This window comes from Syngnathoides biaculeatus, chromosome 2 (genome assembly GCF_019802595.1).
Source record: "Syngnathoides biaculeatus isolate LvHL_M chromosome 2, ASM1980259v1, whole genome shotgun sequence".
Lineage (NCBI taxonomy): Eukaryota > Metazoa > Chordata > Actinopteri > Syngnathiformes > Syngnathidae > Syngnathoides > Syngnathoides biaculeatus.
In genome coordinates, this window is record NC_084641.1 from 26,000,514 (window position 1) to 26,056,833 (window position 56,320).

Genomic DNA, 56,320 nt, shown 5'->3' on the forward strand with positions numbered 1-56,320 from the left:
AGACCGGCGGTGCATAATAAGCATCTTTCTGCTACCTTTAAACAGGTGTGTTTAACCCTGTCATCCAAAGGACGCACCGAGAGGTGGGCGAGAAAAGTCGATCGTGCGCAGTTCCATTTTCAGCTCCGCTCCACTTGTCAGAGCTGCCGAGAAGCAAATGACCTGCGGTGACTAAACAGAGACGGACGGCAAAGCCAATTTGACCTACCGCTGCTGAGCGCGGCGGTGACTGATGTCCTCTACTCCGGGTGGCAGTCGGAACATCACTCATTATGTGGCAATGCCCATTTCGTCTCATAAAAACAGGATGAAGGATGACTTTCATTTCCCGCCATCATCAGCAAAGAAACTAATTGAATCGGGTTGACTGTACAGTATTTGCTTCGGGAGCGAAGAAATGACGACATTCGTCATTTGAGTTTGATGCGCACGTAACATAGATATTCAAGCAAACCGCGAAGATGGAGGCAGTTAATCTTCACCAGATCATCAGATCTAAAGAAAGTTATCTAAAATGATTATATTACAAAGATATGCGGCCCTTGTGTGCAAGCAGTTTTTTTTCCCCCGGTTTGAAATCTGTTGAAATTCAGCCGCAGTTAACAGCGTTGGCAATTCAGCCGACTGCCCGACTGGTGAGCACATCGGCCTCACAGTTCTTAGGACCGGGGTTCAAATCTGGACCTGCCCGAGCGGGATTCGTATGTTCTCCTGTGCGTGTGTGGGTCCAGTGGACTGCAGTCAGTTTTGATGACAAAAAAAAAACTGAAAGACTTGTGATTCAAACATTGAGACATTTGATTTGATGTCGTTGATTTTTTTTTTCCAAAGGGTAAAAATTGATAATACAAAATAAAATGAATTAGGCGATGATATAATATGCTGGTACGAGAGTGCATGCTGGGAATGTCACATGATCGAAGGATTATCTTCTCAATATGTCAAACCCTTCGCCGCGGAGAGGCGCACCTTCTCGTGTCTGACACCATCGGTGCCGAGAATTCTTACTTTTTGGATATAAAACGCACAATTGTTATGCAAGACAGGAAATTCTAAGACAAGGTTATACATTTTCCAAAAGAGAATTATTTCCCATATGGAAATCACAAGTACAATAAAACCTCGGTTCTCGACCGCAATCCGTTCCAGAAGGCGGTACAGGATGTGATTTGTTTGAAAACTTAATCAAAATTTCCCATTACAATTAATGGAAAAATAAGTAATGTGTTCCAAGTCTAAAATATTTGGGTTTTTTTTAAAGCACTTTTAGGCATTTTAAAGTATTTCCTGATAATAAACTGCATAGTACAAATACATCTATAGTTTAAATACTTTATATGGTAAAATAATTTAAGAAATATATATATTTTTTGCTTTTTTACACAATCCTAATATGTTGTGAATAAAACTGAGCAGCATCCTCCACACATGCCAGTGGAAGTAGTCTTCACCAGTTTGTGCACGTACCGTATGCAGTTGTATCGTGTTTGGTGCGTCTACAGCGACAGTAAATTGTACTTGACGTAAACCCCCAACTTTGGAAACTGTTTAGAATCCCACGAAATCATGAATCCACATGAGAGTGAAGCCATCCCGGGCAAAACCATTTTCAGTTGCAGACCAGAAGTGACGTAGAAGTGCGCGTAACGCCGTGACCGCAGGCTATTTTATTCTGTCGCCAAATCGTTGAGAGCGATTGGACTTAATCATCCGATCGTGTCCACACTATGACAAAGATGGAACATATGTAGCGACAATAAGAGGAAGTGGCACGAAGAGCAGAAGCGCGTCAACTTTTTGATGTGAAAGAGAACCCCCCCCCTCTCCCGCATCCCATAAATGAATAAATAAATAAATAAATATACACGTAAATTGTGAAAACACCTAAAAATGGCGATCCCCATTATTGAGTATATGCAATGTTTTAAACATATTATATTTTATAGTGATTACAATAAATTTAAGTAATAGATTTAAAGGGTAATTGCACTAGTTTGCATGAACAATGTATCCAATAGGTCATGAAATATGTATTCTATTTTGACAATGTGGTGTTAAATCCTCTCTCATTTAACAGTGTTTTGAGAAGATTTTCATTGACAATTACAAATTTTCAGGGCCGCTGCCATTTTCACGAGTCACATGACCTCCGTGCGCGGATGTGACGAGTCACGCGGGGTTCCAAACGCTCGATTACATGGGAGAATATTTTTGCCCAGCGCTGATTTATTGATCAGGAAGACGGAGGAAGGACGGAGAAATACTTCACGACTGTGCCGCTCACGGCTGAGTATGGAAGTATTCCTCCGTCTTCCCGATTAGCCGATACTGCTATTTCTTCATCAGATGAGGATGAAACCGATAAATCAGCGCTGGGCATAAATAGTCTCGCATGTAGTCGAGGTTTTGGAACCCCGCGTAACCCGTCACATCCGCGCACGGAGGTCACGTGACTCGCGAAAATGGCAGCGCCCCTGAAAATTCGTAATTGTCGGTAAAAATCTTCTCGACACTATTAAATGAGAGAAGATTTAACATCACATTGTCAAAATAGAGTACATATTTCATGACCTATTGGATATATTGTTAATGCAAACCGGTGGAATTCCCCTTTCAGTAAACAACGGCTCATTAAGAAGATTTGCATATTTAAATATAAAGTTATAAAGCTTGGAGTGAATTTGCTTTTAAAATATAGTGTAAATATCCTTCGCAGTGAACTAATGAGAACAGTTACTTGGATTTTGTCACCTTTCTAGTGTTTTCTCTTTCCCATCCCTTTTTAAATTGCGTTTAAATGCGTTCCAAATGTCCGGGCCTGAATTATCATTCCATGCAGTAAACATCAAATTTCACAATGATCATCGTTTGAGTAAGTAGCCATACATCACACCGGCTGAGGTCGACAGAAAAGTGAAAGGGCGCGTCGAGGAAATACTAATCGGCGCGTCAGCTCCCCTCCCGTGAGGCTCTCGTTGTTGTGCTGCTCGCTTCCCGCGGCGTTTTATCAGTGTGAGTCTGGTTCCATGCGCCCGCTTGGCAAGTTATTAACCTTGCCAACTTTTGCCACGGCTTTCCCGTTGACGTTCATCACATCATTCAATGTAAGCCAGCGTTTTGCAGTGACGCTTCCCGCCGGGGTTCGAATCCCGCCCAGCCTGTGTGGAATTTGCATGTTCTCTCCGGGCATTCTGGTTTCCGCCCACATCCCTAAACGTGCACGGCAGGTTAACTGAAGGCTCTCAATTTGCCCGTATGTGTGAATGTGAGTATTAATGGTTGTTTGTTCGTTTATACATTATCTGGCCCGTGTTTGGCTGGAGACCAGTTCAGGGTGTACCCCACCTCTCATGTCCTCCAGCACGTCCGCGCTCCTCTTGAGGATAAGCGGCTCTGAAAATGGATGTATGGATGTCACTTAAGCAGTAGCACAGTGGAGCAGCTGTAGAGCGTTGGCCTCAGAGTTCTGAGGACCAGGGTTGAAATCCCAGCCTTGCCTGTGTGGAGTTTGCACGTCCTGTGTGGGTTTTCTACACGTCCCCCAAAAAATGGCTTTAATCAGAGACTTTTGTGATTGTGAGTGCGACTGTTGTCTGTCTCCATGTGCCTTGCGATTGGCTGGCAACCAGTTCAGGGTGTACCCCACCTCTCACCCGAATATAGCTGGGATAGGCCCCAGCACGTATGCAACCCTAGTGAGGATAAGCGGTACAGAAAATGGATGGATGGACTTGTTATAGTAGTGTTAGATGAACGTGCAGAGACCTTTCCAAATCTTCCGGTGTTTTCTACTCCTAACCAACCATTTTCCTAGCTGCTTATCCTCACGAGGGTTGCGGGGACCGCTGGAGCCCATCCCAGCTGTCAACGGGCAGGAGGCAGGGCACACCCTGAACTGGTTGCCAGCCATTTGTAGGGCACATCGAGACAAACAGCCGTACTGACGATCCCACCTAGGGGCAATTTAGAGTGTCAAAATAATATCGCATCTTTTTGGGATGTGGGAGGAAACCGGAGTGGCCACCCGGAGAAAACCCACACGGGCGGGTGGGGGATTGAACCCGGGACCCTCAGAACTGTGAGGCCAACGCTTTCCAGCTGCGCCATTGTGCCGCCCCTTCCACTCTCATTCAAATCTTAATTATAATGTTGAATTTTTGCTTCAGACGCCTCCAGCTAAGTTCCGGTCTCTTTCTTTCTTTCCCAGATTTAGTCTTCGGCATGCCCTCACCACCCACATTACCCCCCGCAAGATGCTCACCTGCAACTGTCTTTTCTCAGTGAGTGTACGCCACCTCCCCCCACACTGGGAAGGTTTTTGTGCCGTTATCGCCGGTTTGTTTGGACTCAGAACACTGCAAGCGATGATTCCCTCTCCCCAAGTCCAAACAGAAGTAATACAGCCCTGCGTGCCTGCTCGGCTAACTGGATAACCCACTTTAACCGCACCGATGTTCTTCCTCTCGCTCTTAAATTCCCGTTACAAAGCTTCATTCCTTCCACTCTGTTAGGCAGCGGCTTGTTACTGCATGTCATTAAAGTGATCTCACATTCACACGGAGTGAAATATTCAAACGCGGCCTCTCCCGATTACTCCTTATTGGGTAAAAACAGAGAACGCTCGCCATGACGTCCACTGGAACCAAACCCAATTCATAATCTGACAATTTATTTCTTGTGAAACTCCTGTCCTGGATTTTTTGGGGGTGAGGCGACTCGCTGGGATCTCAGCATCAATTCCCTGTCCAACCGTGTCACTGGAGCCTCTTGCTATCAAAACCCGAGTCTGGACCTTCAGAGTCACCTGCACTAAACCTCAAGATAAATAAACCATGTGCACAGCTATGCAGACCAGTTGAGCTATTTTCAGCCCCACTCGGTCCATAATGCCTTTATAAAAAGAACTCCACCCCCCTAGCCCCCCACCGGCTGGGGCAAAGAAACACGCTTGAGCAGCATTACTGATCCGTCTAGAAAAGAGCTGGAGTCATGGAGATGCTACGTGGCTGTCTGCCTTTTAACAACGTGCAATGATGTCCAAATACTTCAATTTGAACACATTTGCACATTTTAACAGTAGCCATGACTACTTCTTCTTTTGCTTTCGGCTTGTCCCATTAGGGGTCGCCACATTGTGTCATTTTTTTTCATCTCAGCCAGTGGTTCCCAAAGTCAACCTGGGCTCGGACCCCCAATGAGCCGTTCAAAAAGCTCCCGGACCCCCAACCTCAACTTTCGCCGATAATGTAGTGCTGGACACAGCTATGCCATTCTCGTACAAAGAAATACTCAATGTTAGTGGCTCACGTGCTCTTGCTTTTTATTTTTGCATAATAACTCAACACGTGGTTCAACACCGGAAAGGGCAATTCTCATATCATGATTAGCTTCCAGACAATTTCGTTTTTTCGTCTTCACATCTAGTAGAGTTGAAAACCCCGCCTCACACTTGTACATAGTAACGAAGGGAACATAGTATTCCACGGCTGATTTGGCGAGTTTTGGGAACACTTCCAACCCCTCGGAGGAAAAAGGAGTTTTTCACCCCCTGGCGGTCTGTGGACCCCACTTTGGGAACCTCTTATCTAAGCCCATCTCGTGCATCCTCCTCTCTAACACCCACTGTCCTCATGTCCTCCCTCACAACATCCATCAACCTTCTCTTTGGTCCTCCTCTCGCTCTTTGGCCAGGCAGCTCCATCCTCAGCACCCTTCTACCAATGTACTAACTCTGTCGCCTCTGGACATGTCCAAACCATCGAAGTCTGCTCTCTCGAACCTTGTCTCCAAAAAATCCAACTTTGGCTGTCCCTCCAATGAGCTCATTTCTAATCCTATCCAACCTGTTCACTCCGAGCGAGAACCTCAGCGTCTTCATTTCTGCCAGCTCCAGTTCCGCTTCCTGTTGTTTCTTCAGTGCCACAGTCTCTAATCCGTACAGAATGGCCGGCCTCACCGCTGTTTTATAAACTTTGCCCTTCATCCTAGCGGAGACTCTTCTGTCACATAACACACCAGACACCTTCTGCCAACTGCTACGTCTGGTTTCTTCACTTCCTTACCACACTCCCCATTCCTCTGTAAGAATAGCCATGACTGATAGCTCCTTTTCCTGTCATTGGCAGTCATACAAATCTACGACTAACTTTATCGCTCCAAACACGCGAGATCCCCGTAATCCACAAACAGAGAGTTCTGCGACGTAACTAGATTGGGCAATTTTAGGTTCATTGCTCTGGCATCCCTGAAATGTTTAGTCTGTTGTTGCTCTGACTAGGGACAGCCACGATAACAATTTGGCGAGTTCAATGACTGATGAGATTCCTGAGGATTGTGTGGAATCAATCATTCATAAAATCTCTTCTTTCGGAAAGCGAGGCAAAATGGAAAATAGCGCTAAGATGGAAACAACACATGGGCTGTTGATTCTGTTTCAAATATCTTCTGAACTCAGGAACAAAATAAAGTCAGTACATGGCCGCAGTATATCCTCCAAACAGCACCGTTCGGCTCAATAAAACTGGCTGATAGTGAGAGTGAAGCTCACAACATTCAGAGATTTTTGCTTCACTCCTTGCAACCCCGCCCACTGATGGAAAGTGAACAGGAAGAGGTTACTCAGAGTAGCAAAGCGAGCCCTCAGAATATTGAAGCCACTGAAAGAAGCCCATTTGTTACATTTGCTGGACTGCATGTCACGAGAATTCACATTGACATGTTCATATTATGCAATGCGAACCAGGAAGCTCTAGGTACTTTGTTTTATTTGGGAAGTGCACTTACAGTTTTTCCTCAATTGCCAAAACATATTTCATGAGTACACCCACCACCCATTTTATCAATACCTTAAATGCAAATGCAAAGATTCAAGATGTATTTGCACAAAACAACAAAATGATAATATTGGCCCGGCTCTAAGATGTAGGCCAAAAAAAAAGGAAAAAAAAGCAAAGAAACTACCTATCTATTTTCAGAGCCATTTATCCTCACAAGTGTTGCAGGAGTGCTGGAGGCAGGAGGCGGGGTACAACCTGATGTGGTTGCCAGCCAATCGCAGGGCACATGGAGACAGACGACCAATCACACTCACAATCGCACCTAGGGGCAATTTAGAGTCTCCAACTGATGCATGTTTTTGGGATGCGGGAGGAAACTGAAGTGCCGGAGAAAAACCCACATGGGCATGGAGAGAACATGAAAACTCCCCACAGGCGGGGCCGGGATTTGAACCCCGGTCCGCAGACGTGCGAGGCCAACGCTCTCGCCAAAAAATTTCATTTTCATCTGAAATTTGTACATCAATGTGCCCAGGAAGCTCAACAGAAGACGTTGTGTGAGGTGCGTCCAATGTCAGTCTGTCATAGTCACACTCACAAAATAGTTGATAAATGAGCAATAGTTGATAAATACAAGTAGCGAGCGACGTTTGTATCATTGTAATGGAGTAATCGTACCCTTACTTCTTAACAGTAGAAGCTGCGGAGGTGTTTTTTCTGGTCTCCTCAACTCCGGTGCCTTATCTAAAAGCAGGTCCCGAGCGCACAGGCGGAACCTCAGACCAATCCTCTCACATATTACTCCGCCATGGAGTTCTAAATGTTCACGGTTACATCTGTGGGTGGATGTGTGGAATGGATCGAGCTGCCGGAGTTCAAGGAGTACGGAAAAAAAACAGCCTGTGACGACAACGACGGCGACCCCTCTGATCCCATAAAGAACTCATCGGATCAATACGATACACGTAAATGGACTGTTTTGAGTTCAAAATTGGAATTTTGTTAAAATGTGACTCATTAGAGAGTATGTGGTAGCGAACTCCCGGATACGGGCTGTTCGGTCCCTACAGGACCGATGTCAGGGTTTGGCCTGCATCGCCGGCAATAAGTCAGACTCATTTCCGGTGAGAGTTGGACTCCGTCGAGGCTGCCCTTTGTCACCGATTCTGTTAATAACCTTTGTGGAAGAAGGTGTGGAGTGGATCCGGTTTGGTTGCCTCAATATTTTATCCCTGTTTTTTGCAGATGATGTGGTTCTATTGGCTTCATCGAGTTATGATCTCCAACTCGTACTGGAGCCGTCCGCAGCCAGTGTGAAGCGGCTGGAATGAGAATCAGCACCTCCGAATCTGAGACCGTGGTCCTCAGTCGGAAAAGAGCAGCGTTCAAGTATTTTTGGGGTCTCGTTCACAAGTGACCGAGGAATGGAAGATCTACAGGCCTACTGGTGTAGCGTCTGCAGTTTAAGTAGACTTTGTATCAGTCCGTTGTGATGAAGGGCGCTAAGTCCAAAGGTGAAGCTCTCAATTTACCAGTCGATTTATGTTCCTACCCTCAGCTATGGGCACGAGCCGTGGGTCCTGACCGAAAGAACAAGATCCCGGATACAAGTGACTGAAATGAGTTTCCACCGCAGGGTGTCTGGGCTCTCACTCAGAGATGGGGTGAGAAGCTCGGTCATCCGGGAGGATCTCAGAGTATACCTGCTGCTCCTCCGCATTGAGAGGAGCCAGATAAGGTTAGTGGGGCATCTGATTTGGATGGCTCCCTGGTGCCTCCCTGGTGAAGTGTTCAGAGCAGGATTCACCTGAAGGAGACCCCAGGGACGACCCAGGACTCGCTGGAGAGACTATGTTTCTCAGCTGAATGAATTGACTGGGGAAAGGGAAGTCTGGCCATGCCTGTTAAAACTACTCCCCTCACCACCCGACCTCGGATAACTGGTAGAAGTTGCATGAATGAATAGTTGAGAACCATCATCTGTCACAAGTTACCCCGAAGGTGTCTTTGGAGCAGACCCACATTTTGTGCAATTCTGATAGGGAAAATCACCCCAACACTCGAAACTGCATGAAGTCTAATCCCCTAATATTCAGTCCAGGTATTTTAGGTATTTTTGCTGGAAACGTATACCAGGAATGGTTGCTAAAAAAAAAACCTTAAAGGTGACTGGTGGAAGCAAAAAGAAACAAGTGGAAGAAATGAGACTTTACTGATTATCCTGGTCTAAAATTAAGTCAACCTCGTGCTGCGTTTAATAGTCCCGCTGCTGACGGACGTCTTTTGCGTACGAGATTAGTCTCCTTTATGAGCTCTGAGTATTCACCTGCTGATTTGGGAAATGTGGTCGCTTCAGATGGTGATAACTCTTTGATGGTGGTCAGCATTAAATAGTCCAAGTTCAGCATGCGGCCGAATGTGGTTTTAACCCGCTGCGCGTTTCATTTGTTGATTACCGCGTGGCATGCTGGGAAATTAATATTTACGAGGTTGTTTGGAAAATGTGCTGCCTAATAGATATTTAGGCCTTTGTATTATTTTAATTTTTATTTTTTTATTTATTTTTTTGCTAGTATAGTTACTGACGGTGCAGTCGCCTGGTTTTGGTGCAGGCAGAGTGGGTTCAGTTCCCGCTCTGTAGCAGAACGTGTATGAATGCTTCTCTTTCTCTGTGATACAAAGTTGACCAGTCCGAGGTGTCATCCCCCTTTTTCAGAAGGTCTGCCAGTATATGCGCCAGCTCCTCAAGACCCTGAAGAGGCCAAACTCTATAGAAAGTTGATGGTTTTATGCATTTATTAAGAATACTTTCCTGCATGCAAAGTCTTTCGCTCCTAATTGTAAAAGGGGACGTCACGAGAGCAACAAGAACAAAGAGAAGGGCATGAGATTGAGTGAGTGAGGGAGGGAGGGAAGGGAAAGAGGGGAGGAGAGCGAGTAAAGAGCATGACATGAAAACATAATGAGGATTGTCATGCCCGCGGGGGCTGATGTGAGGGATTCGCTGCACAGGGCTTTAGATGAAGGAGCAATCCAGAACACAGCTGAAGATGGGCGGGCGTGAGGGGACAGAATGAGGATAAACACCCCGACTGAGAGGTGACATAACTTCACCGTGGTAGGGTCTTCGGGAGGCAGGAAACGCAGCTGCGCTGACCCACAAGCTGCCGGGCGGCGGGGCTGGTGGGCTGCATCACATCTGATCCCTTGGAAACATCGAATCTTAAGGAAATAAAAGTATTATGGAACCCCCGACATTTCCAGCTCCAAGCGATGGTAAAAATGGCAGTTGGGGGCGAGGGGTAGCCTGGGGGTTGTTTTAAGATGGTTCCAACTGGGGGCAAACATTTGAGCTTTAGCGCACTCAAACCAAAAACCAGACAAAAACGTCACAGTGCCCACATGAAAAAAAAAAAAAAAATACTTTTATTCGATCCCTCAAGAATATCTTTTTCATCACAGCTGTCTGTTTTCCAGAGAATGGCATTTTATATTTCAATTTCCCAAGAGTTCTGTTGGATTCACTCAATTATTGATATGATTTCAAGCAACATTTAAAAAAAAAGAAGAAAAATTAAAAAACAAGAATTTCAGATTCCTGTTGCTCATAGATTGGGGAGTAAAAAGACTGAAATGTGTTTCTGATATTGCCAAGTTGTCTGATTTTTAAACAATGAGACAATTGGCAATTTCTTACTCATTGAAAGCAACTGTACAAACGAATGAAATGTAAGCTATCCATCCATTTTCTTTGCCGCTTATCCTCACGAGGGTTGCGGGAGTGCTGGAGCCTATCCCGGCTGTCAACGGGCAGGAGGCGGAGTACACCCTGAACTGGTCGCCAGCCGATCGCAGGGCACGTTGAGACAAACAGTCGCATTCACAATCACACCTAGGGGCAATTTAGAGTGTCCAATTAATGTTGCATGTTTTTTGGAATGTGGGAGGAAACCGGAGAGCCCGGAGAAAACCCACCCATGATGATACGTGATCATATGTACAAAGCAACACTGAGCTATAATATAGACACACACACACGGGCCACAATGCTTGGACTCGTAATGCATTCAGAAACCTGCGCAACGCCATTTAAGGGATTTTGCTGTTCAGACTTTGTCAAATCAAGATGGATATATATATATATATATATAAATAGGCAGAGGCAGGCTTTGGGGGTGGCAGTTTAAACAAAGCCCAAAGCTCAAAGACTGCCGACTTGTCTTGGGTTCAAACGTCAAATACGAGACTTGACTTTGACTTGAAATTTGACATCTTATCAGGCTGAAAAAAACCCAGCCCATACATTTAATCCATCCATCCATCCATCCATCCATTCTCTACGCCGCTGATGCTGTTCTGGCTTTCAGAGAGCTGACTTTGGACAGAAGGCAGACGACACTTTGTCAGTCACAGGTCAGTAGACAACCTTTTGCACTCACATTCGGACCATCACGGAGTGGGAACTGAACAGCACAGACGTCAGCCGAGTGAACCGTTGCACCGTCAATCAGTAACCTCCTCTCAGTCAAAAATCAAAGTCTTGACTTCAGTCAAACGAGTCGTTCCCCGCGCATTTTGAAACATAACTTGGACTTCATTCTTGACTTGGATTCTGCATTCTTGATGCAAAAGTTGTATTTTCTCTTTGCCCTTTTAATCCATCCATCCATTTTCTTGGCCGCTTATCCCAGCTGTCAACGGGCAGGAGGTTGCCGGACAATCTCAGGGCACATCGAGACAAACAACCGCACTCACAACCACACCTAGGGGCAATTTAGAGTCTCCAATGTATGCACGTTTTTGGGATGTGGGAGGAAACCGGAGTGCCTGGAGTAAACCCACGCAGACATGCGGAGAACATGGAAACTCCACACAGGTGGGGGCCGATATTTGAACCCCAGCCCTCAGGACTGTGAGGCCAACGCTGTAACCAGTTCCTCCACTGTGCTGCCCATAAATTATCCGTTTGTCTCAAGTGAGAAGAAAAAGGTTAATGAGAGGTTCGACGTTTCAAGACTGTTGACCAGTCAACCACATGACAAACGCAAGGGGGGGACTCAGCGCAGCAACAACCCGACCCTTCCACCTTCTGTTTGGGTCAATTTCGAGCGTTCATTACCGTTTTCGTGTGTACTGGTCGCGTAGTGGTACATACTGCTCCTTTTCATGCAGCAGGTTTGATTCCTGGCCAGCGCCCTTGTTAGATTTATTATTTTTATCATGCATTTGTTTATATCATCCTTGCCCGAATCACTCTTTGCGAGTGGCTGTGCGACCCAGATTGTGACCCAGAGTGTGACCCAGCGACACCTTGAGGAGTGATGCGCCCACTCGCTGAATTCAAAGCAGATCTTCCTCAGCACCATAAACGTGCTGTAAATCAGATGCCCTGCTGATCTCTTGCAGGTTTATTAGGACAATGCGGCAGCTTTGAAGTCATGCTTACGTTAGTATTCGTGTTTGTAGCTGTTCCTACATTCGAATTTGTAAACTTTTGACCTGAGAAACTAAGAAAAAGAGGGACACCGGTAAGGCTGATACCGACCGTGGTCTGGAGTTGCAGCCGGTCAGCCAAACCCGTTTCTCCTCGTGAGCCAAATTGGAGACCTCTTCTGTCCCTTCGTTTGCATATTTAGTCCAGCGGTTGGGTTTCAACCTGACAGCCCCAAAACCCAGTGGACGCCGGTCCCAAAACCCAGACTTAAAATAAAAGAAAATGGTCGGGTCGTATCAATAAGGGGACAAACCGAAAGTCACTGCAACGACAACTACACACCCCAAGTATGAGAGCCTCTGTGAAAAGAAACATCATAATACTATACTTCATCTATTATTCTAAAAATATTACACATAGATTCTCAGAGTTGACATATTTTTTTTCTTTCGAAGATGCCCTGATACTCCTTCACAGAGTTAGTTGGGGGGAAAAGGATTTTGAGCTATTCTAGTAACAAACAAAGTAATAAATACATAAAGTAGAGACGCATTATAGTGTAAATGCATTTTTTCCCCCAACCTGTTGTCGTATCAATGGGTCAGCGAGAAGACGTCTTGCATAAAACAAACGAACAACACAGTCTGAGGTTTGAGCCGACCTACTGGAACACCAATTCAAAGAATATCAAGACGTCAGTACTCAGTCCAAATGGAGCTGTCACATTTCGATTTGGCCACCCCGGTTTGATCTCATTAAGTTCCAAAGGAGCTCCAGAACCTTTTCCACTCTCACACATGAAGTCATTCAAGAGTTATACACAAATTGTTAAAAAAAAAAAAAAGCGTAGTTTGGTGATGTGATCAGTGGCTACCCTAATTGATATGTCAACAGCAGGATTTCATATTCGAGATTATTGCCATTGCCATTCTCTTTGCTTGCATTTCTCTCTTTGGTCGTGTGCACACTGTATTCATTCTTCTCTTTACGACTGCTTAATTACACAGAACTCCGCTATCAGGCAGAAAAAGCTCGACGCTTCAAAGATGGAAAAAGACAGATGTAAACATTTGCTCAGGGCCGCAGGGGGTGACTCAACTATACTGCAAAAATAAATACAAAAAAAGAAAAAAACAACACGAGATCAACAAGATTTACAAGTACTCCACAGGTTGTAATCCCAGGAATAGAAATGTGATATTTGCAGGTGTAACAACGCACGGTACAATACTTGCTAACGTCAACACTTTTGACATGAAGGAGGCGAGGTCTTCAATAAAAACACAGTTTTGCTATTTCTCCATTGCCATCAATCCAATCAACAAAAACCACGAGTCGAAATAATAATGAAGTAATGAGCACTTATTGTTCCAATGTCGGTTTGAACTTAAATTTATGTCACTGGCCAATCCTCGAATGCCCCCGATAGCTCATTAACGCTTTCTCTTTGGTCCAAAATGGTAGAAAATATTATTTTCAAGATACTCCGCATTAAGTACACATACAGTGAATGAACAAGTCCGTGAAATAGACGCATTGCTCCCTCTTGTGATCGGATCGGTGATTGGTTACCGTCTTTTTGAAACCCGCCGATTGGCCCATAACTGCGAAAAGCTCATCCATCCATCCATTTTCTTTGGCGCTTATCCTCACGAGGGTCGCGGGGAGTGCTGGAGCCTATCCCAGCCGTCAGCGGGCAGGAAGCGGGGTACACCCTGAACCGGTCACCAGCCGATCGCAGGCCACATGGAGACAGCACTCACAATCACACCTAGGGGCAATTTAGAGTGTCCATTTAATGTTGCCTGTTTTTGGGATGTGGGAGGAAACCGGAGTGCCCGGAGAAAACCCACGCAGGCACGGGGAGAACATGCAAACTCCACACAGGCGGGATTGAACCCGGATCCTCAGAACTGTGAGGCCAATGCTTTACCAGCTGATCCACCGTGCCGCCCCGTGTAAAGCTCAAATAAATACAAAGATAATCAGTCTGATTTCATGGAGGATTACAGAAATCTGAGAATATGTACAGACTAAAATTAGAGGATTTGGACGATGAAACAAGGTCACTAAATCAAGATCCCGTTATCAACATAGTTGTCATTTAATTTGATGATTAATTCCTATGAATAATACAATGAATCGTAGAACCTGCTAATGCAGCTAATGCTACCAGTACTTACAAGAAGAAGAAAAAGCAAAAACAAAACACAGATATACGAACGTACCACTTTGAAGTCCTCGGCTCTGCACTCGGTGCCGTGGAAGTGACAAGAGAGCAGCATGTCGTTGAGGTCGTGGCCGGTGCGGTCGTAGAATTCCAACATGTTGAAAGGTCGCGGCTTGAAGTTGTGGAAATCCGCTTTGACCTTCAGGCTCTCCAAAACGCTCTCCTCCACGAGATGCGCGTCTCGGATCTCGTACCTTCACAGAGGGATGCGTGGTAGAAAGTCAAACGGGGGGCTTGATCGCATCGCGGGTCACTACCACCTCATCTAGTTCATCGCTTTGAGATGGAAATATCAATTACTGGAAGTCATTTTCTGGCATTGGGCCTCCTCAGAGGTCAGTCGGAGTAATAAAATATAGGCTCCGGCATGGCCGCGACACTCGTGAGAATAAGCAATACAAAAAAATGGATGGGTTTTATTCAGGTACTGTACTGCAATTTCCTCCGGGTAGAACAGGTGTTCCTCACAAGTCTCACATACCCCAATGCAAATATCATTTTCTCCATACAGGCGGAATGGCACGTTCCTGGTTAGCTCTTCTCCCCCACGGTTCGAAAGAACCGGATTCAATCCCAGCCCCGCCTGCGTGGAGTTTGCATATTGTCCCCGTGCCTGCGTGGGTTTTCTCCAGGCACTCCAATTTCCTCCCACATCCCCAAAACATGTAACATTAATTGGACACTCTAAATTGCCCCTAGGTGTGATTTTGAGTGGGGCTGTTTGTCTCTATGTGCCCTGCGATTGGCTGGCGACCAGTTCAGGGTGTACCCCGCCTCCTGGCCGCTGACAGCTGGGATAGGCTTCAGCACTCCTGCAACCTTTGTGAGGATAAGCAGCTAAGAAAATGGATGGATGGCTTGTGAAAACATGCCTGGTAGGTAAAATCAAGAGTCTAAATTGTCCGTAGGTGTGAATGTGAGTTTGAATTGTTATTTGTTTATATGTCGCCTGCAATTGGCTCTCGACTAGTTCAGGGTGTACCCTGCCTTTTGCCCAACGATAGTTGGGCTCTAGCCCACAAGTGACCCACATGAGGATAAGCAGTCTGGAAACTGAATGGGTGTATGGCCCTCCATTGAGTTGTCCAGAAACCTGATGCACTCTAAATTTGCTCATCTGACATATTTTATTTAAAAATGATCATTTTTTTAATGGTCAAGAGAGTGCTTACGGGCACCTGCACATTTGCCCTCAATGCCCCAAAGTCCCCCTTTGTCATCCATCCATCCATTTTCTGTTCCCCTTATCCTCACAAGGGCCTATCCCAGCAATCTCGGGACGAGAGGCGCGGTACGCCCTGAACTGGTCGGCAGCCAATCGCAGGGCACAAACAGACAACCAACCTTTGCGCTCACATTTGCATCTTCCATCAACCGACCAGTGCACGTTTTTGGGGATGTGAAGAAAACCCACAAATGTATTGAATTGTATTTTTCCCTATAAACATTTTAAAATAGGTATTGAAATGAAAAATACAAATAACACTATTCACTTCAATGTCAGCACAAAAAAATAAATATGAGCGGAGAGCGCGTCATCCATGCGCAAAGTTGCGGAAGTCTCATTGGACACTCAAGTGGTAGCCATATTGGCTGCATCTTCTGTCTGTGACATCACACCGGGACATTCGCCATTGAAAAGACGCTGTGCCACCTACTATGGGTGACGAACACGCCCCTTCTGACACAGAACCTCTTTTCGAAGAAGAGAACATCTCACGACCGAGTGAAGTGACCGGGGAAATATTACCCTATCGTTTCAAGCCATATTTAGATGATATGCGGATCACGGCCAAATCACCTCCCCACCCGATCCACCTCCGTGTGGCGGTGATAAAAACAACGCCGCGGCCAAACCGCCACCCTGTCCGATCCACTTCCACGGCGGAGATGAGCCAGCCCAGCCGCCAAGGCCGGCGACCGGCTCGGCCTTGTCGACAAGGCTGGCGGCGGTTCATAACCGACAACTGATGTGACCGGGGCAATATTACCCTATCGTTTTGAGCCATATTTAGATGATTTGCGGATAACTGCCAAACCGCCTCCCTGTCCGATCCACCTCCGCGGCGGAGATGAGGCACCCGACCGAAGCCATGTTGATAAGGCCGACACAGCCTTTTCAACAAAGCTGGTGGTGGTGATCTACAAGGTCTGCGGAGGCCGTCCTTCAGCAGCTGTTGCACGAAAGCCTTCTGATGCCCACATCGACACATTTAGCACCCCTGATTTACGGATTACGTCCCCCCCCAACTATTGTTTTTTTTTTTTTTTTTTTTTTAGCTGTATACACACCTACATGTCATTTGGAAGCCACGAAGGTCTCGTTCTTTGCACCTGTGGAATCCATTTTTCACGACGAACCGGGTCTTTTGGAAAAGTACAAAGAGTGAATCCATCCTCCCGAGTGTTCGAGCAATATGCAGCAATACAACGAGGCAGCATTCTGGCTAACGAAGGAACAATGAGCTACCTTCCTAGAGGTACAACTAATAGAAACAAACGAGTCCACTCGAGGGCGGTCCTGCCATGTACGTCACTTCCTGCTTCTTCTCCAAAACAAATCCCTCGAGAGGATTTTCATGGCGGGAGTTACAAAAAGCCATATACTTCAAAATCATGTCTTGTGGTGGAAAAAAAAATGGATGGGTCCATACCGGTGTGCTGTTTTTTCATTAATAACATACTAAAAATCATGCATTTCACGACAGTAGCACTTTAATTAATTTCTCACAAATAAATAAAATTGATATAATTACAAAGTAATTGAGAGCAGAGAAGCATTCCTAGAGTGTGGATGGAGAATTTGAGTTTTTGTCATTTTATTGTAAATATGAACGTTCTGTGCAAAATACACCCCGAATTTTTGTGCATCTCATCGGCGTGATTGGCATGTGCATGCTTTAGAAACAAATTACCCACTTATGGTTTTCAATTGCAACTGACCTTCTCGTGAATATGCGCGCTCGCGCCGCGCTCCGGTTTTCATTCCGAACACAAAAATAACTCCAGACGTAGAAGTGCTTTCAGAACATCTTCAAAGGGAAGCGAAATCCTAAAGCGACTTTCTTGAACATCTCCGAAGGTGCCTTTGATTTGCCTCACTCATTTCATGGCCGACATATGCAGCATAATGTGGAGTAAACCTGCCGCACAGCCAGGTAGACATCATCTTTGGTTTTTTTTTTTTGTTTTTCGGCTGACAAACGTTTCATTGTTCCAGGAAAATGTGCGACAGCGAACCACATTCAGACATTCGGAGGCCGGCGATAGAATTTGAACTGCGCGGCCACCGGTGGCGCTGCAGACTGCGGTGACGGCTCATCGGAGGCTGACGTCACCCGAAGCTCCGAGCGACGTCTCTTCCTGATGTATTTAACCTTCACGGCGCGGCTAGAAAGTGGTGGCGGCAGCTGGCGTTGCTAATCAATGATGGGAAACACTCTCTTGGGGCTGCCGGGGTGGGCCGTCACGCCCGTGACCGCCGTGAGGTCAAAAGGTCACAGAGGGTGGAGCTCTGAAGTCCTGAAGGCTCACAATCAATGTTCAAGTTCATCCTGAGGGTGTTTGACAGGGAGTCAAATTTTTCCTCGTATAACTCCTCTGAGGATGGCAGCTGGTAAAGCGTTGGCCTCACAGTTCTGAGGGCCCGGGTTCAATCCCGGCCTCGGCTGTGTGGAGTTTGCATGTTCTCCCCGTGCCTGCGTGGCTTTTCTACGGGCACTCCCATGTTCCAAAAAACATGCAACATTAATTGGACACTCTAAATTGCCCATAGGTGTGATTGTGAATGCGACTGTTTGTCTCCGTGTGCCCTGCGATCGGCTGGCGACCAGTTCAGGGTGTACCCCGCCTCCTGCCCGTTGACAGCCGGGATAGGCTCCAACACTCCTGCGACCCTCGTGAGAATAAGCGGCAAAGAAAATGGATGGCAAGTTTACATTTTATTCGTTTATACAGTTGCTTTCAATGCCTAAGAAATTGCCAATTGTCTCACTGAGTCTCATCATGTGGTGGAACGGTGTAGAACGTCTGCCTCACGGTTTTGAGGACCGGGATTCAAATCCCAGCCCTGCCTGTGTGCACTTTGCATGTTCTCCCCGTGCCTGTGTGGGTTTTCTCCGGGCACTCCGGTTTCTTCCCACATCCCAAAAACACGCGACATTAATTGGACACTCTAAATTGCCCCTAGGTGTGATCGTGAGTGCGGCTGTTTGTCTCCACGTGCCCTCCGATTGGCTGCCGACCAGTTCAGGGTGTACCCCGCCTCCTGCCCGTTGACAGCTCCAGCACTCCCCGTGACCCTCGTGAGGATAAGCAACAAAGAAAATGGATGGATATGATCCTCACACAAATGCCAATCTCTCTCTCTCTCACTCTACGACTCAAATTCCACACGCACATTTTCATTCCAACCACACACACAATGTCCTCCCCCCTTTTCGTGTGCCGAGTTTCTTTCTATCACCATTATTTCATTTTTCATATTCAGTATTTCAGCGCATTTCCTCTTTGTCAATAGATCCCCCTGTATCGTTTCCCTGTAGTTTTTCCCTTTAAGTATAATTACATCCCCCCCCCCCCAAAAAAAAAAATCCTCTTGTAGTGTTTTGAGTTACAACAATAAATCTGTGAGAGAGAGAATTTGGATTTCATAAACGCAGCAGCCTTCTAGATCAGGGGTGTCGAACTCATTTTTTTTTCTCACGGGCCACATTGTTGCCTCACAGGGCCGTTGTGACTGTGGAACAAAAATATTGAATCATTTCATCATATTTACATAATCAATTTATGAACTAATTTTGGAATCAGAAATCAAGGCTAATGTGTTTTTCAACTATTCATGTTTGGTCACACAAATGATTGTAATATTTCAACTTTATCATTTATGATATATGAGAATTTGAAATTTTGGTACAGATTTTTTTTTTTTACAAGAATCATGGAAATTGAAACTCTGGATTTGGCTTCGCGGGCCACGTAAAATCATGTGGCGGGCCAGATCTGGCCCCCGGGCCTTGACTTTGACACCTGTATTCTAGATGAGTGATTTCCAACCTTTATAGCGCCAAGGCACATATTTTACAATAGAAAAATCCCACGGCACACCAACAAAAGTAAATGTCACCAAAAATGGATCGATTAATTGCTGTATGTACTTCCTGCCATCTAATGGAAGAGGATTTTTTTTGTTTGTTCTGTCCGTTATTGTGCTTCACTGGCATAAATAGATGACTAAATATACATTATTTCTTGGAAATGTTTTTATTTTTTATTTTTAGCAATTACACAAAATCGGATAACTTCCCAACGGCACACCTGAAGAGCGCTCACGGCACACCAATGTACCTCGGCACACAGTTTGGGAAGCACTGCTCTAGATTATGAGACTGATCGAGTCTTTTGGGTCCATTTTTCCGTAATATTACACATCTAAAAAGAAAGCGTTCCCCTTTTTCGAGACCGAAAAAAGTTTGACGGTAACTTCAAAGGTAACAAACATCAAGCCACGGTAAGCTCCCAGTGCATTTTTTTTGGTCCTAAATTTATTCTGTTCCCCAAAACCAACATATGCTACATCTCCTAGGAGACAGTCATATAAAAGTGGCGAGGAAAGGAGGACGATTTCACAGAGCAAACCTGGAGGCTTGACAGTAGTCCATAATAATTATCCATCCATGTTCTTAGCCGCTTATCCTCACGAGGGTCGCGGGAGCGCTGGAGCCAATCCCATCTGCCAACGGGCAGGAGGCAGGGTACATACACCCTGAACTGGTCGCCAGCCAATCGCAGGGCACATCGAGACAAACAGTCGCACCTACGGGCAATTTAGAGTCTCCAATTAACGTTGCATGTTTTGGGGATGTGGGAGGAAACCGGAGTGCCCACCCGGAGAAAACCCATGCAGGCGCGGGGAGAACATGCAAACTCCGCACAGGTGGGTCCGGGATTGAGCCAGCGACCTCAGAACTGTGAGGCAGACGTTCTAACACCGTGCCACCACATACATTTCAAAATCACCATCAATTACACACATCGGAGAAGTCGAGCCGTTTGCCACCCAGAAATATTCAGTACAGCGTGCTTTTCTCTCATGACTGTAATACTTTCCTTGTCGACTGACAGGAGGTGGGTGAGGGGGGGAGTCGCTCAAGCTTGTGACCAAAAATATTTCCTTGTTTTGTAAGTGCGGTTCATTTTCTTTGTGCAGCGCCGCCGTCACGTTTCCTGGTATGCTGACTTACAATATCGATGTTGAATAATAGAAATGAAAAAAAGGAACCTCACGTTGGATTGCGAATTTGTTACGCTTTACACAGTGAAAGCGGGTGAAGCGTTGGCCTCACAGTTCTGAGGTCGAGGGTTCGATCCCCAGCCCCGCCTGTGTGGAGTTTGCATGTTCTCCCTGTGCCTACGTGGGTTTTCTCTGGGCACTCCGGTTTCCTTCCACACCATTCCAAAAATATGCAATAATTGGACACTCTAAATTGCCCCTAGGTGTGCGACTGTTGTCTGCCTGCGAGTGCCCTGAGATTGGCCGGCAACCAGTACCAGGGTGTACACCTGGGATAGGCTCCAGCACTCCCTGCGCCCCTCGTGAGGATAAGCAGAGAAAAAAATGGATGGATGGATGGATGGATGTAACTTAGGCAGCGGCACAGTGGAGCACCTGCAGAGCATTTGCTTCAGAGTTCGGTGGAGCAGGGTTCGAATCCCAGCCCTGCCTGCGAGGATTTTCTTCACGTCCCAAAAACCGGGACATTAATTGGAGACTGTTGTCTGCCTCCGCGTCGGCAACCAGTTCAGGGTGTACCCGAAGATAGCCGGGATAGGCCACGGCACTTCGGTGACCCTCGTGAGGATAAGCGGCTCAGAAAATGGGTGGACAGATGTGAGTTGAGCCTAAATGGTATCAAAATGGTGAACTTTAAATGCAACTCGGGAAGGAAAACAGAGAGCGTTGCAAAGTGAGTGCTACCTGTGGTTGAGCAGCGCCAGCAGCTCCCCTGCGTGATATAAGTCGTTGCGTGTCACTCGGCTGAAGCGGAAGGCGTTCAGGTTGCAAAAAGTCACCGCGGGGAACGTCATGATCGGGGCGGCGACCTCGTCCAGTTTGGTAACGTGCGGATACTCCAGGTAGAAATGGATCCGGTCCACGCACACGAAAAGCAGCACGGCGAGAGAGGCGAAAAAGAAGACGAGCCACAGGCCGCGTCGGAAGCAGAAGCGCTCGTAGGTGAAAATGTGCGAGATGCCGTGCAGGGTGGACCCGTGTGCGAACACCGCAATCGGCGGAGGGCGCTCGGTGTCCATTTCCTCCCGTTCCACCTTGAGGTCCATCGTCGCTTTCGAAACGCCGCGCACTACGATCCACTAGTTGGTTCGGTCATACGTTCACCTGTGGCGCCGACCCGCGCAGGTGCGGCAGACACGCGGCAAACCGCTCACCAAGTCCACACGCCATTTCTCACGCGCGCCAGGCTGACTCTTTGCAAGGCGAAAAGAAAGTCCACCAAAAAAAAAAGCGCAAGAGTCGGACATTTCCCACGAGACGTCAAGTTTCCTAAGCGAGGCTGCGCATTTGCGAGACGATCGCGGTGGAGCGCGCGTGCATGCCGAGTGCGCGTCAGCGGGAGAGCCGCAGGCGCAAATCCTTCAAGACAATTCAGCTCGCTCCGAGAGTTGCGCCTCTCTCGATGCGGGATTTCTCACGTCCACTCTTCTCTCCTCCAGATGACGCGGAGAATGAGACGCTTGCTTGTTGCAGTCGGGAGGTTGCGCCCGTGCGTGCGTGCGCGCCTCTTTGTGCGCGTGTGTGCGAGTGCGCGCGCGGGTTATGGACAGGAAAGTGTCGCCCCGGCTCTGACCAGCACTATGATTTAAAAAAAAAAAAAAAAAAAGGCGATCAAATTAAAAACAAATTTAAATATGTAGGAGCTGAAATAAGTGTTTAATGAGTCACCATTTTTCCTCACTGAATATATTTTCAAAAGTGCTCTTGACCTGAAAATTTCACCGGATGTTCGGAACAACTTGAGTAATTCACGCACACACTGTATGAAGAAAGTAGCCCGCCTCCTGCACGTTGACAGCTGGGATAGGCTCCAGCACTCCCGTGACCCTTTTTGAGGATAAGGTTAGGTTCGGGTTTAGGAAAAGAAAATGGATGGATGGATCGATGGATGACGAAAGTCCACGTACACACAAAACGATCAGAAATTAAGTTGTGCGTATAAAAAAAATGTGAAATAACACTTTTTGAATATTGCTAATAGTGCATTATTTTTACAACCATAAGATTTTGGGACAAAACCGCAAAACCAGGTGAAACGAAGAGAGGGGCTGCTTTGGCGATTACACAGTTCAGATCAGAATTATGTTTTTTTTTTCCCCCCGTTGTTCATCTGTTTAAATTGATGATACTAGATCTTGCCACTCATCTTAAAAAATCTATTTAAAAAAGCCCCAAAAACTAATAAAGGCGCGGGGACCTGGGTTGACAGCATGCCGCCCGGGAACCACGTGACATTCGGACTCAACCAAACTAATGCTGTGAGTTCAAAGAGTTATTAAATGCCTCTTTAGAAAACTCAAAATATTGAAATTGCTCCATTGTCGATAAACTCATAAATGATGTACTGTAGTCTGGTTGAAGCCCCAAACTGAAAAGCTGCAATTTAGACTTCAAATAGTTTCCTTGTTTTTTGTTTTGTTTTTTTAAACTTGGCAATAATAAAAAAAAAAAATAAAATTCCCTGCCGAGGTTTTCTTTGCGATGTTGCTATCCGTGGTCCTGGCGGCTGCTCTTCTCCGTGCCTGCAGGGGGCGATAAAGGCAACCGCTCGTTTTATTTTTGAGCAGCGGAAGCCACAGGAGCACGTCAGCAAGGAAACATGGCGTCTCCCGGGAGTGCCGCTTGTTTATGTCGCGTGGCTGGACGGACGGTCGGCTATCTCGCGGCTGCGAGCCGCGGACGAGGATTCCTCTGGCCGGCGAAAAGACATTTCAGCACGTCGACTGGGCACGGTAAGCAAACACGGTGGCGAAAGTTCCAAGAACCGCACTCGTTAGCCTGCGACTGCTAGCTGCTCAGAGGTCACCGAGGAAGGCGCGCGTGTTTTCCTCCTCACGTTACTTCGTTTGGTAACTTTGGAAAGATTTTATATGAACTTTTGTAGGAGCAGTCAAGACGAAGCTGTTGTGTACGGTTTATTACGTGTACAGTTATTCGTTGCTGTTCCTAGCCATCGCTATATTATGTGTTGAGGCCTGTCGTGTTTTCCGAACAATTTATTTTGATAAAAACATTCACGATAAACATCGCTGTTTTTTGTTAAATGCTAATGATATCATGATAACGGAGCGTTAGAAATAATTGCACACATCTTAGAAATCCTGTCCCGGTCATCAAAAAAATACCAGCTCAACTTGTGTCATATTAATTCTCTCATTGACTAAATAAAAGTAGGGTTGCACGTATTTAAAATTTGTGAAGCAATAAAAATATGACAATACATAATGGGGGACATGAATCTAGGGCTGCAGCTCACAAATAATTTAGTGCTCGAGTACCCTGAAAATTCTATCCAACAATCCATTGTTTGGATAGATGTGTTTTTGCTTGGTTGCTCTTTAACCAAGCAAAAATACATTTGTCCAAACAATTAAGGAAGAGCATGCATTCAAAAACATCCATCCATTTTCTTTGCCGCTTATCCGCACGAGGGTTGTGGGGAGTGCTGGAGCCTATCCCAGCTGCAACATTACATGGACACTCTAAATTGCCCCTAGGTGTGATTGTGAGTGCGGCTGTTGTCTGTCTCCATGTGCCCTGCGATTGCCTGGCAACCAATTCAGGGTGTACCCCGCCTCCTGCCCGTTGACAGCTGGGATGGGCTCCAGCACTCCCCGCGACCCTCGTGAGGATAAGCGGTGAAGAAAATGGATGGATAGAAGTATTTGTACAATGCAGTTTATGATCAGGAAAAGCTAAAAAAAAATGCTTTAAAAAGCCCAATTTTTTTTTTTATGCTTGGAACGCATTATTTCTTTTTCCATTTATTCTAATGGGAAATATAAATTTGGTTTTCGAACGAATCACTTCTCGAACCGCCTTCCGGAACGGATTGCGGTCACGAACCAAGGTTGTACTGTATATCCTAGCAAGCTAGTGCTAGCACTAACAGTGTACATAAACAAGCGGGCCTTATTTTGAATCATGCTGTCACGTTTTGGAACACGCGAAGCAATTTTTTTTGCGACCGTGTCCGTCGTAAAACAGGAGTTGCCATTTTGCTTTTCAATCTGTATTTTTTTTAATGTGCAAAATGCAAATTTTGACCCAGAAACCAGGATGTGAGACCACTTAAACTTAATTATGCGTCTGTGGCTAGAGATTCACCATGTTTACGTGTCCCCGGTCATTTTTGTGCATCTCAGGTGCGGAACACGCATACAAAAATAGATCCTTGATACAGTACGGAAATGAGGAAAATGTTTGCTAACTACATCTGACTGAGGCGAAATCATATCATCGTGTCAGATTCTAACGCAAAAATCTTATTAGTAATAAAGCTTCAAACTTATTTAACATTTCATTTGGCATTTGAAAATGGAAAGAAGACCTCAGACGTGAGACAAACCCCTTGACGGCACGTTTGCGCGCAGGTCTGCGGTTCCGCCTTGACGAGAGGACGGCTCACAGCAGTCTGGACCTCTTCAAGAAAGACACGGGCGTCATCTACCGCGTGCTGGGTCTCGACCCCAGCCACGTGCAGGCCAACCCCGAGCGTTTCCGAGACTGGGCAGTGGTCTTTGGCGATGAGAAGATCACCGGCGGGCGCCACTACTGGGAAGTGACGGTCAAAAAGTCCCAGGAGTTTCGGGTGGGCGTGGCCGAAGCGCTGATGTCCCGCGACGACTGCGTGGGGACCAGCGACGCCTCCTGGGTGTTCGGCTACGCTCAGCGCAAGTGGTTCGCCATGACCAACAATAAGATGGTTCCCGTGACCCTGGTGGGCAAGGCGGACCGCGTGGGCATCCTGCTGGACTTTGAGGCCGGCCTTCTGGGGCTGGTCGACATTGAGAAATGCAGGGTCGTTCACGCCCTCAGGGGTCGTTTCAAGACTCCCCTTTGCCCAGCTTTTGGACTTTGGGACGGGGAGCTGCTCACGCACTCGGGCCTGGAAGAACCGGAGGGCCTCAAGTAGCGGCTGTGATTGGGCTTGAAAAGTGGGTGGAACGTTTCTGGAAAAATTCCAGTGAATTTTGGCAAAATATTAAGATGGAGGATGTTATAACGAAAGGGCGATTTGCAGGAAATAGGTCAACCATAAATATAAAAATTTTCTTTTGTTTTTACAACCAGTCATCGGCAATATTTGGCTCTCCTTGCCACCAGGTGAGGGCATTTCAGTGCCTTAATATCCTCACACGGCCAAAGCTTTGTCATATCTCAAATTTTGGTTTGCAACATAAAGCGAAAAATAAATAAACATTTAACTACAGGGAGTCCTCGGGCTACGACTGAGATCCGTTCCTAAAGTAGAGACTTAACTCGCATTTCGACTTAAGTCGGATTCCACGATTAAAGTCAGAATTTTACATCAAAATATTTTGTATAAAAAAAACAAATACATTGAAATAAACAAGATGATGTACTTAGCGGGACTGCTGAGAGGTGGATGGAGAAGAAGAAGGGGAGGCTGCGCTTAGCTATTGCCAAGGAACCTGGTCCTCAATCCTCTCCATCCCCACAAGTATCAAAGAACCACGTTTTGTGGTCATTGTACCCGACATGGGAACGGAACCCTTCGCGTGCCCTAAAATACGGTTTTGGTCGACCGACCGAAGCCTTGGTGGTGTTGGTGTCTCTCCTTCCTCCAATCTTTTTATGATCATGAGCTTCGTTTCCACGGTAATGGATTTTCTTTTGGCGTCAGAAGCATCGCAAAAAGACCCAGCTTTCTTCTTTGGGGCGATGATGTCGAAAAAAGAGGGCGAAAAATGCGAGGAATGCTCCCGGCGCACAAACACGGACAAGCATTAGCCAGACAAAATGGCGGACGGGAGACGGTTGTTGTAAAGTCGAAATGTCTTAGTTCGAGGCCGTCTTAACACGAGGACTCCCTGTACCTGGAATTCAAAAGTCTTAAGTTGGGGCAGTTGTGAGTCCAGGTACTAGTTTAGTTTAATAAATTCTCGATTTTCTAACATGTCAACTTCCCAAATTTTCAGAACTGTTCAACCCTCGCCGCGATGTATGCAAATCAATCATTTGTGAATTTTTTTTTTTTTTTTTTTTTTTTTAATGCATGTCATTTTACCAAACCTTGCCAAAGTGCACTAAACAGCACCCGAAGTGTTGATCAACTGGTCAGCGGAATGAAAGTTTGTTTTACATATATTTTCTGGTGCTACCCGACATGGTCATGTGACCACAGTATTGTATATTGTTTATTAAATAACTTCGCAAAAAAAAAGCAGCTTGACATTTCATTTTTCACATTATGAGCATGTATTACACATTTGCATGTGTATATCTGCTTTAGTTGATAAATACATAATGGATTAGAATCTTGTGACATAATAGTTATGAAAAGTCACTGTAAATTGAGATTCTGATTTTCAGCAAAAGCAACATTCATACACATAAATTAGGTAAGATTAATAAAAGTGCCTGATAGGAATAGGCTTTAAAAAAAATAGATTAATTAGTTATTAAACTTGTGATATGTTTTTGTTGGTACACACACGCTGTAACAATATTATGTATTCATATAGGTTCCTCGCAGAATTTGAACCCTTTGTGTATGATTAGTAAGCAAAAAAAAAATAAATACTTTTTCACGCCACTATATGCAGAATTACATGTTCGATAACTCGTAAAATTAAATACTCCACAGTACAGTACCTTAAATGTGGAGCAGTATTATGATGCCTAACTACTTAGTATTAATATTCTTCTTCTTAGCTAACACTAAGGATAAGCTAACGCTAGCGAGGCCGACATTGGACTACAAGTTGGAAGACTACAACGAGGACCGTGAGAACTTAGAGAACGCTGGACACGTGGACACAACCCTCAACTTCAACTTTCTCCAATCAGGCTGTGTGAAACACTGCAGGGACATTGTGGTTTGAATCTCTTTCATCTCTTTTCCTTCTATTGTCAGGTTTACCAATTAGACCTTCATGAAACTGGACAAAAAGGAAGCAAAGACGCCAGTTCAAGTCTCGCAAGGAGAGGAACTGTCTCGTAACATTCACCACTGCACTCTGATTATCCTCTCCTCAGCACCTCTATTTAGTTTCGAGATGGTCCTTATTTACATGGATGGTACAAAAAGGAGACGGCGAGCAAAACATAGTTGGAAACAAAGTGTACTTGTTTGTTCATTTGTGTGTGGAAGATTGCTGAATACATGCGTGGTCATCATTTCTTTAACAGGCAGCAGGTGCTCCTGGTTCTAACAGTTCTGATGATTAGATGTTTTAGTTATTGCTATCTCCTGCTAGGCGGCTGCCACGTTATCTAGAGCAGAGCAAAGCATTCTTCGTTGCAGGCAGAAGCAAAGCATTCTTCATTGCAGGCAGGAACAGTTACTGTATTGGAGCAGAGCAAAGCATTCTTCATTGCAGGCAGAAGCAAAGCATTCTTCATTTCAGGCAGGAACAGTTACTGAATTGGAGCAGAGCAAAGCGTTCTTCATTGCAAGCAGAAGCAAAACATTCTTCATTGCAGGCGGGAACAGTTACTGAATTGGAAGCAGATGAATGAGAAATTATATTCACAATTGTTCGTCCATCTATCTTCACATGTATTCGGACCCTTACTTTAACTTAGCCCTGTTAGTTTGTGAATTGTGTATCTTGTGTGTTGACTTTGTATATTTGATTGTCTTTATTTGGCTATCTGCAGCCCTATGGGGAGTACAAGCTAGTGCAATCTGTAGGCCAGTCCCAAGCCCGGATAAATGCAGAGGGCTGGATCAGGAAGGGCATCTGGCGTAAAACTGCCCCAAACACATATGAGTGTTCATTATTCATATATGACTACAAATAATATATGAATATGCTCAATGACCATATCAGTAATGCTTCCGCAATTAATTGATTGCGTAATTGAATGGAAAATATACTTACATCCAATAACCGAGATATTGTCAGTTACTGATGTATGTTATGTTCATTATTATGTTTGTTTCTGTTAATATACTTAGATAGTTGATTGTCATATAGTAATATATAATTTAAATCGCTGGTTCTCAACCGTTGTCACCCTGGACCCGCATGTTCTTAATGTTGCCAGGTTGTGACCCACTTTGATTAAAGTTAAAAATAAAATACCCTTTTTAAAAATAGCCCTGGAAAACATGTATATCATATATTTAAAAACACAACTGCCTATACTTACATTTCCAAAATGCCTCTGAGACCACTTTATTAAGAAACCGAAGATGAAAATCATTCCAATGTGAAAAAAATGGCAGTATAGGAAAATTGCACTACAAAAGACCACTCTCCTCCATTTGATCATAGTTCTATACCCCCCACCCAACATATTAGGGTTTTTTTTTTTACGATGCCTATGTCAAAGCGGCAGCACGGTGGAGCAGCTGGTAAAGCATTGCCCTCACAGTTCTGAGGACCTGGGTTCGATTCCGGCTCCGCCTGTGTGGAGTTTGCATGTTCTCCCCGTGCTTGCGTGGGTATTCTCCGGGCACTCCGGTTTCCCCCCACATCTCAAAAACATGCAAGATTAATTGGACACTCTAAATTGCCCCGAGGTGTGATTGTGAGTACGACTGTCTCAATGTGCCCTGCGATTGGCTGGCAACCAGTTCAGGGTGTACCCTGCCTCCTGCCCGTTGGCGGCTGGGAGAGGCTCCAGCACTCCCCACGACCCTCATGAGGATAAAGAGCAAAGAACATGGATGGATGAGTGTCAAAGCAGTTCCCAATTCCAAACAGGTAGACTTCAACTATTTCACCCCAATTATTTTTTGCTTCGCTACAAAATTTGCACAAAAGTCGCGACACACTGCAGTCCATGACTAATCTACATGAACACATTTTAGTAACTGGATAAACAAAAAATGTAAAAGAATACAATGAGAAATGGTGTGTAAGTGTAGTGGGTCTAACTCTGCGTTGTGTACTTTTTTAGCAGATGAATATGAAGACGCACACATTGGCTGGTCTCAACTTGGTTCAATCCTCTCTGTTACACTCAGGAATCTGTATTATAAAGGAGACATTCACGGATGTTCACAGATTTCTCTTCACGATTACTTTCAAAACTCTTACACTCAGGAATCTCACAAACAGGAGCAAATATATCACATGAAGAAATAACGTGATTTACAGAAGAAAAGCATATAAAAAAAAAACTTGCATAAACTCACATACCTCTACTACAAAGGAGACACATTCACGACTGTTCACAGATTTCTCGTCACAATTAGATTCAAAAATCTGCAATATCAAGAACACGGTCATTCGCACCGCACAAACAACACGGTCGTCTAACAACGCACACGGACCTCGACGTCTCCACTTCTCGAGGTAACGAGTTTGTTTGAAATTAATGAAACCATTTCAACACTGCACCTCTGTGACGACTCCCGCTTTGCGTACGTTTTAAACTAACTTATATTCACATTCTACAACAAAACAATGAAAATATGCGGACGAGAACAAAACGCTTCCACTCGGGAATCTCGCAAACAGGAGGAAGTACTTCGTCCTGCCGCGCGATAAGTGTGGCTTCAAAATAAAAACGAGCAGCCTACTTCCTGTGTTTCTCAGATCTTCCACCCTTAAAATAAACATTTTTAAACACACAATTCCTGATACCATCAATAGTGTTGAAAAAAAATGAAAAAGAATAAACGACAGAGAAATTGATGCCTTTCAAAATAAAAGTGCACTTCCGTGTCCTGTTCCTATTATAGCGCACAACATCAAACTATTGCACAAGGTCTTAATTGAGCATACCTCCTTCTGGTGTGTGACGAGAGCCAGTATTTTTCGCTACTTGTACCCTCCCTGCTAAAAATGTTCTCTAGAACATTTCTAAAGAATTTCTATAAAATTCTGAGGGTTCCTTCTGATATATCGACACATGAGCTCATATGTCTCATAAAGAACCCCCAGAATTTTTCTGTGCAAGCTGTCCGTGACCTTTTTCTTGGTCCCGACCCGCCATGAGAATCGCTGACTGTGATACTTTAAAGTATACATTTACAACACTCCAAACTACAATGTTAAGCATGATATGAAAACATGAAAAAAATGCAATCTTTGTAACACCAGACAGATGTTTTAGTCCAAGCGTCCATTTGCCGTACTGGCTGTCTCTCGTGTCACCGGTGAGCTCGAGCCGAAGCAATTGCAGGGCACATCCGAGCCTTCCCGCCCACGGAATAAAAGCATCTTTTTGCGATGCATAAAGTACCCGGAGAACATGAAATCATCACACTCGAGATGCTCCAACAGATATTGGATCCCGGATCTCCTGACTGGAGGAGTCACATGCTAATTACTACGTCACAATAAAGTGTGCAGGGGTACCTAATATTGTGACAAGTGATTCGACCTAAAATCCCACATTAATCATTTGTTTACTTTTGTAATTCTCGAGTGCTTCACTTGTGACCCTCTTCTGATCCCTCAGTTGATGCTCTTTAGTGAGTCCACGGGGTTCTTCTGCTCCTCTTTGGGGCTCGACGACTCGCCGTCGGTGTACACGTGCTGGTACTGCTGCAGGATGGTGGCGATGACGTGATGGCCGAACTGCCTGGCGTCATCCAGTGGCGTGTTTCCCCATCTACCAAAAGAACACCAGGTTAGATATCAGATGGACCGCTACAGCGTACTTCGAGACAAAGACTTTTTTGGCGTCTCTTCTATTACCGTAAATTTCCGGACTATAGAGCGCACCTGATTATAAGCCTCACCCAGTACATTTTTAAAGGAAACAACATTTTGTACATACATAAGCCGCACCTGTGTATAAGCCGCGTGTGCCCACATTGAAACACGAGATATTTACAAAGAAAGACGGTACATAGAGTTTTCAAAGTTTTAATCACATACCTTAGCTTTTCTTTCCAAACAGTGCCTGTGACACGGTAGTAACAGAGCACTAACAGATGCTTCACCTTTCTTGTTGACAGTCCTGGTGAGGGGCAGGTCACGCCAGAGGTACCTCATCCATATTTATGATGTCGACTGGTCCGACGGAATTCTCTGCTATCTTTGTTTTGAATGAATTTGTGAAAATTTGCGACTTGATCCTCGTAGTCGAAAGGGAGTTGCTGCACACTGGAAACACTTCGGCCATCTGATCTCTCTGTGTGTTCAACCAGTCTTCAAGACTGTTTTCCCGTTCTTGCCACCCCTTAGCTCAGTGGTTAGAGCATTGGTTTGGTAAAGCAGGGGTCGTGAGTTCGTTTCTCACTGGGGCCTCAACTCCCCGAGAGGGTTTGCGTCAGGAAGGGCATCCGGCGTGAAAACTGTGTCGAACAAATGCGAGCGTTCATCTGAGATGACACGCTGTGGCGACCCCTAATGGGACAACCCGAAAGAAAGTTGTTGTTTCCAGTTCAGGCCACCTGCTTTTTTTCATCTTTTTACATCGCTCCAGTTCTTCCCATTGCCATTTCCAGCATCTCACCATCGATCATTTATGCCCAGTTTACGTGCAGCAGCTCTGTTTCCTTCTTTATCGGCCTTCTCGATTGCTTTTAACGTGAAAGCTGCGTCATGCGCATTTCTTCTCGCATTTTCCATGATGAGGGCCTGTTCATGCTAATTTTCTTCATGCACAAAATGCAAAGTTAGATTAAACTTGCGTCTTCCTCGACACATACATACATACCACCTGTCTCACTCTTACCTTTTCTGCTCGAGCGCCTCTGGCGGCCGTTAGAAAAAAAAAATGCAGAAATTAGCTGCATCATTGCTTAAGCCGCAGGGTTGAAAGCGTGTGCCAAAAGTCGCGGCTCATAGTCCGGAAACTACGGTAAGTATCATACTAATGAATATTCAATATAAATTGCACACTGGCTACCTGTCCTTGATAAAAGGATTCACTTTACATTCCTCAGTCAGGAAGATCACAGCGTCTACATGACCTAAAAGAAAACGTACGATAATACGATAGTTACAGTATGCATATACATAAATGCGTAAAAACTCAAAATAAGAGTCTAAAGAGAGTCACCTTCTGAGGCAGCGATGTGGAGCGCTGTCCGAGAGTCGTAGTCTCTCTGCTCCATGTCCAAAGTTGAGAGCGCAAACCTGCAGTTCAAGAACAGATGGAACGAATAGACTGACATTGTTTGCCATTAAAAAAACTATAGCTATATAAAACATCTTCATAATTAGCAAAAACTATACAGCTCACGGTCTTTGAAATAACATTTTGGAATGAGTTTTGATACACAAAAAAAACGTTCTTTGTCGTATCAAGAACTTGACTGATACCTCCTGAGAGCAGAGATGTCGCCGCCGTAGGCCGCAAACATCAAGTTTATGACTGACTTGTTCTAAAAGATGGAGATGTAATTATAATGATGATGTTCTGAGACCGGATGCAGCTTAGGCCTGAACTCACTGGCTCGTCATCTAAGCTTCTTCTGGGGTCGTGCTTCTTGGTGAAGTGTCGAAGGTTGTCGTAATGGTGGAAGTTAAAATGAGACACCAGCTCCTAGTAAGTCCAAAAACCCTTTCAATCATTCTTGGAATCAAGTCCCGACCAATGAAAGTGCGACGTACCTGGCAGAAGTGAATCCCACGGACGCTGTTCCCGAGGCGGTCCAGAGAAGGGGACCAGCACATCATGCCCATGACGTTGGGCACCACCAGGAGCACGGCACCTGAAACCCCAGATTTGGCGGGCAAACCCACCTGGACAGAAAAAACAAACCAAGTATCTCTTACCTCCATCTGATGGAAATTCAACCAAGCCGTAGGCGACCCCTTCCAGAGAGTGACTCACATGGAAGGCGAACTGTCCGGAGAAGTCGTACATCCCGCAGGAATGCATGAGACTCAGCGTGTTCCGAACCGCCTCTGTGCTCAGCACACGGTCGCCGGTGATTGGACAAATCCCTCCGTTGGCCAGCGTGGCGGCCATGACGCTGCCCGACTCACATGTCATCTCTATGGAGCACAGCTGGGATGAAAAGGTCGCAGTCGTTAAAGACCAAACAACCATGGACTGATTTTACACTTGAACTTCTCGAACAACTCCAGATAGAGTGAAAATATTTCTAGTTCTTGTAATAATGTAGACCAGGGGTCACAACACGGTTGCCCGCGAAGACCACTTAAGGTGCCCGCAAGGCACGTTCCAAAAATAGCACAGGTCACAAACTGTTATTATTATTATTATTATTATTATTGTTAGCGGCATGGTGGCACAGCTGTACTCACAGTCACACCAAGGGGCAATTTAAAGTCTCCAATGAATGCATGTTTTTGGGATGTGGGAGGAAACCAGAAAGCCCGGAGAAAACCCACACAAGTATGGGAAGACCATGCAAACCCTACACAGGCAGGGTCGGGATTCAAACCCCAGTCCTCAGAACAGTGAGGGCAACGCTGTACAGCTCGTCCCGTTGGTCAGGACGAGAGCACATGAATGATCAGGGATGGAAGAAGGGGGTGGGGTCTCCAAGTGGCATCTTCACAGGACTGATCTGTGATCTCTCCCCAAGGAAACCTTAAATTATGCCCCCATGGTATAATAACATACTCCGAAGTAAAACAGAATATATGTGCATGACTGTGAGGGACGGAGGAGGAAGTGTGAAGCTCCAGGGATAAGAGATACCAAGGGTGGACGACTTCAAATACTTGGGGTCAACAATACAGAGCAATGGAGAGTGTGGTAAGGAAGTGAAGAAACTGGTCCAAGCGAGGTGGAACAGTTGGCGGAAGGTGTCTGGTGTTCTATGTGACAGAAGAGTCTCGGCCAGGATGAAGGGGAAAGTTTCTAAAACTGTGGTGAGGTCGGCAATGATGTACGGATTACAGAAGGTGGCACTGAAGAAACAACAGGAAGCAGAACTGGAGGTGGCAGAAATGAAGATGTTGAGGTTCTCGCTCGGAGTGAGCAGCTTGGATAGGATTAGAAATGAGCTCCAAAGAGGGACAACCAAAGTTGGATGTTTTGCAGATAGGGTTCAAGAGAGCAGACTTCGATGGTTTGGACATGTTCAGAGGTGAGAGAGTGAGGATATTGGTAGAAGGGTGCTGAGGATGGAGCTGCCAGGCAAGAACAGCGAGAGGAAGACCCAAGGGAAGGTTGATTGATGTTGTGAGGGAGGACATGAGGACTGAGGGTGTTAGGGAGGAAGATGCACGAGATAGGCTTAGATGGAAAAGATGATACGCTGTGGCGACCCCTAACAGGACAAGCCGAAAGGAAAGGAAGAAGAAGAAGGCGTAATAACGTACTTTGCACACTTGACCTCATAGACTTGCTAAAACCAGATTCTTCTTCTCTTCTGTCTTACTGTCAGAGTGCTTGACTAGCATGCAGCATTTAAAGAGAATGAAACGAGCCCCTTTGATTGGACAAGACCAAACCAGGCTATGTTCACGTCCACAGCAGTGCAAGCGACCATCTGCCTCTGTACGTCGTTCCATCACATATCATGCTGAAATTATGCTCGTCACAAAAATGTAGCCTTTGAGTCAGAAACCTCACCTGGAAGTAGAAGTCAAGGGCAGCAGTCATGTCAGCGTTCTCAGGGAAGCACTAAAAGTCAAACATTTTCACATCAGGCAGACTTCATTGGCACTTCCTGAAAACAGTATTGCAGTATTTATTCCCCCCCCCCCCCAAAAAAAAAAAAAAAAAAAAAACTACACACAAAACAAAAGTTACCTTTTTTTCCTTGAGGTAATAACCAATTGCATAATTCCTGTCGCCTGTCTCCCTCTCTGATTGGAACCTGTGAGCACATCACAGGTCTGAGTAAAATAAAATAAAATGAAAAATAAAATATAAAATAAAAGTAGCAGCTTCTTCTACGCACGTTGCATTGCTGAAGCCGACATACTCGGTTCCGGCCGTACGCTTCAAAAACTCCATTACCTGCGAACCATGTGAAGGCGATGGCCAATTTGGGAAATTGGAAACAAGTCTATATTTGAAATGAAAAACAAACAAACAAAAAATGGACTCACGTAGTCGAACCGCTCAGCTTTATTTGAGTCAGGCTGGAAAAAGCAGAAGACAAACATGACAACTTTGTGACAGTAGGTAGCGCCAAGGACATCTATCAGCCCTACAGGTGGCAGTGTTTGAGTATTTTGACGGGTCACATTATGTCATGATCGATATAAACTGCAAAAGTATAAAAAGATGACATCATTCAGTCAAAATTATGACATATCACTGTCAATTTTACAGTTTTCCATTTTCTATCCATCCCTAACTCTCTTCTCGTACACTCACTCACTCACTCGCCATATATATACAGTGAAGAAAATAAGTATTTGAACACCCTGCTATATTCTCCCACTTACAAATCACGGAGGGGTCTGAAATTTTCATTGTCGGTGCATGTCCGCTGTGAGAGACATAATCAAAAAAGAAAAATCCAGAAATTACAATATATGATTTTTTTAATGATTTATTTGTGTGATACAGCTGCAAATAAGTATTTCAACACCTGAGAAAACCAATGTTAATATTTGGTACGGTAGCCTTTGTTTGCGATTACAGAGGTCAAACGTTTACTGTAGCTGTTCACCAGGTTTGCACACACTGCAGTAGGGATTTTGGCCCACTCCTCCACACAGATCTTCTCTAGATCAGACGGGTTTCTGGGCTGTTGATGAGAAACACGGATTTTCAGCTCCCTCCAAAGACTTTCTATTGGGTTTTTGTCTGGAGACTGGCTAGAGCACGCCAGAACCTTGATGTGATTTTTACAGAGCCACTCATTGGTTTTCCTGGCTGTGTGCTTCGGGTCATTGTCATGTTGAAAGACCCGGCCACGACCCATCTTCAATGCTCTGACTGAGGGAAAGAGGTTGTTCCCCAAAATCTCACAATACATGGCCGCGGTCATCCTCTCCTTAAAACAGTGCAGTCGTCCTCTTGTCCCATGTGCAAAAAAACACCCCCAAAGCATGATGCTACCACCCCCATGCTTCACAGTAGGGATGGTGTTCTTGGGATGGAACTATGGAATTATGACCAAAAAGTTCCATTTTGGTCTCATCTGACCACAAAACCTTCTCCCTTGAATACGCTCATCATCCAAATGGTCATGGGCTGATTTAAGACGGGCCTTGGCATGTGCCGGTATAAGCAGGGGAACCTTCCGTGCCGTGCATGATTTCAAACCATGACGTCTTAGTGTGTCACCTTGTCGCAGTCACTTCGAGTTTGATCGTCATGTTTAGCTTCTATTTTCTGATTGCTCCAACAGTGGACCTTTTTTCACCTGGGTGCTTGGCAATTTTTCCATAGCCCTTTCCAGCCGTGTGGAGTTGTACAATTTTGTCTCCCTTTGTCTTTGGACAGGTCTTGGCCATGTTGCAAGTTTTTAGTCTTACCGATTGCATGGGGTGGACAGGTGTCTTTATGCAGCTAATGACCTCACACAGGAGCATCTGATTCAGGATATTACGTGGAGTGGAGGTGGACTTTTAAAGGTGGACTAACAGGTCTTTGAGGGTCAGAATTGTAGCTGATAGACAGGTGTTCAAATACTTATTTGGACCTGTATCACACAAATAAATTGTTACATAATCATACATTGTGATTACTGGATTTTTCTTTTCAGATTATCTCTCGCACAGTGGACGTGCACCTACGATGAAAATTCCAGACCCCTCCATGATTTCTAAGTTTGAGAACTTGCAATATAGCAGGGTGTTTAAATACTCATTTTCTTCACTGTACATATAAGGTTTTGGAGCTAATATCCTGGCGCATGAGCAAAACATGCACTTTGCATCTCCCCTATGAAGTTTTATTATGCAAACAGTTAGCACGACTGCCTCACTAAATATAGTGTCAAGCAAGTCAATGAGTGTCAAGCAACAAGGACAAACGTGACACGCCCACTCCTGTGGATGCTCTGATTGGTCAGAACACACACGCCTTCAAAGGGTTACTTGAGTCAGCTGTGAAAGCGAAGCCAAACTCAACGTGTGGAACACACCCACGCACATTGTTTGTCCGCGCTACGGGCAGGTTTGACGTCCATCTTGTCAAACTGCGGCGTTCAAAGTCCGACATTTGCACCCACCATCAGATCACTCGACAGACTAAATACATACAAGTGAGTGTGCAGACCGTTTTGGCTGAATAATCTGTTTCACGCGCACAATTTGGTCATCTGGGTCGACGCCAGAGTGCTTTTATGAAATTTTCTGGATGATCACATGATCTCTCGTTATACTCATAAACGAGTTCACTGGTTCACTCGTTCATTGTTCTTTTTGATCCTCTCAGTACGCTTCAAATACTGACATTTTCTTTACCTATTTTCCCCACACATTCAGTTCACAGCCAGGTGCAGCTTTCACGCTACTACCTCAAAAACCTGAGCAAAGACATCTCGATAAAATTGTCTTTTTTTTTTTTTTTTAAATGATAAATTCAAACAAAAACTTTTGTCCTGAATGTGCAAACGGAAATATGCAACATGGTATGATGGGAACGATGGTGAAAGAACAATGATAACTCTGCATTCCTACCAGTTCTAACTATATCCATCCATCCATCCATTTTCTTTGCCGCTTATCCCCACGAGGGTCACTGGGAGTGCTCGAGCCTATCCCAGCTGTCAACGGGCAGGAGGGCGGGGTGCACCCTGAACTGGTTGACAGCCAAACTCACAGTCACACCTAGGGGCAATTTAGAGTGTCCAATTAATGTTGCATGTTTTGGGGATGAGGGAGGAAACCGGAGTGCCCGGCGAAAAGCCACGCAGGGACGGGGGATGACATGATAACCACACAGGCAGGGGCGGGATCGAACCCGGGTGAAATGAAATGAAAAATGAAACCGTTCTTTGACGCCAGAACGAGCACGTTCTCAATTACGTTCATCAGGCAGAAACGAACCAAGTTCATTTAATATTCACACAAATTTTTAACGAGCTCATGAACTTTCGTTCACCGGACTCGTTCAGTGGTGGGTTGCTTTATGCTCCTGGACGGCGGACTGCTCCGTTTATCCAATCGTGATGTGAAATTGTGACAATGACATGTTCTGTTTTCACACTTTTATCCAGATTCAAAAGTCAGGGGATTCATAGTTGAGTGGAAATTTGCATTTCCCTTATAGGATCCACGCTAACTAATTAATTGGAGACTCTAAATTGCCCTTAGGTGTCATTGTGAGTGCGAACGCTTGTTTATTTCTATGTGACCTCCGGTTGGCTGGCAACCAATTCAGGGTGTACCCCACCTCCTGCCTGATGACCCCGTGACCCTTGTGAGGATAAGCAGATCAGAAAATGGAAGGATGCTAACTGTATCTCTCATGCCCTTCATTACAGTATTGTAATGTAAGAGGCCCTGTAGCTCAGTGGTTAGAGCACTGGTTTGATAAACCAGGGGTTGTGGGTTCGTATCCCACTGGGGCCTCCACTCCCTGAGAAGGGTTGCGTCAGGAAGGAGATGACACGCTGTGGCGACCCCGAAAGGGACAAGCCGAAAGAAACTTACTATTACAGTATTGTAATTTCTGGCCTACAAGCCGTGACTTTCTTCACATGTTTGCAACCCTGCGGTTTATACGGTGAGCATTTTTTCTTACAGCCATAAGGGGGCACTCGAGCGGAAAAGGTAAGAATGACACCGGCGGAATATATGTGCTGAGGAAGTGACTTTTACCGGCCCTGTTAGCGCTGCGCTAGCGTGTTGCTTCTGTGTTACTGGCGTGTCTCAATGATATTTACCGGTGTGACGGTCTGAGCGCTCCCGGTGCTGAAAAGTCTCCTTGTGATTAATGCACATGCGCGTATATTTTGTAAACTTCCGGCCAGTTTGAAAAATCCCCATCCACGCTTCAACATGTGCCGTTCGACAACTTGTCGCCGAGCGTTCGTGTTCGCTATGGACGTCTCAGAACACAGCGAACGTACATATATGTGTTTATCTTTTTAGCAACTTTTGTTTTAAGGTTAGGTTAGCGTTAGGGTTAGGATATAACGTGTGTTAGCTACCTCTATGTAGAACAGTGGTTCCCAAAGTGGGGTCCACGGATCCCCAGGGGGGGACAAAACGTCTTTCCAGGGGGTCCGCGACACGATGTCCGAGACAGAGTAATGATAAAACGTTTTTCACAAGTGTGAGCCGGGGTTTTCAACTCTATTAGATGTGAAGATGAAAAAACCAAATCATCTGGAAGCTAATCATGATGTGAGAATTGCCCTTTCCAGTGTCGAACCACGTTTTGATTTATTGTGCAAAAATAAAAAGCAAGAGCACGTGAGCCACTCAAATTGAGTATTTCATTGCACCAGAATGGCATAGCTGTGTCCAGCACTACATTACTGGCGAAAGTTGAGGTTGGGGGTCCGGGAGCTTTTTGAATGACTCACTGGGGGTCCGGGCCCAGGTTGACTTTGGGAACCACTGATGTAGAAGAAGGGGAACTATGAGACCGGGGGATTTCCCAGGAATCGTTTGCTACTGTATGTACCCAGAGTTCCCCTGTTAGTAACGTGTGCACATTATTCACAAGGAGACTTTTCAGCACGGGGGAGCGCTCACACCGTCACACCGGCTCTGTTAGCATTAGCACTAGTGCGGCGCGAGCGTTAGCGCTAGCGTTAGCGCAGCGCTGTGTACCGTCTTTCTTTGTAAATATCTCGTGTTTGAATGTGGGTTTCAGTGTGGGCGCTTGCGGCTTTTACACAGCTGCGGCTTACGCATGCGCCAAATGGTATTTCCTTTACAAATGTACTCGGTGAGGCTTATAACCAGGTGCGCTCAGTAGGCCGGGAATTACTGTAGTCAGATTGACGGTGTATCTGGTAAAATAAAAACGGCATCGTCCATTACTGGCGAGATGCCTGCGGCGTTTACCTTTATCAAAGAGCTGATAACGATGGCCCCGGCATTCACCATTGGGTTGTGGGGCTTATCTGTGCAAAAAAAAAAAAAACAAAAAAAAAAAAAAACGTGTTATCAGCCAGTAATATAACAGCCCCCTGCCGTTATGTTACTGCGATCAAAAGTAGTACTTCGTAGCCACTTATTTGAACGCATTCTTCATTTGTGATGTAATAATGAAGGATCACGCTTGGGTGAAAACTTCAAACCTGGTTTGCTACATTCTTGGTTTGGACTGTTTGCTACTTGCTGTCAGATTCTTTTCTTTTTTCTTTTTTTTGTTGTGTGTTTACATTGTTAAAAGTTATCCGGTACACCAAAATACCAGATCTGTCCTTTTTTTGCCTTGCTCTTTCACAGTGCAGTCCCGAGAGAATGGACCCAAATCCACTGCAACATTTGAAAGACAACCTTAAATTCTAAAAGAAAGATTTAGTCAGTGTAGAATCTCGTTCACCTTCCTCATTCAGGGACAGTTTGTTGAACCTGAATCCGCTGGGCTCCTTGCCCACGAATCGGTGGACGTGCTCGCCGCCGAGCTCGTGGACAGCGATGGCGTACTCCAGCGGCTTGATGCACGACTGCAGACAGAAGGGAACCTTGGTGTCACCCGCCGAGTGTCTGGGCGGACGTCGGCGGGGAAACACGGAAGAGTTGAGATGGCGCAGATGCCGGATGATGACGGAATTGGACCCGCGCGTTTCTAAAATGATGCGTACCTTTGTCCGTCAATGGTGCACAGAGACGCGCCCCAAAGGTCAGGGCTGAACTTTGCAAGTTGAGGAATGTAATCCGCTACCTGCATGAAGACCAGAACAATGAAGTGAGCCCACCTGGAAGGTACCCAATGTACTTTGTCTCAACTGTACATTCGCCAACCACAACATTAGGTACCCTTGCATGTGTTTTTCCCATGTGTTAAAAATGACTTTTCAAACGACAAAAATGCTTAATTTTGATTGCTGAGATGGACAGATTGAACAAAATGGCATTCCAATTCATCCGTCCATCCATCCGTGCGTTTTCTGAGCCGCTTATTCACACAAGGGTCGCGGGAGGTGCTGGAACCCATCCCAGCTGTCAACGGGCTGGAGGACCCCGAACTGGTCGCCAGGCCAATCGCAGGGCACGTCGAGATAAACAACCGCACTCATGATCACACCTAGGGGCAATTTAGAGTGTCTAATTAACCCTCTGTTGGCCCATGTTGCATTTTTGCACATGGTACATTAGGACTGATAACATACCCGTCCCAGTTTCGTTTACATCTTTTTTGCCCTTTGTCGAAAAAGAAGTATTTCCTTGATTGTGGCCTGTTAGGACACATTTATCTCAATAAGGCAAAAAATTGCCACCCTGCCCATGAATGGGTTAATACCCTGTGTTGACCCGTGTTGCATTTTTACACATGGTACATTAGGGCCCCCTTGACCTGGAACTTGGTTGACAGATGGTTAATGTTGCATGTTTTTGGGATGCGGGAAGAAAACGGAGTGCCCGGAGAAAACCCACGCAGGCACGGGGAGAACATGTAAACTCCACACAGGGATTGAACCTGGGTCCTCAGAACTGTGAGGCCAACGCTTTACAGCTGCTCCACCGTGCCGCCCACTTCGATTCATTTTAATATCATAGCCGGGTTACGGAACAAATCAAACTTGTAAGTCAAGGTACCACATTACTAAATACTGAAAGCGGAACGTCTGTTACTTGTCCTCCATCTTGCTGTCGTGCACTGTGGTATATTTCATCAATCTTCTGAGTGAACACGTGAAAGTCTGGGATGATGAACATTTTTCGGAAGGCCTTAGTCAGCAGCATGATGTTGTTACCTACACACCTGTGGGAAGATAATAGATTTGTAATTAAAGGGGGAAAACGCAAAAAAAAACACTTGAGACTATTTTGGGAACAGCGGGTGGTGCAACCGTGCACCAGTGGAGGGTTAGAGTGGTGTCGGTCATTCCGTAAACCGGCCCAGCCTGAAATATCTGGGGGTGGGCGGACTGCGCCACCGTGGGAGTGTTGACAGCCAATCAAAGCGGCGCCGCCGCATATTCCCCGATTCGTAGCGGAAGGGAGGATGCGTAGTCACAGCAATCTGTGCGTGAGAATATCACGGCAACAGAAAATGGCGTGTAGCTACCCTCATTAAATACACAACGAGCTGGTGACTGACTGCAAATCTCGGTATCTGTTCGCCTGTGCCCCAATCAAATTCCACCAAAGCGCATCAAGACTTAGACTGAGCGGGCGTGAATCCGGAGCGACTTTCCGCCATCGCCAGGCACATGTCCGAAGACGCCGCCTTGCGCCGCCGGTGCAGACTGGGCTGCCAAATTGGCAAACATTCGCAAGTGAGGATATGGCACCATTTGCATCCCACTGTAGATGTGGGGGGAGGGGGGGGGGGCATTATTTTCAAGTTCTGTCTTCCACCCTTTCCAGTATCTTCCTCCAAGGGATGCTTCCAATTTACAGTAACAACTGAACTCAGACCCCCAACCCCCCCCAAAAAGAAATCTGCAGACCCATAGTCCAATAAGATTCTAGCGTCAGGGTACCAGAAGAAGAAGAAAGTAGAGAGGGCTTAAATTATTTTATGTGGGTCATTTTCTAAAATCCGTCCGTCCATTTTCTTCACCGCTTATCCTCACAAGGGTCACGGGTAGTGCTGGGGCCTCTCCCAGCTGTCAACGGGCAGTAGGCGGGGTACACCCTGAACTGGTCGCCAGCCAATCGCAGGGCACATGGAGACAAACAGGCGCACTCGCAATCACACCTAGGGGCAATTTAGAGTGTCCAATTAATTGGAATGCGGGAAGAAACCGGAGTTCTCGGAGGAAACCCCACGCAGGCACAGGGGTGAACATGCAAACTCCACACAGGCGGGTCCGGGATGGAACCCGGGACCTCAGAACTGTGAGGCCAACGCTTTACCAGCTGAGCCACTGTGCTGCCCATTTTCTAAAATCTAACGTAAACAAGGATTTTTTCAGGAAAGAATCTGTCGGGGAATCAGCATAGGGACTGTTGAGGTTCCTTGGGCCCTTCACAGGCCTCGAAGGCACTCGAGTCTTCCTGCACCAGCTCTTTGCTTTGCACGTGTGCGCGTGAAGAGTGCCCGGTGACAGCTGTCGCCTGGAAAACGTGCGTCTGTGTCAGCCCCTGCAGCTCAAATAGCACCCGAGCACTTTCTGGATATCAGCGTCAAAATCTCGAAAGATGCGCGGCTTCGCTCCATCCGTCCGTTCATATTGTGCGGCACGTGTGCTCACACCGGTTGCGGGCCTGCTGGCGCCCATCCCGGCTAACTTTAGGCAGGAGGCGGGGCACGCCCTGAACGATTGCCGGCCAATCACAGGGCACGTATGAACATTCACAGCTCCAGGCAGTTTGGCTTCTTCACTCAACATGGCATGCCTGTTTCTGGAATGTGGGAGGAAACTGGAGTACCCATTGGAAAGCCACGCAGGCACAAAGGAGAACACGCAAACTCCACACAGGCCAGGCTGGGATTTGAACCTGTGAGGCAGATATGCTAACCAGTCACCCACCGTTCCACCTTGACTCAACTCGTTCGTTTCCTCTCGATGTTTACCCTCTGAATGAGTGACGGCTTGAAAGAAGAAAGCAGCTGCGGCGATAGAAGCAGTGCGGGTTCACTGCCGGTATCGTGCCGCCCGTGAGCACGTGAGCGCATTGCGGCGCAGGCAAGAAGCTTTTAATACCTTCGGAAGAGCGCTTTGTCCATCATGACTGGCCCCTGTGACTCGAGTGTGAATTGGCGAATCTGACGCATGCAGTCGCGCAGCCGAGGGTCAGAAGTCCATAGGCCCGTTTTCCTCAAAGCCTGCGCAGAGACAAAGTCGAATGTCGTGTTGTGACAAATGAGAAATGTGCTGTGCCTGATCGGTCTTAAAACTCGCGTTTTAAAAATATGAATAGACAGAAATATGTCTTTTGTTCATTCATCAATTCCAGCAATGTGAAGTGACGAGTGAAACGCTTCCTTGAGAAGACGGACCCTGCTGACGGATATTTTCTTGCAGCAAAAAAATTTCACCCAGGGCAAAAATCAATACGCCTCGGCACCACTTGGGGTCTATCTTTGCATGTGTTCGTAATATACCTCATACAGAATTTCTAATGATTTACAAATGAGCAAATATTCCATCTCCACGCACGGCACATGGATTTTTTTTTTAAATGTTTATGCAGCAACAGATCGAAACAGACAAGAACGCACGTCCGACTGCGCAAATATTGATGCCGAGCGTTTGCTGTGCTTAATTTCGCCACCGCTAGTTCTACGAACAATTTCTACCTGTGTCACTTCTACAAACTTGTGTAGTCATCTGTGAAGCACGAACAAACCACGTGTGTACGCATGGGACACTTCTCTAAGGCATGGAGCTCGTGCACATGCGTGATAAAATCACGTGACTTTTTGTTTACGTCGCCATATTGCCGGTTTAGCAAAGCATTGCTCAATGCTAAGTCGGTTGGAGACACAAAAATGTCTTGTAGCACAACGCCTAGAGTCTTGTCTGATACCGTTACACATTTAGAAGGAGAAAATAAACGAAGGTACCACGTGTGTACACATGGCACACATCTCGAAGGTATAGAGCTCGTGCACCTACGTCATAAAATCATGTGACGTTTGTTTACGTCGCCATATTGGCTGTCTAGCAAAGCATTGTTCAATGCTAGGTCGGTTGGAGACACAAAAATGTCTTATAGCACGACATCCAGAGACTTGTCTGATTCTGCTACACATTTAGAAGGAGAAAATAAACCAAAATACGTGGAAAAATTAGATAAACTCGGCATCGAGGACCCATATTTAATGCGGAAGTTGATGTATTTGCCGATGAGAAATTGGACTGTTAATTTGCTTCCGCTTGTCTTGGACAACTGGATCTACACATGGATCTGGTGAGTAAGTCGTCAAAAGTGTACAAGAGTCTGGACGCACACAAATACTTTGTTGCTGGATCTGCTCTCAATCAGGAATAAATCCCACATAGCGACGGGTTACCGGCTCGCGAACGCGGAAGCGTGTTCGGCCACACTTTAACCTTTTGCCGAAATCCATCGATCTTGTCAGCTCGTATTCAATACAAATACCAATATTTAAATAAATGACCCCTGGTTTTACACAAACTCACATTCATTAACTTTGATTGGGGAAAAAAAAAAAAAAAAAAAAGAGGACGGAGTCGTCTCCACTGAACGTACACGGAAGCGGTTGCGGCCACACCTTAACCTCTCTGCTGCGACAGACGGTTTCTTTTCTTTTTTTTTTTTTTTAGATACGCATTGTTCTCAAATGAGCCACTTTGGCACAATAAATACTTTTTGGTAATTTGAGGGTTAAGTTACCACAAACACGGTTCACCAGATGTCTGGTCTCGATGTAATGTGATGAATGAAGTCAAAGGGTGACCTGCATTCCACAGAAACAACAAAAACTTACATGCTCCTAAAAATAATAACGTGACATGTAACTTGTATCCTGATAAGTTTGTTTGTCTCATCCATCCATCCATTTTCTTAGCCGCTTATCCTCACAAGGGTCGCGGGGAGTGCTGGAGCCAATCCCTGCTGTCGATTGGCAGGAGGCGGGGTACACCCTGAACTGGTTGCCAGCCAATCGCAGGGCACATTGAGACAAACAGCCGCACTTACAATCACACCTAGGGGAAATTTAGCGTGTCCAATTAATGTAGCGTGTTTTTGGGGACGTGGGAGGAAACCGGAGTGCCCGGAGGAAAACCCACGCAGGCAGAACTGTGAGGCCAACGCTTTACCAGCTGCCTGTTATTCAGTTACTTTCAATTAAGTGTCTTTTTGATTTTGTGGCATACGGTCAATAAAGACAGTTTGCTTTAATGATCTTCTTTTTGTGGGTCGCAACTTCTATCCACAAGAAACTTTGAGACCACGTGACTTTTGTTTCAACTTGGAGCGAATTTCCTGCTCTCGCCACTGGGCTCTGAAATCTCTCCAGAAGTTTGAGAAGTCAGAGACGTGTTTGGGCAACACGAGCGACAGCAGGGGCACATGCGCCTGTGTATGGAAAGTCAAACCAGTGTGACGCCGGCAACGTGAGTGTGCTGTTGACTCACTGATATGAACTGTGAGAGGGTGATCATCTCTTTGCCGTCGGTGATAGCGTAGAAAAGTAGGTCTTCCATACTGGACATCAGCCTACTTCTGCCAACACAAAACAAAATACACACAATGGAGTCACCGACACACCCTGAACGATGCGAGGGCCAAAAGCATACATTTGCACACAACAGGTCCTGAAATGCTGGCCAAAAGTGCGAAGTATATACAGGAACAACATAAAGGTTCGTTTTATTTAGTTTAAAAAGTCAAACTATATTGTACATAAGCGTTAAATCGAGCTCGGATGTGCCGTAGGTGTTTCAGAAGAATTTAAGATGGAGGTGGGGCTGCATCAGGGTTCCACGCTGAGCCCCTTTCTGTTTGCAGTGGTAATGGATTGGCCGACAGATGAGGTTAGAATGGAATCCCCTTGGACCATGATGTTCGGAGATGATATCTTGACCTGCAATGAAAGCAGGGATAAGGCAGGGGAATATTAGAAAGATGGAGGCACGCACTCGGAGAGGAGAGGAATGATGATTAGCCGAAGTAAAACAATATAGAATAATACAATACAGAGCAATGGTGAGTGTGGTCAGGAAGTGAAGAAACGGGTCCAAGCGGGATGGATCAGTTGGCGGAAGGTGTCTGGTGTTCTATGTGACAGAAGAGTCTCCGCTAGGATGAAGGGCAAAGTTTATAAAACAGTGGTGAGGCCGGCCATGATGTACGGATTGGAGATGGTGGCACTGAAGAGACAACAGGAAGCAGAACTGGAGGTGGCAGAAATGAAGGTGTTGAGGTTCTCGCTCGGGATTAGAAATGAGCTCATTAGAGGGACAGCCAAAGTTGGATCTTTTGGAGACAAGGTTTGAGAGTGTAGACTTCGATGGTTCGGACATGTCCAGAGGCGAGAGAGTGAGTATATTGGCAGAAGAGTGCTGAGGATGGAGCTGCCTAGAAAAAGAGAGCGAGAGGAAGACCAAAGAAAAGGTTGATGGATGTGGTGAGGGAGGACAAGAGGACACTGGGTGTTTGAGAGGAAGATCCACGAGATAGACTTAGATGGAAAAAGATGGCACATTGTGGCGACCCCTAATGGGACAAGCCGAAAGAAAAAGAAGAGGATGTGTCTATCACTGTAATCGGTGTATCGTGTCACAGTGCAGTGACAAAGGTTCCACATTACTTGAACTATAAGCTGGGATTAAAATGCATAAATGTTTTCAACTAGCCACGAAGGTCCTTAGTTAAGGAGGTTAGCTGTTCACAGAATTCTGCGTCCCAGAATATCAATGGAAAGTCCAGCAGAAGGACAAAATCTGGAAAGAGACGATGCACCCGCTGAGGAGATGGCCATCGACTTTAGAGGATTAGCAAACAGGTTCAAGAATCCGGCAGAAATCCAGAAAGAGTGAAATAAGGAAGAAGTCACAGTTTCAAAAACCACCGCATACCAACAGATCCCGGAGACTGCCCGTGGGATATAAAAACTTCTACGGTACGATACAACCATCCCATTTCTATCCTTTGATATGCGGGTTGTTGGGATAGTTCTCTTGTTTTCATTTTTTCATCTCAGATGGTGACACAACACTAGTCGCCTTTGTTTTACGTTAATCTTTTTCTTCACTCCCTAGACATGACCAGACAACCCTTAGTCAATCTGCCTGGGTCTCCATATGTTCTCGGGCAGACTGTTGACCAGTCTGCCTTTCACCTGGAGTCAGCTGGAGTAGGCTCGAGTACCCTGTGACCCTAGACAGGATAAGCGGTACTGACAATGGATGGTTTTACGTTGAGCCATCCATCCATCCATATTCTACCACTTATCAGGTCACGGGGGCAGTATCTTTAGCAGGGACACCCAGACTCCCCTCTCCCCAGCCACTTCATCCAGCTCTTCTGGGGAGATCCAGAGGCGTTCCCAGGCCAGTTTAGAGATGTAGTCCCTTCAGCGTCTGCTGGGTCATCCTCAGGGTCTCCTCCCAGTGGGATGTGCCCGGAAGACCTCCCCAATCAGATGCCCCAACCACTTCATCTGTCTCCTCTCAATGTAAAGGTGCAGCAGCTCTACTCTGATCCCCCCCCCCGGATGACCGACTTTTTCATTCTGGTTTTACGATTAGCTTTTCTAGATTTTTATAGAAACTATTTAAATGTCGAACAATACAAAAAAAAAAAATCTAAAGCCTCAGGAATCAAGATAATCCATTTTCCGAAGCGAATGTTTTCCTCTACTTTCCGCTCTGTTTCAAGGTCTCAACGCGTATTAATGATTAATTCCGAGCCTCAAGTAAACACCGCTTTAAAGATTGTCATCTGATGACAGATTGCGCCAGTTTTCTTTCTGAATATGGAGATATGCTGAGGACAGGCGTGGAACTACTCCAGTGAGATACAGGCCGGCAAGACGCTCCGTAATCATGAAGAATCTTTAACAGGCTGGCAACAAGTTCTCGGTGGACCTCATCTCTCACCCGAAGAAAACTGGGACACTCTCCAGCACGCCCGTGACCCGAGTGAGGATAAGCGGTGTAGAAAATGGATGGACGGATGTGACGTTTTTGCACAGCAGTGTACAGAAACATCGTTTTCTATTACCATGTCATTTAAAGCCCAAGTGTCATCCCTATAAACGTTCTAAAATAGATATTGAAATGAAAAATACATATAACCTGTGTCATTCGACATTCAAGCGGTCCCCATATTGGCTGGATCTCCTGCCTCTGACGTCACACCCCGACATTCCCCGTTGAAAACACGCTGTGCCACCTACTATGCGTGACGAACGCGCCCCCTCTGACGCGGAAACTCTTTTCGAAGAAGAGAACATCACGCAACCGAGTGAAGTGACCGGGGAAATATTACCCTATCGTTTCAAGCCATATTTAGATGATATGCGGATCACGGCCAAACCAACTCCCCACCCGATCCACCTCCGATCAAACGAGTCCACTTGAGGGCGGTCCCGCCCCGTACGTCACTTCCGAAAACAAATCCCTCGAGAGGATTTTCATGGCGGGAGTCACTGAAAGGCGCATAGGTCAAAATCATCTTTGGTTGTGAAAATACATACAGGTCCATACCGGCTGCCGTTTTTTCATTAATGATATACTAAAAATCATCCCTTTCATGACACTGGACCTTCAATGTTATGCATAATAATCATTTATTGATTAGTACATATTTATACAGTATTGTATGCCTAGTCCCATCAACGATGTTGATCCGTGGCTTACTCAGTACTTCCTGCAGCTGATGAAATTACTCAAGTTCGGCTTATATTCTTGAACACACAAAGTATTATTTATGACCGCACAAGTGTGTCGGCCCGTGATGACCTACTTTGCGCGTTCTTGATCCACGCCAGGACCGGGCTGGATATGAAGGGTTCTGCGGGCGCGAGGTGATGCCGTGACCCGACGGGGCAGAGAGACATCTTGCCGCGTCCCGGACAAAACGCTCCTGGCAGCTCCGACTCTTGTCAGGGCTCCTGCATTTTTAAACCCCCGGAACACTCCCGGGCCGGCGGTCCTCAGAGTTTTCAGAGAATGCATCTCGATAAATCGGACCTAATCTTTAATAATTGAAAAAAAAAAAAAAAGTGGATTTTTTTTTTTTCCAACCCCCCTGAAGTGGATCTTGACTACCGTGACCGGTGCTTTGGGGTGTTCACAGTTTAGCAGCAGCTGCCCTTTCAAATACGTGCTGCTGTAAAAGGGGGCGGGGACACGGTCGATACTGTAAACAACAGCAGCTGCGGAGACCCAACCGGACCTGCTCTGAGCTACTGTGCATGAGCCAACACCGCCTCGGGTTATTGCGCCAATATTTCATTCACTGGAATGTCCGCGTCAGGTACGCCGTCTATACCCTTGAACCTCAAAATGTGGACAAAATAATATCCATCCATCCATTTTCTTTTTTGCCGCTCGGGTGTGCACACTTGTGCAAACACATTACTAGTATCTTTTTATTTTTTAATCACTCACTCACTTATTATTATAAAAAAAAATCTTAATTGAGCTATCAAATGTAGAGATCACATTAATGCTGAACATCCATCCATCCATTTTCTCAGCAGCTTATCCTCACAAGGGTCACAGGGAGTACTCGAGCCTATCCCAGCTGTCGACGGGCAGGAGGCGGGGTACGCCCTGAGCTGGTCGCCAGCCAATCGCAGGGCAATTTAGAGTGTCCAATTAATTGGAATGTGGGAGGAAAACAAAGTGTTGGACCCTAACCCACGCAGGAACGGGGAGGACGGGCAAACTCCACACAGGCGGGGCCGGGATCGAACCCAGGACCACAGAACTTTGAGGCCAAAACTTTACCAGCTGTGCCACCGTGCCGGCTCACAAAATAATAGTAAAATCCAATTTTCTTGAACTCAGCATAAAGTCATCTCGGAATAAAGTAAGTAACATTCCAAGTACAATTTCCATGTTAAAAGGACAACAATAACAGTCGCGAGTCAGCCTTGAGGGATTGATCATAAAACACATTTACATGCATTCTAATTAGCAATATGAATATACATGCAGTGGATAAAAAAAGTCTACACACCCCTGCTCAAATGCATGGTTTTTGTTATTTAAAAACAAAAAATTCAAATCTATCTCCGCCATTAGCGAGACAGTGGCTCAGCTGGAAAGCGTTGGCCTCACAGTGCTGAGGTCCAGGGTTCGATCCCGGAGCCGCCTGTGTGGAGTTTGCATGTTCTCCCCGTGCCCGCGTGGGTTTTCTCCGGGCACTCCGGTTTCCTCCCACATCATGAAAAACACGTGAGATTAATTGGACACGCTAAAGGTGTGATTGTGAGTGTGGGTGTTTGTCTCGATGTGCCCTGCGATTGGCTGGCACCCAGTTCAGGGTGTACCCTGCCTCCTGCCCATTGGCAGCTGGGATGTGCTGTGACCCTTGTGAGGATAAGCTGCTGAGAAAATGGATGGATGAATGTTCACCATTAATGTGATCTCTACATTTGATAGCTCAATTAAGATTTTTTTTTAAATAATAATAAGTGAGTGAGTAATAAAAAAAAAGAGAAAGATACTGGTCATGTGTTTGCACAAGTGTGCACACCCTACTATAACTGGGATGTGGCTCTGTTCAGGAAAAACAACTCACATTCAAAGTCATGTTAGAGGGGAGGGGAGCTCAGTACACACCAGCCACAATTAATAGTTCATCAGATGAATGAAAAATTCAGTAAAACTTTACGGCGAGCTTTTCCTGACATTCTCATTTGCTTTCTCGTGGAACGTTTTATGCTAACAATGACTGATATTCAGAAACGCTCATATAGTAATTTCTTCCTCCGTGCCGCCAGCCCCAGTTCCAGTTTGAGAAAACCCGTCCTTGATGGATGATTCTGGCACCATCGTACGTCCGTTTTTGTTTGTTTGTTTTTTTCAGATTTTGCCACCGGGTGCCTAACCCGCCTGACTTTGGGTAAAAAGGCCGATTTTGACAGCTAATCGAAGACCACATACCACTGTTCACGCTCACAAAACCTGTACCGTACCCCTATTCCACCATGTTGCCCCAAATACCAGACCATATTCCCATGATTTGAACTCTCATCTCACTGTCACCAAAATCTTAGGACCAGCTTCATGATGGCTTACATTTTTCCACAACTGCAAACGACATCTACAATAACAACCGTTCCTTACATTGCTGCTGTCAGATACTGCAGTGACACCTCATGGCGACTTCGCTTTCGTGAACATTAATAAGTTCCTCCTCTAGGCAGCGCCCTCACTCCAGCACCGTCAGCTTCTCGTGGCAGCTTTGTTGGACGGAACTTTCCCAGTCATGAATCTGAGACGGCTTCCTTTAAACATTTTCTTATTTGTCTTTCTTGTATTTGACTTCCTCTCATCCACTTCGGCTGTAAGGCAGACAGAATTCTTGCAGGACGATAGAAAAAAAAAAATATTATTTTTTAAAAATACCAGTGGAGAGACTACATCACATATTAGACTTTATTTTCATATAATTTGGGAAAATATAGGTTGCATAGGTCCAGTTCATGGAATGCATTTGTATTAGACCGCCACCCCAAGTATTATTTATATATTGTTGTTTACTTGCATTCCTCAAAAGAAAAATAAATTGTAATGGTTTAATCCTGGGCTCAGATTTCAGACTCACTTCATTACATGTATATAAAATATTTCTGTTTTAATTAATTGTAGTAAATGACATTACAGGGATTTTACAATTTTTAATTCACTTAAGCAAGTCAGATTCATAGTTTGGAGCACAAATAATAGTAACAATTTGTGGCCTTATATGGTCCTTGCGGGCTACCATTCGCCCGCGGGTGCCGCGTTGGTGACCCCCCCCGGTTTAATCTTATCCATGCATTACAGGGCGTCCTCGGGTTAAGACGATCCCGACCTAGGACGTTTCGCCCGTCCCCCGTCCGCCATTTTGTCTGGCTAATGCTAGTCCGTGATTGTGCGCCGGGAGTATCTTTGCTTTTTTCGCCCTCCTTTTCAGACATTCTCGCCCCAAAGAAGAAAGCTGCGTCTTTTAGCGATGCTTGTGCTTCTTCCGTTACCATGGAAACGAAGCTCAAGATCACAAAAAGATTGGAGAAGGGTGAGACGCCAACACCACCAAGGCTTCAGTCGGTCGACCGTGGTGACAATTATTAAAGACAAAGCCCGTATTTTAGCACATGTGAAGGGTTCCGGTCCAATGTCGGATACAATGATCAAGGTTCTTTGATACTTGTCGAGATGGAGAGGATTGAGGACCAGGTTCCTTGGCAATAGCTCAGCGCAGCCTCCCCTTCTTCTTCTCCATCCCCCTCTCAGCAGTCATGCTAAGCACATCATCTTGTTTATTTCAATGTCTTTGTTTTTTTTTTTTTTTTTTAATCCAAAGTATTTTGATGTAAATTCTGACTTTAATGGTGGAATCCGACTTAAGTCGAAATTCGACAACAGTTGCCACTGGAGGAACGGATCTCAGTCGTAGACCGAGGACTCCCTGTATACCGCACGGAGCTCACTCTGAGTCCACATTCAGGTGCAGTACATCATGATGCTCGGTGGCATCTGAGACACTCTCAATGTTAAAGGTTGTTTTTCCATCCATCCATTTTCTTCGCCGCTTATCCTCACGAGGGTGGCGGGGAGTGCTGGAGCCTATCCCGGCTGTCAATGGGTAGGAGGCAGGGTACACCCCGAACTGGTTGCCAGCCAATCGCAGGGCACATAGAGACAGACAACAGCCGCACCCACAATCACACCTATGGGCAATTTAGAGTGTCCAATTAACGTTGCATGTTTTTGGGATGTGGGAGGAAAGCGGAGTGCCCGGAGAAAACCCACGCAGGAACGGGGAGAACATGCAAATTCTACACAGGCTGGTCCGGGATTGAACCCGGGACCTCAGAACTGTGAGGCCAACGCTTTACCAGCTGATCCACCGTGCCGCCAAGGTTGTTTTTGTTGCAAAAAAAAAAATCCAATTTTTAAATGCAAAAAAACTGGGGGGACAGAAATCCTGAGATTTGAAATTTGGGCGAATTTAACTTGCCTCTAATAAATTTTAATAGATTTCACTGCTAATCGTCTCCACGTCATCATCGCAGCACTTGCTGGCCTCACTGCGACTACAATCGTGCAAATCCTCGTTCACGTTCCCCGACTTAAATGGGTTGGCTGGCGGGACGAGCACTTCTGGAGCCGTGACATATCTCAAGGGGTGAATGGCTGCCCGTGGCCTCTGTGTACTATTTCAGCCGCTTGTACCTTCTCTGTTTTGGGCCCAAAAATGTTTTCCATTCCTGGGCCGGTGAATGCTACCTTTGTCCCTTCATCCTCCATCTTGTGTGAGAAAGACCCCCCCCCCCCCCCCCCCCCCACCGAGACTGCACAAACTTAACCTCTTCCCCCTGCACCTCGCACAGGAAAAGCGGCATACCGGACCTGAGGCTTTGATTCAGGCGCCGTGAAATGAGGCCCGGGTGAAGAGTCGCTTTCGCGGCCGCAGTCGGCTTTGGACGTTGAGCTCGAGTCGCTGCTGAATTACATTCTGATAGCGCAAAACAAGGAACTGCTCGATTGCAGTTGGGCGGATTATACAATAATTCTCACTGTCAAACAGCTCGCATTTGGTATTAGCAGTTACCGCTCCTCTCGTTACCTTATGACTTCCCTTTCGGCTTGTCCCGTTAGGGGTCGCCACAGCGTGTCATCTCAGATGAACGCACATTTGTTTGGCACAGTTTTAAGCCGGATGCCCTTCCTGACGCAACCCCTCTGCAGTTTAGCCGGGGAGAGAAGCTTACGGCACACCTGGCATTCCCAGGCGGTCTCCCATCCGCGTACCGACCTGGGCCAAACCCGCTTAGCTTCCGAGATCTGGCGAGATCTGGCGAGATCGGGCGTTCCCGGGGTGGCGTGGCCGGAAGCCTTATTAGTTACTGGATTGACGAATCAGAATTTTATTGGATTGACAAGAATGAAAATATTACCAACCCCAAAAAATCTGAACTAGTTGTAATTGAAAGTTCAGAAATCTTTTATCTTTGTCATGTGAACTATCTATCTATCTATCTATATCTATCTATCTATCTATCTCTATCTATCTATCTATCTATCTATCTATCTATCTATCTATCTATCTATCTATCCATCTATCCATCTATCCATCTATCTATCTATCCTATCTATCTATCTATCTATCTATCTATCTATCTATATCTATCTATCTAATCTATCTATCTATCTATCTATCTATCTATCTATCTATCTATCCATCCATCCATCCATCCATCCATCCATCCATCCATCCATCCATCCATCCATCCATCCATCCATCCATCCATCCATCCATCCATCTCGCAGGGAGAATCTTGTTGCACGTCCCAATTATCATAAAAGTAGCCTAAACTGCATTTTTGACTTTGTCATAAAAGTACAAGTTAGATTCCATTGGTCCCGTTTTGTCCTCATGATCCACCTCCAGAGCTTCCCCGCGTTCTCAGATGGGGTGCGACGCGCGGCCGTGGTACCGATCCCCGCCGCCTTCTCCCTCTGTGACCACTGTGCCGAAAACCTGGACACCCTGTAGACCCCTGGAGCCTCTGTGCAGCGGTACAGTCTGGAAAGATCGGGCCCCCGCCACATCACCATCACCGCCCTGCGGCCGTCTCGTCCATCTCGCCCCCCCTCCCTTCTTCATCCGGCCCGCTTCCGCACCCTCCCTCGCCCACCAACCCCCATCCTCACCGCGCGGCTATCCCACCGCCTTGCCATCTCGCAGCATTCCGCGGGCCGCCCGTGCACACAGAGGCCTATTGTGCGCGCTGGGGGATGGCACGAGGCAGCGTACAGTCAGAGCAGCACAGCGAAAAGATGTGGCAAATGAAATTAAAAACAAAACAAAACCATTAATGTTGCATACAAATTATGCTACACATTAATTTAGCTTTGGTATGATTAGTACTTAGCATTGCTACTGTGTAGCGCATTGATTCGAAATGCTGCGTCAGCGCTGCGCCAACAACTCAAATCCTCTTTTCTCCCTTTCCTGCTACGGAATGACATTCGATTTGTGCTATGATTTTACGTCTAGGCCGATATTATCGAGTGTTTTTCCAACCTATATTTCATTTTTAACACAAGCAACGATCCT

At 45.9% G+C, this 56,320-nt stretch overlaps 3 protein-coding genes across 3 annotated transcripts; 1 reads left to right on the top strand and 2 right to left on the bottom strand.

Annotated features, from left to right (window-relative positions):
• Positions 1-14,379: 14,379 nt before the first annotated feature.
• On the bottom strand, positions 14,380-22,174 carry LOC133495490 (acid-sensing ion channel 1-like). The gene is made up of 3 exons (XM_061810211.1): positions 21,417-22,174; positions 14,439-14,634; positions 14,380-14,388 (listed from the first exon to the last, which is right to left on the bottom strand). The coding sequence occupies exons 1-3, from the start codon at positions 21,776-21,778 to the stop codon at positions 14,380-14,382; spliced, it is 567 nt and encodes a 188-aa protein (XP_061666195.1). The 5' UTR covers positions 21,779-22,174.
• Positions 22,175-23,305: 1,131 nt separating this feature from the next.
• On the top strand, positions 23,306-27,250 carry spryd4 (SPRY domain containing 4). Its single transcript, XM_061843588.1, has 2 exons — positions 23,306-23,464; positions 25,106-27,250. The coding sequence occupies exons 1-2, from the start codon at positions 23,332-23,334 to the stop codon at positions 25,645-25,647; spliced, it is 675 nt and encodes a 224-aa protein (XP_061699572.1). The 5' UTR covers positions 23,306-23,331; the 3' UTR covers positions 25,648-27,250.
• Positions 27,251-27,424: 174 nt separating this feature from the next.
• Positions 27,425-50,217, bottom strand: LOC133513142 (glutaminase kidney isoform, mitochondrial-like). The gene is made up of 19 exons (XM_061843576.1): positions 50,006-50,217; positions 46,672-46,759; positions 44,269-44,390; positions 42,248-42,377; positions 41,257-41,336; positions 40,995-41,158; positions 40,511-40,569; positions 35,642-35,674; positions 35,491-35,549; positions 35,340-35,406; positions 35,160-35,210; positions 33,444-33,620; positions 33,221-33,352; positions 33,060-33,152; positions 32,930-32,991; positions 32,667-32,743; positions 32,514-32,577; positions 31,067-31,268; positions 27,425-29,344 (listed from the first exon to the last, which is right to left on the bottom strand). The coding sequence occupies exons 1-18, from the start codon at positions 50,215-50,217 to the stop codon at positions 31,112-31,114; spliced, it is 1,827 nt and encodes a 608-aa protein (XP_061699560.1). The 3' UTR covers positions 27,425-29,344; positions 31,067-31,111.
• Between the last annotated feature and the right edge of the window lie 6,103 nt (positions 50,218-56,320).

What these genes read in the sequence shown, in the direction of transcription:
- LOC133495490 (XM_061810211.1), bottom strand. Translation starts at nt 21,778, where the DNA reads ATGGACCTCAAGGTGGAACGGGAGGAAATGGACACCGAGCGCCCTCCG. An exon ending in CTGGCGCTGCTCAACCACAG is followed by an intron (nt 14,635 to 21,416) that starts GTAGCACTCACT and finishes CCCTCTGTGAAG; the next exon opens with GTACGAGATCCGAGACGCGC.
- spryd4 (XM_061843588.1), top strand. Translation starts at nt 23,332, where the DNA reads ATGGCGTCTCCCGGGAGTGCCGCTTGTTTATGTCGCGTGGCTGGACGG. An exon ending in CAGCACGTCGACTGGGCACG is followed by an intron (nt 23,465 to 25,105) that starts GTAAGCAAACAC and finishes GTTTGCGCGCAG; the next exon opens with GTCTGCGGTTCCGCCTTGAC.
- LOC133513142 (XM_061843576.1), bottom strand. Translation starts at nt 50,217, where the DNA reads ATGCATTCTCTGAAAACTCTGAGGACCGCCGGCCCGGGAGTGTTCCGG. An exon ending in ATTACCTCAAGGAAAAAAAG is followed by an intron (nt 35,211 to 35,339) that starts GTAACTTTTGTT and finishes TTTGACTTTTAG; the next exon opens with TGCTTCCCTGAGAACGCTGA. An exon ending in GAAGCTTAGATGACGAGCCA is followed by an intron (nt 32,992 to 33,059) that starts GTGAGTTCAGGC and finishes TCCATCTTTTAG; the next exon opens with AACAAGTCAGTCATAAACTT.